The 72,089-nt window shown below is 35.4% G+C and overlaps 5 protein-coding genes and 1 pseudogene across 8 annotated transcripts; 2 read left to right on the top strand and 4 right to left on the bottom strand.

The window, feature by feature from the left end:
- Positions 1-31,077: 31,077 nt before the first annotated feature.
- LOC107909701 (60S ribosomal protein L27a-3) lies at positions 31,078-31,717 on the bottom strand. The gene has a single exon (XM_041088917.1). The coding sequence runs from the start codon at positions 31,633-31,635 to the stop codon at positions 31,195-31,197; it is 441 nt and encodes a 146-aa protein (XP_040944851.1). The 5' UTR covers positions 31,636-31,717; the 3' UTR covers positions 31,078-31,194.
- Positions 31,718-33,361: 1,644 nt separating this feature from the next.
- On the bottom strand, positions 33,362-33,887 carry LOC107907867 (60S ribosomal protein L27a-2-like; annotated as a pseudogene).
- Positions 33,888-46,447: 12,560 nt separating this feature from the next.
- On the top strand, positions 46,448-50,763 carry LOC107909702 (beta-arabinofuranosyltransferase RAY1). 4 transcript variants are annotated; one of them, XM_016837332.2, is made up of 7 exons: positions 46,448-46,611; positions 46,697-46,773; positions 46,872-47,025; positions 47,212-47,461; positions 47,538-48,311; positions 48,751-48,997; positions 49,253-50,763. In XM_016837332.2, the coding sequence occupies exons 2-7, from the start codon at positions 46,761-46,763 to the stop codon at positions 49,663-49,665; spliced, it is 1,851 nt and encodes a 616-aa protein (XP_016692821.1). In that variant the 5' UTR covers positions 46,448-46,611; positions 46,697-46,760; the 3' UTR covers positions 49,666-50,763. The 4 variants fall into 4 exon arrangements, with proteins under 4 accessions (XP_016692821.1, XP_016692820.1, XP_016692819.1 ...); XM_016837331.2 differs by having other exon boundaries at positions 46,854-47,025; XM_016837330.2 differs by having other exon boundaries at positions 46,697-47,025.
- On the top strand, positions 49,943-50,763 carry LOC107909703 (uncharacterized). The gene has a single exon (XM_016837333.2). It carries the CDS (start codon positions 49,943-49,945, stop codon positions 50,576-50,578), a length of 636 nt encoding a protein of 211 aa, XP_016692822.1. The 3' UTR covers positions 50,579-50,763.
- Positions 50,764-53,298: 2,535 nt separating this feature from the next.
- On the bottom strand, positions 53,299-56,309 carry LOC107909704 (inorganic phosphate transporter 2-1, chloroplastic). The gene is made up of 3 exons (XM_016837335.2): positions 55,281-56,309; positions 54,490-54,681; positions 53,299-54,311 (listed from the first exon to the last, which is right to left on the bottom strand). The coding sequence occupies exons 1-3, from the start codon at positions 56,019-56,021 to the stop codon at positions 53,487-53,489; spliced, it is 1,758 nt and encodes a 585-aa protein (XP_016692824.1). The 5' UTR covers positions 56,022-56,309; the 3' UTR covers positions 53,299-53,486.
- A 7,809-nt stretch (positions 56,310-64,118) lies between these two features.
- On the bottom strand, positions 64,119-66,916 carry LOC107907868 (uncharacterized). Its single transcript, XM_016835179.2, has 6 exons — positions 66,868-66,916; positions 66,285-66,352; positions 65,296-65,547; positions 65,012-65,206; positions 64,764-64,828; positions 64,119-64,308 (listed from the first exon to the last, which is right to left on the bottom strand). The coding sequence occupies exons 1-6, from the start codon at positions 66,914-66,916 to the stop codon at positions 64,119-64,121; spliced, it is 819 nt and encodes a 272-aa protein (XP_016690668.2).
- Positions 66,917-72,089: the final 5,173 nt, after the last annotated feature.

Genomic DNA, 72,089 nt, shown 5'->3' with positions numbered 1-72,089 from the left:
GAAACAGAACCAGAATTAGTAATAATAATAAATAGAAAATTTAATTTCCAGTTTATAATACCCATCGATTCTATTAAACAGTAAAATTTAGTTAGGAACTAAAAATTCTGAAACAAAATCAGTAACCAATTTCTGGTAAGAAAATTGTTACTCTTAAATGATTACCGTTAACAATAAAAAATCAAATAAATTTTGTTGAACGGTAGGAATAGAATCCTAAAACAGAATTTTTCAATTGATTTCTGTTTGGAAATAGAAAATCAAACAAATTCTGTTGAATAGCAAGAATAAAATCCTAAAATAGAATTGTTCAATTGATTTCTATTTACAAATAGAATACAATTTCACCCCGGTGTCATGTTCATCTTGGATTAGAAAGTGGTAAAATATATGTCTTAAGATTGTTGCACATACGTTAGTAAAATTAATAGTAATGTAAAATATTGATTTAAAACACAAGATCAAACCAGAACAATATAGATACATATATATAAAAAATTTTGAAAAAACAAAAATTGGAAATAAAACTGGATTGAAATTGTGTACTCGTAGGTAGACAAAAATTCGATTGGTAGTTGAGGCATGTTTTCACAGTTTGCTTAAGATAGATTCGACCGCTCCTTTGGTGCTGGAGAAACGTTGATTCACTGTCTCCCAGGATACAACAATGAGATAAGCGTGATAGTAGCACGGTTGCAATGATCAACGAACTGTAGCTTAGCTTTCTTCTACCACCAAAAATAGGTTTGAAATATAGAGGGAAAATATCTCGAAATTTTTGCAAGAAAAATAGAAAAAAATTCAATGTGTATCATTCATGCAAATTATTTTGATTTTAAATAAATTCAAAATGAACGAACTTTTGAATTTTTTTACTAATGGAGCCATTAACGTTCGTGAATTAAGGAGCCATTAAAAACTCAAATTAATGTCTGAATTAAAGGAGTCATTAACCTTAATTTAATATTTGTCCTTTTAAATCCAAACAGAATTTGAAGAAATAAGCTATGTTGAGGAAAATAAAATTACGTATTGGGCTAAAATATCTGCAGGCTTAGAAGGGCCCAACCGATCCAAATATTTCGCATCGTCCACGTCATGCGGGTGTGCCCCCAACCCTTGTGGGTTTGGATTTAGACCCCCTTATGTGCTAGGGAGAGCATTAGCTTAGTCATTAAGCAACCACAAGGTTGGTTCATATATATAAACATATTCCACACTTGGTATCTAACCAATGTAGGACTAAGTTATCCATTTTCCTCAATATAATTCACAAATAGCTTACTTTGAGTATCAATTTCTCATTCATCACTCAATCATTTTGAGCGTATGATATACCGTTGTAAAGGTCTCATGGGATAGAATATAAAACCATAATTTTATGATTCAAATCTCCACCTTTACTAATTGAGAATATGCCTCAAAGCTTCCAAAAATCTATTTATTCCAACAAAGCCTTCATTTGACACTTCCCCATCTCTACCATCAAATTCACCTCCATCAACATCACCAAAACAACATTTAACACAACCATGATTACCTGAGCAAAGAACAATATTAGAAAACACATATCTCGTCTTTGCCTTAACACCATCAAGCCTTTTCCTACACCACTAAAACTTGATCCTCAAATCGATTCCATAAACCCACAAGCCAAACCAAGGGAAGTGGAACCACGAATAGATTCTCAAGCATTGAAAAGTGAGAAATGACGTCTCACTATGGTTAAGGAGATTAATGCACTCAAATCTCAAGGTACTTGGTCTCTTATTCCTCGATATATGTCTAACAATGTTGTTGGTTCTAAATGGATTTTTCAGGATTAAATATAATTTTGATCATAAAATCAATAAATATAAGGATCGAGTTGTTGCGCAAGGATTTAGTCAATGTCTCAACATTGACTATATTGAAACTTTTACTCCAACGGCTAAACATAAAACTATAAGAATTGTTTTTTCTTTGGTAGTTTATAATGATTGGTCCATTCATCAATTAGATGTTAATAGTGCGCTCTTGGATGGGACCTTAGCTGAAGATGTTTATATGTTACAACCCAAGGTTTTTTTGATAATCAGCACCCTACTCATGTTTGCAAACTTCAAAAGTCACTTTATGGTCTTAAACAAGCTCTCCGTGCTTGGTATTCAAAATTTCGAGATTATCTCATATAATTAAAGTTGGCTATTGCTACCTCTAATAATTTCCCCTTTATTTATTCGAAAAATGATGTGACTATTTATGTTGTTTTTTATGTTGATGACTTGATTGTTACTGTAATATCCAGTTTCTAATGGTGTCGGAGAATGTGGTTTCGGGATCCTATTTCCGTAAACCGAGTCTGTAAAAAATTACGAAGGTTTTATTTCTATGATTCGGGACCAATTTATTTATTGCACATCCATGACATATTGCATTCCATGGTAATGAGGTGATTTGGTAATAACTAATTAAAGTGAATTTATATAATTGAAGTTGAATATCAGAATATAGACTAAATTGAAAAAGTACAAAATTACAATATTTACTTAATATGTGATAACTAACATGAAATTGTGTTGAAACATGTTGTATATGTTCTTAAATTGTGAAATTTTGATAAATTGTGATTATTGAAATGTTGGTATGGCATTATTTTGATGATTTGTATAAAAGAGATGCTGCAAATTATGACTCGATTATTTGTCTCATGAGGCATAGAATTTCAGAGGAGGAAAATCAAATGCTTATGGCACCTTTTGAGCTAGATGATTTTAGGAAAGCAGTATATTATATGCACCCAAATAAATTGCCTAGACCAAATGGTTTATGAAGCAGTCCGTTTCTCAGTGATGTCGAAAATAGTGGTTTTAAGGCCACAAAAATGACGAGAGAATTCTTAAATATTACTACTTAATATTTACAAGTCAAGTATAGTATTATAATAATTTTTGATTTGATAATTTTTTTTATTTGAACGAATAATTAGGTTTAAGTGGTAAATCCTTAAAGTTAATTGATTTTAGAAAATGAGGATTTGGGAACTTAATTCTATAAATTGAGCTTGTAAATATTTTATTAAATATTTACGGAGTGTTATTAGGGTTATATTAAAATTTGGTTAAGAAATTTTAAGGTTCAAATAGCTATTTAGGTAAAAAGGACTAAATCATAATAGAAAGAAAAGTTGATTTCTAATAGCTAAATGGACCAAATAGCTTTGAAAAGATAAATCAATGGACTTGACTGGTAATTATACCATATTTAAAGATAGTGGACGATATTGGTTAGTTGGTGTAATTTAATTAGTTTTTAAAGGACAAAAACGTAATTAATCAAATTAATGTTTAAACAAATAAAAATGCTATCATCTTTCTTTTGCTTTCACCTTGCTAAACCGAAACCTCCATGAAATGAGAAGTTTGAGTTTTGGCTATGGTTTGTTCAATTGCATGGTAAGATTTCTTGGCTCGTTTTTAGTAATTTTTATGTTTTTGAGCTTGTTTTAGCTTAATCTAGCTAACCCGAGGGTCAAATTGTAAAATTTTTAATTGTTATAAATTATGCCATGGATGAATTTGATATGTTTTTGAAGTTTTATGGTAGATTTTTAAGTTTGGTTGTAAAATAGACATATTTTGTTAAGTAATTTTTTACGATTTTAAGGTTTAAGGACTTATTTATGAAAATAGTAAAGCTTAAGGAAAATATTGTAAATTGTTGATAAATATGGGCTTTTATAAGATTAGGTAAAAATTGGCTAGCATGATTTATGGTTAAAAATGATAAATTGCAAGTTTCGGGTTTAAAGACTAAATTGCACAAAAGATAAAAAAAAACAACTCAAATGGACACAAATCACAGAATAGTGGTTGGTTCGTGTTAGAAGTCGTTATGAGTTCAAGTAAGTTCTTATATTAAATCATTCATTAATTATAAATTTGTTAATTGGTATTAAATAATTAATATAAGTGTATTTTGGATTGATTATTATGTATTCCATGGTTAATTGAATTAAATGATTAAAGTGAATTATTGATGAATTTAAGAACATGTAAATTCCATGAATGGTTATATGAGATATTGTATCGAAAAGGGAATTAAAATTTAACTATGAAAAATGTGAATTTCATAGAAATATATTGAAATGCTAATATGAAAATGAAGGTCATTAATAAGGATATGGAAAGAGTCCCGTTAAAATCTTATGAATACTTAGGATACAAATGACATGTCATTTAGGATTATACAGTTTTGGGTGCCAGTCTTGGATGTCCTACCGATGGCTGAGGTCCTACATTTGTTGTGGATTCTCCACGGCTCGTGTAAGCAATATCGTGTAGCTAACATCCCGACCCACAGCTCATGTGAGCAGGCCCATTTCACAACTCGTATGAGCACTATTGGAAAGGTTATGTTACAGTTACATGAAAAGACATACTATGTGTAAGCATTTCCCAGGTATTCGATGTTATTCTATTTGGTTCAACGGGTAAATAAATCTTAAATGAGTATATGAATATATAAAATGATTCATGATCTTGGATAATGAAATGGATTATAATTATATGTGTAATGAAAAGGAAATGATGGTTTATTATACATGTATAAGTGATGAATTATGAAATGGAAATGTTGACATGTTTTATACCATGTTTTGATTGGATTTATATACGTATTGCTTCACTAACTAACCATATGAGGTTTTTTTTATAGGAAAAGAAATTTGGACTATGACTAAGCTAAATTATGCTTGATTGCTTAATTTAATGTAATCGGTAAATTTGAGTTTCCTTTTATACGAACTTACTAAGTATTAGTTGTTTATACAGTTGTTTTAATTGTTTTATAGATAATTGGAAAGCTCGAACGGTTGGAATTAACATCAGAGCACGATCACACTATCTATCGATCTACTTTGGTAACCTATAAATATATTGAAATGGTTATAAATGGCCTATATAGGGTTGTATCTTAATTTGATATGTTTCGAGCCTATGCTTAACCTACTTGCGTATATATATGTTTTGAAATTAGTTGGTATATGTTTGTGTTGATAGGTGAATTTCGTCTTTCATGTGTGTCTTGTGAAGAAGGATGGCTAACTGGTATAAATTGATAATGAAGTAACTAAATGGAGAGTGTGTGTGTGATATGTGTTTTGACATGTATAGGAATTGTTGCTAATTTGGCAATATGGTAATGTTTTTGAGTTGTACTAAACCTTGATATGCATATGACCAAACACTTTTGAATATGGTCATGTTGGTTATGCCTAGCTAATTTGGTAAGTTGAGATAGTATAGATTGAAAAGAAGTGATATTTTGTATCCATGTTGTATGGTTGAGATGTGGTATTGTAATCTTTTTCATGAATGGTTTTTTTGTATATGAAATGTGATGCCTTTGAATGGCATATTGTTTAGAACATATAGGATGCTTGAATTGGTATGTTTTGAATGTGTTAGGGTGTGTTTTGGTCATATGAAAGTGAGTGGGAAAGGTGTGTCAAGATGTGCAAGTATAGGATTTTAGATGACTTGTTTTAAAAGCTAAATTAGCAGCACACGGCCTGGGACACGGGCTGTTACACGGTCGTGCGCCACTCACGGTCACCCCACATGGTCGTCTGACAGGTAAATTTTAGGTGCAAGATGAACCACATAGGCTCAGAGAGTTACACGACCTGGCGACACAGCCGTGTGACCCAATTTCGTAAACACATAACGGTGGACACATGAGTTGGGACACAGCCGTGTGTCCTTAATTTGAATGTCCACACGGTCTAGGTTATGTCACATGCCCAGGCCAGACGGCCGAGTGGCCGTGTGACGTCTGGCCTGGGCATGTGACCCCTGTTTTCAAATTTTTTAACTTTTTCCCAAATTTTTTATTTGTTTTAAATTAGTCCTAAATTGTTCCAAAAAAATTTTTAGGGTCTCGAAGGCTCGATTTAAGGCCCAAATGTGTATATTTTCTAGGTTTTCAATGACTTTTTGGTAATTAATATTAAATGGAATTATTGATCTATTTTGAAGTTAATTGTTTTGATTTTTATGGTAATACTTCGTAACCCTAATTTGACAACGAAGACGAGTTAAGGGTGTTACAGTTTAAACCCTAATTTTTTCATAAATTTGGAAAATTATTAGGAACAATGCGACTTGCGTGTGTACGAGTTGGGTTACATCAATGAGCTTCCCATTTACTCTTACGGATACTCTGATTATTCTCATCCTAAAGGTTAGACATCTTACCTCCTTAAAGGATTTGCGACCTATTTGTTTATGTAATGTCTTGTACAAAATTGTTTCAAAAGTTTTAGCAAATCGTTTGAAAATGGTATTGCCTAGTCTTATCTCGGAGAATCAATCTACTTTTGTACATAACCGCCTAATAACTGATAATGTTTTGGTAGCTTTTAAGATTATGCATGGCATGAAAAATCAACCTATAAGGACAAGGGGTGATTTAGCCTTGAAGATCGACATAAGTATGGCATACAATTGAGGACTTTTCTCAAAGCTATGATGATCACTTTGGGTTTTAGTTCTGATTGGGTACATTTGATTATGCTTTGTGTGGTCAAATGTGGCATATTCGTTATTACTAGGAAGTGGGCCTGATAATGGCACACCGTAAACTTCTATTCTTGATTTGTTTGTTTCAGGTGTCTGTCTTTATTCTTCTTGTTAAGAATAATTGGCCGGTGGTGTTTGATTTGTGAGTCCCTGCTTTGTGGTGGGGTTTTCTTTTGTGTTTTGTGCGTGGATTCCAAGATTTGTACTGTGGCGGTCTATGCGCTAGAAGTTGCTGTGCCTAAGCCTGATTCTAGGAGAGTTTTATGGGATTGGGGGTCTCCTCAATCGGTGCTATTATCGTTTTCACCATATTTTTTTTGATTACTTTTACGTTTTTCGTGTATGGCTTTATTGACTTTAAGTTTCTTGCATGATTTTTAAATCTTTGAGTATGGTCGTCGTTCAAGTGGGTCTTGTGATGCCAGGTAAGTTTTTCTTTGACTTTTCTACGTGATTTTGCATATTAATTATTATGTCTTGTTTTCCTTATTTTCTTTTAATCATATTACTTCTTTTTTTACGTAGGTTTTTTCGTAGGGTTTCCTGTAGTAGTTTTTTCCCTGTAACTTTTTCCTGCTTATTTTTTTACTTCCACTTAAAACTGTTGTAGCGGTTTTTTCTATTTGTTCTCGTTTTCAACTTTGTTTCTTGAAATTTTGGGGGCCCTTCTGGGTGGTGGGTGTTTTGTGTTTCCTTTTGCTGATAATATTTTGTTTCATGGGTCCTTGCATGGCTTCTTAACTCTCCCTGTTGTGTCTTGTTCCTTTTCCAATTTCGGTTCACTGTTGTTTTACTTTGATTAATTTTCTCTGTTCTTTGTGGTTTCTTGATGCCTTCTTGCTGCTCCTCTCTATTGTGATATTGTAGGTTGTCTTGGTAGCTCTTGAAGAAAGTCTCTAGTGCTCGGCTTAGTCTGGGTGTCAGGTGTGTTTCTCTTGCGTGCCTTCATTGTTGTTCAAGGATATGGAGGAGGAAATAAATGTGCTACTGGAAAGATTAAATTTTTCAGAAGAAGAGTCAAAAAGAGTGATTAGCTCTAATCAATATTCTACAAACCCTAAGGGCTATGAGGCTTGGGCAGTAGGGAAGATATTGTCTAAAAAAATAAACAGAGAAGCTATGTACTGAGTCATAAAATCTCTATGGTTCACAAAGGAATAGGTTAGCTTTGTGGCATTTAGGAAAGGTGTTATTCTGGTTAAGTTTAATGCAATTGATGATAGAACGAGAATCCTTAATCTTTCTTCTTGGCTCTTTGATCAGTGCTTGTTTACTTTATTACTTTTTGATAAGGACCAAGGGTTAGATGATTATGTGTTCAATATCACACCTTTTTAGGTTAGAATTTACAACATACCATTCGAGTAAATGGATAGACAAATGGCCATAATAGTGGGAGAGGCAATAGGTGAGCTGTTGGCGATAGATTGGCGTGATAGAGATGGGGGTTGGACAGAGTATATTAGAGTCAGGGTAAAATTAGATGTGTCTAAACCCCTTTGAAGGGTGGTACACCTTGTGGGACGAGAGGAGGCTGAAATTGTTTGTATTATTAAATACGAGCGGTTGCTTGTCTTTTGCTATATATGTGGGATCATTGGACATACAACACAAAAGTGCAACAAGAAAGAAGAATATTTTGGATCGGGTAATACTAGCTTCTAGTATGAAATTTGGCTCAGAGTGCAGATAGATGGAACAGCCCAAGCTAGAGGCAACTGGAGAAATGTAATTGAAATATTAGAAAGCAAGCCAAATCAAAATACGGAGACAAACGATACCACGAAAAGAAGTGGAGATGAAAATGATCCTACGAGACTTAAACAAAAAGAAAAAGCTAGAATAGGAGAGGAGGATTTCAAGTCTAGTTCCCCTATAGAAAAACGACCAACAACAATTATCCGTGATGGAGGGGGAAGAATGCGATGCAAAAGAAAAAGAATAAAAGGAGGAAATGGGGAGAACATTGATGAAAGTCTGGCCAGATTAGTGTGTAGAAAGCCTGTAGACAATCTTTCACCTTGTAAGGTGGTGGCTGGTGACATGCCCGCAATAAAGCTACTATGTTGGAACTGTCGTGGGCTTGGGAACCCTGCAACAGTTCGGGGTCTCAAGCAACTTCTTGCTAATAATTTCTCTTGTGTTCAAAACCAATGTAGGATGGATGGGTGTTTGGCAGTGAATTCGACAAGTAGAAGTGGTGGCTTAGCTATGCTCTGCAAGGAAGGAGCCAAAGTGGAAATCCAAAACTACTCGAGTCACCACATCGACTCGATGGTTCATTTAGAAAATCAAAATAAAATCAGATTTACCGGCTTTTGTAACACCCCTAACCCGTATTAGTCCTCGAAATAGGGTTATAGAGTATTACCGAAAACCGTAACTTAAAAATTTTCATTCTTAAACATTTCATATATCATAGCATAATTTATTCAAACATATGCATAATGTCCCTTATTCGAGCCCTCTGGGCCTTAGAGTCACTTTAAAAACGATTCGGGACTAAATCATAAACATTTAGAATTTCATAGAAAAAGATAAAAATTTTCAAACTATAGGGTTCACACAGTCGTGTGGCCAAGCTGAGTGACTCACACAACTGAGACACACGCCCGTATCTCAGGCAGTGTAACATTCAAAATAGGGACACATGGCCATGTCTGTGCCCATGTAACTCACTGACTTGTGCCACACGCTCGTTTGCCAAGCTGTGTAACACTCGAAATGGTCTCACACGCCCGAGTGCCAGGCCGTGTGCTAGCCCATGTAACTGGCTGACTTGAAACCTTTAGAAACTACAAGGGACACATGGCCGTGTGTCACACACGGCTGAGATACACGCCCGTGTCTTAGGCCATGTGGACAAGAAAATGACCACTTCCAAGCCATTTCTTTCACCCTTTCAAGCATAAACCTACAATAAATTTGTACATGTACACAAGGCCTTTAAACGTACTCAAATTATGCAAAGAATGACTAATCTCCATACCAAATGTTCATTCAATCAATATGCCAAAAGGCACCTCAATCATCAAGCATCAAACTTATATATATACATGAGCATATTTGTTCAAACCTTAACCATACATACCTAACTTATCCTAATACTATTTCCATGCCATAACAAAAATAACCTCACCACATTTGATCACATTTATACCATTTACCAACTGACTTGATTCCATATCAATACATAACACAATTGGCACATACCAACCTTAGCATATTAGGCATACCATATTGCAATCATGCACATCAGTTCAAGACCTTTCCAAAGCATACCATGTCTTGGTCATATTAAGGTCGATACAACACATACCACTTTGGTTATTTAAAGATACTTCAACACATACCAAATTTTGTTATTTCTAAACATGCATTAAATTGACCATATCAACCACAACCAACAAGGCATCAAGAACACCACAAGTACCTTAAATCTAAGGCAACATTACAAGCCATAAACATTAACTAAACTTTAGACATAAGTCCACCTATACATGCCATTATTACCATGAGCAAAACATCAAATTCTACTGATAATCATTGGATAGTGTGATGGACCGCCGACTAGCTTCCAACCCGATCGAGCTTCCGGTAATCTGTAAAGTAAGAGAAAGACAACCACGTAAGCAATAAATGCTTAGTAAGTTTGCATAAACTTTAAACATAACATTTCATTTTAAATATGAACTTTATAATTCATGAATAAACCTATATCAATGCTTCAAGATTTACTAATCTATATAAATATCATCTCAAAACTGAATAGGTTCATTAACAACCCGGACACTTTCCATTTATAACATAATAATGTCTCATACGTTGAATTACATAATCATCTACCTTTTCTTAAAATAGTAATCCATTTCATTTACTTACTTACCATTTCATTTACTTAGCATAAGCCGAATTACATTATACATTTACGAGTTAGTGTATTTATTCATAACATAAGCAATTTCCCATATACCATAAGTAAATTTCTCCCTTACAAGTAAGTCCTTTAACTCAACAATTCTTTTATTTCATCAAATTTCATCTTAACTATGAACTTATCATTTCATTACCTATTCTCAACCGTTCCATTTGTATAACACATAAGAAATGAGCATAAACATCAATTATAGCCACAAACTAGTGCATTTAAGTATGACTCTTTCAAAATCAACTACACAATAAACCATTTCATAATAAATTGAATACTTTGATTCTTATCACCCTCTCATGCACCTAAGCATCTTTCCATTTGGTCACTTACCATTTCAATGTATTTCTTGAAAACTAATAATAATACAATCCAACCAATAGCTTTGCACAAGCCTAATCACATCAATACACATGTTAGTTCATTTAAACATGATTCACATGAATTTGACATAGATAACCATTATACTTAAGCATAATTCAATCGGATTTATCATCCATCTCATCATAACATATTTTCCTGTAGCTCACCATTTCATAGTCTTTCATACATACATGTCTTAGTTCATATAGTACAATTTACCATTTCATTTGCATAACACAAAAGACATAAACATAACATCACTTAAATCATACCTTTCATAATCATGAATATTCATACTCTGATCAATGGTAAATCATACCTTTCCATATTTGTCAAAGTGAAGTCAATCCAAGCAATTACTGAAGCTCACATGAAGTGTGTTATACGATAGTCGTAACCGTCACTTTTTTTAGTCGATGGTCGAAACCATCCATTTTCTTTAATCGATAGCCAAAACTATCCCTTTTCATAATCGTTAGCCGAAGATATCCCTTTTCGTATTCGATGGTCGTTGCCATCCCTTTTCATAATCGATAGCTGAAGCTATCTCTTTTCATCATTGATAGCCAAAGCTATCGTTTTTCATATTCGATGGTCGTCACCATTCCTTTTCATAGTAGATGGTCGCCACAATCCCTTTTCATGATCTATAGCCGAAGCTATCCCTTTTCATAATTGATAGCCGAAGCTATCCTTTTTTTTTTGGTCGATGTTCACCAATACGCTGTTGGATTTACGTCGTCTCACAACATGATAACTTGTATAATAACATATATATATTGATTCATTTTCAATAAAATCATATATTAAAATTCAATTTAATCAACATTATACATAACATAGTTCATACAAACTTACCTGGCTAATTTGTAGAAACGTTAAAGTATAGGGGCATTTTGGTAATTTCTCATTCTCCTCGATTTTCCACCCGTTCTTGATCTAAATAATTTCATTCAATCTATTAATTTAGATAATAAAAAAATTAATTTTATAAATTTATTAATTTTGACATTTTTACAACATTGCCCCTAAAGTTTTACTTTTATTCAATTTAGTCCCTGAGCCCAAAACATACAAATTAACCATTTTTACCCAAAATTGAGCTTATCCAAATGTTCATGGTATCCAAAAAAATCCCATTAAAGCAACAATTACATTAAATCCTTGCATTTTGTCTAGTTTAACAATTTAGTCCCTAATTAGAAAATTCATCAAAAATCACTTAGCAAAATACTTTTAAATCTCAACCAACACTTCAAATTCATCATTTAACATCTAAAATCACAAGTTTTATCAACTACAACATTAAAAACTTTAACAGTTTCAAAATGGAAGGTACGGGCTAGCAGGACCTAGTTACAATGATCTCAAAAACATAAAAATTATTAGAAGCAGGGCTAAAACGGACTTACATGCATCAAATGAAACATGGCCGAAAGCTTCATCTCAATATCCATGGTGTTTTCAGTTGTTGAAGAAGAAACCAAAAAGATGATATGAAATTAACCTTTTGTTTTTCTTTTACTTTAATTTAATTTATCAAATTACCATTTTAACCTTGATTAATAAACAAATAAAACACCAATTTCTTGACCATAATTGTCCATCACATAAACTAATTAAATTGTCCATCAAAGGAAGGTTTAATTTCATAATTGGTCCTTCAATTAAATTAAATTCTAACTAAATAAACTTATTTATAATTTAATCATAAACTAATTCGGACTAAAAGAACAATTAATCCAAAAGCTAGTGGATTCCAACATGACACCACCACTTGGAAACTTTGACCATGGTTTAATTACCATTTAAGTCTATTTACCTTTATTCCTTAAGCCATTTAATCACTTAAATTCAATAGTGATCAATTTTTACATCTTTTACAATTTAGTCCTTTTTAATTAATAAACTATCGAAATGTTAAAATTTTAAATGAAACTTTAATACAACCTTAATGACACTTTGTAAATATTTATAAAAATATTTACAGCTCGGTTTATAGAAACGAGGTCCTGATACCTTATTTTCTAAAACCACTTGACCTCGGGGTTATACCACTTGAACTTAACAAATTGCTTATATAACATAAATTATCAAATCAAAAACCTTTTTAAAACCATACTTGACTCGTAAATATTATTATTTAATATTTACAAACTTACTCACTGAATTTGGTGGCCCCGAAACTACTGTTTCTGACACCACTAAAAAACGAGTTGGTACATCTTCTATGGACATGCAGACCCTAACCAAAGAACCCGTACGTGGGACATCCTTAAAAGAGTTGGAAGATCGATCAGGGAAACTTAGATTTTGGGAAGGGATTTTAACGTTATTATTAATGAGGCTGAGAAAGAGGAGGGTCGTAGAAAATCAAGGGCTTCAATGGATGAGTTTCGTGCTGTTTTGGAGGAGCTCTCTTTGGTTGTTATCAAAACGGACAAGGTTTGGTTTACTTAGGTGAACAACCATGAGGGGAACACTATGGTCAAAGAGAGGTTAGATAGGTTTCTAACCTCTGTGAATGATGTTGATAATTTCCCGTTTTGTAGAAACCAGGGTGGTGAGACAATCGAAATCGGACCATGATGCTATTATTTTGGACATGATGGGTCACAAGCCGCATGATAGCTTTAGAGATCCTAGACTTTTCTTCAAATACGACGTTTGTTGGGCAAAGGAGAAGGATGTAAAAAAATATTATAAAGAATGCATGGAGCGGGAATAACTTGGATATCATTAGGAAGATCGAGAAAGTAGGTCTGGAGCTTGGTTAGTGGCAGTATAGATACTACAATAGAATGAAAAACCAAATTGGCAAGTTGACTGCTAAGATTAATAACATCATTGATGACCCAACAGAGAGAGTGACATGTGTATGCTGAAAACGACGCGTATAAAGCTTGGCCATCTCTTTGCAAATGAGGAGTGATACTAGACTCAGGTCTCATATAAGGTGGCTTAAGGAAGGAGATAGGAACACTTTTTTTTCATGTGCGGGCCACTGGTAGGATAAAAAAAATAATATTGATAGCTTGATGGATTCGAATAGCTGCTGGAAGCATAACAAAGTCAATATCTATAATATTGCCAGGGAGTTTTTTCACAGTCTCTTTATGTCAATTGTGCCTTCAAATGATGAGCTTAATCTTGATTTCATTGACAATTGTATTACCGAGGATATGAATAATTGGTTGACTAAGGAGTTTACGGATAAAGAGATTCTAGAGGCTTTCAACCAAATGGACCCTCGCAAAGTGCCCGGGATTGATGGCCTTTCGAGTTGTTTTTTAAATAAAATTGGGAGTTTGTGGGTGCGGATGTCATCAAGTTTTGTCATGATGTTTTAAATGGCAACAAAGATGTTGCTAGCTTTAATGGTACTATGATTATTCTTATCCCAAAGACTAAGGATCCTAGAGGCATGTCTAACTTTCTCCCTATCAGCTTATGTAGGGTCTTATACAAAATTATTTCCAAAGTCCTCGCAAACCGGCTCAAGACTACCCTCCCGATATGTATAAGTCAAAACCAAAGCGCGTTTGTTCCTGGCCACATGATCCATGACATATCCTGATAGCCCAAGAGTTGTTACATTATCTTCAAAGCTTAAAGAATGGCCCCAATAAAGGCTTTGTCATCAAGCTTGATATGAGCAAAGCCTACGACCGTGTCGAATGGGATTTTCTCGAAAAAGTAATGAAACGTTTAGGGTATGAGAAGGCTTGGGTTGGAAAAATTATGATTCGCGTCCGGTCGGTTCGTTATGTGGTAAAATACAATATGGTTCTTTCTAAGATCATCGTTTCGGAGCGGGGTCTTAGACAAGAGGATCCTCTCTCCCCTTACCTTTTTTTTGTTTTGCATGGAGGCTCTTTCAAGAATGTTTATTAATGCTTAGAGTAATAACATTATTAAGGGCATTTGGGCTAGCATTAACAACTCTCATATTAATCACCTATTTTTCACCGACGGTGCCCTCTTTTTGTTAGAAACAAAAGGAAGGATGTCGAGGCTGTTTTGAAAATCCTTATGAATTTTACCAAAGCTTCTGGCCTAATATTAACATTAAAAAAATCTATGATTTTGTTTATCCCGAATACACCCCTTGCCCAACAGCAAGAATATAGTGTTTTACTTGGGATGCTTGTGGTCAATAATCTTGACAATTATCTTGGTTTACCTTTACCGATTGGAAAGAAGAAAACTATTTTTTTAATAGCATTATTAATCATTTTTCATGCAGGATAAATAGTTGGTCGAAGAGACTCCTTTCATACAGCGGTAAAGAGATTTTCATAAAAGCTATCCTCCAATCACTACCTACTTATGCATTTTTTGTCTTCCTTGCACCCAGGGGCATTCTCGAGGACATGCAATCAAATATAAGTCGAATCTGGTGGACAAGTAACGAAAGAAGTAGAGGTTGGTCCATGTTGGCATGGGATAGAATGTACCACCCGAAAGGTATGGGAGGGCTCGACTTCCACGACTTGCGCCTCTTCAATTTGGCTCTTCTCAGTAGACAAGTATGGAGGCTCACCCAGTTCAAAGACACATCATGCTACAAGGTGTTGAGCTCTAAGTATTTTCCAAATGGGGATATCTTTCACCCCAAAGTGGTTGACAAACCATTGTATACTTGGTCAAGTATTGCTAATGTTGCCAAAGCTCTTGAGAACGATTTTGTTTGGCTTGTGGGAGACGACAAAAGTATTGACATATGCAATGATAACTGGTGTTTTAAAGCTTAAATGGTGACTCTCTTTGCCATTCTTTGCTGACCGACAATGAAAAAAGGTTAAAGACTTATGGGACCATAACCATACGAATTGGAATAGGAAAAAGGTTAATAAACTTTATGGGAGTTTGGTGGGGGACCAGATTTGTAATTTGCCCATTTTGAATGAGTGTATTAATGATAGAAGGGACTGGCTTCATAACCTGCATGGTTTTTATACATCAAAATATGCTTACTCTTGGCTTCTTCATAAGCAGCTGGCTTCGGTCCGTATAGATTTTATTGAAGAACCATTTGGAAGTTGAAAACGCTCCCTAAAATTCGGGTATTCAGCAGGAGGGTGGTCACGATATTCTCCCAACTTATGTCAACATTTTTTTCATCTGGCAGAACTTTGAAAAGAAATGTCTTAGATGTGGTGCTAAGTAGGAAACTATCATCCACGCCCTTAATGACTGCCCCTCAGCTCGTGCCATTCTGAATCTCGGGGGCTTCGACAATCGACTGCTCGTTGGGTACTACTCGTGTTACATTGATTGGCTAGAAGATATGATGTGATTTTTGGACTTGAAGGCTACTATAGACTTTTTCACGACCCTCTGAAACAGTTGGAACAATAGGAATAATTTTGTTTTCAAAGGAAAAGAGGACGATGCAAGAGTTGCGTAGGAGAGTGCTAAAACACTCAGTCATGATTTCAGAATCCATAACTTAGAAAAATAAGCCAATGATTCCCACCACCCCTGCTTGTAAAAAATAGGTTAAACCTCCTGATGGTTACGTTAAAATCAATTTTGATACTTCTGTCATTAACGGAAATGTGGGTTTTGGAGTAATGGCTAGGGACTCTGATGGTTTTGTAATTGGGGAAAGTGATTGCTTTAAGGAGAAAATTGTGCCTGTTGAAAGGGAAGAGCTGGAAACTTTTGAAGAAAGCTTGAAGGTGGCAAATAGTTTCAACATATCGAAAGCAATGTTTGAATTAGACTGTGCAAGTTTGGTAAATAGAATCAATAACCGAGGGGAAGATAAAAATATTTTAGGAAGCCGCATTAATAATAATGTTCTTGGAATTTTAACATGGATTACCGTTCGAATATTCATGACCTTGTAATGAACGATGTAATTAATTGAGTTTTGACCTTTTAGTCTTTTTATAAAAAAAAAGGTTAACTTCTTCAATGGACCATTTCTCCCCTTATCTTTTCATTATTTGTGCCAAAGCCCTCTCATATCTTTTGAAGGAAGTCGAAGCTTATAATTTTATCCCTGGCGCTAAAGTGTGTAAAAGCAGCTCCACTATAACACATCTATTTTTTACAGATGACCCATTCTTGTTCTTTAAAGCTACGAGAAGTGAATGTAGTTCGGTGAAAACTATTCTTGATGTGTATGAACAGGCCTCAGGGCAAGCAGGGAACTTCAAAAAATCAAGAATATTTTTTAGCCCGAATAAGATTGAAGGGGTGCGGTGGGAGTTGTTTGATATTCTTGGTGTCCATACACCTTTAGATCATGGTCGTTATTTGGGATTGCCATCTTTGGTGGATCATACTAAACGGTCTATCTTTTCTTTCCTAAAAGAAACGATGTGGAGTTACATTCAGAATTGGAATAATAAACTACTTTCTCAGGCTAATAAGGAGATTTTACTTAAGTCAATTACACAAGCAATCCTGTCTTATTGTATAAGCACTTTCTTATTACCGATATCTCTATATGATGAGCTTCAACGTATAATGAATTCCTTTTGGTGGGGTATTAAAGACAATGGTGGAAGCATTACATATTGGTATTGATGGGATCGTATGTGTGGGTGAAAAGAGGAATGCGGAATGGGTTTCCGAAATCTTAGATTTTTCAACTTGGTTATGGTTGCTAAACAAGGTTGGAAACTTCTATCAAATCTAAATACTATTCTCTATAAACTTCTCAAAGCTAAATATTGTCCCAGGGGGATTTCTTGACAGCTAGGTTGGCTGCCAATCCTAGTTTTACTTGGAGGAGTATTTTTAAAGTTAAAGATGTATTAGCTGCTAGATTAAGGTGGAGATTTGGATCTGCTAAACTTTCAACAACCGAAAGAAATCATTCTTTATTACTATTTTATAAAGCTGATTACAGGGGGTATTTAATGCATGCAATACATGCAATCTCAATAGTAACTACTAACAGAAACCTTAACAACTTGCTAACTAATAACAGAAACTGTTACTCCTAACATGCCCCTTACTTATCAACTCTTCTTCTCATCAAAGACTTCTTGACTTGTATCAGTAACACAAAGTTGATCTCGAAACTTAGTGAAAATTCCCACTGGCAAAGGTTTTGTCAAAACATCGGCAATTTGGTCTGATCCCGAAACATGGCCAACTTTAAGTACTCTATCTGCAACTTTTTCTCTAATGAAGAACAAATCCATCTCAACGTGCTTGAATTTTGAATGTAAGACCGGGTTCCCTGCTACTGCAACAGCAGCTAAACTGTCACACCATATCAATGCTTTCTTTGGTACTGGAACGCGCAACTCGGTTAGTAATGACCGGATCCAAACCAACTCTGTAGTGAGATGAGCAACACTTCTATATTCTGCCTCCGCTGTTGACCTAGAGACCACTTGTTGCTTCCTTGAGCTCCAGGAGATCGGGTTCCCTATAAGAAACACACAGAAACCTGAAGTGGACCGTCGATCATCTACATCCGAACCCCAACTAGCATCCGAGTATCCTTTAAGTAAAAACTTCGAAAAATGAACAAACTTCAACCCATAATTCAGCGTGCCTTGTAGATATCTTAAGATTCTTTTCACAGCTTTGAAATGCAAATCCGAAGGTTTATGCATAAATTGACAAACTTTGTTAACAGCATACGCTATGTCGGGTCTAGTGATTACCACATATTGCAAAGCACCAATGATACTTCGATAATGACTTTCATCCTTAACAGGACTCTCGGTATTAGTAGAAAGATGACAAGTTGTGACCACTGGTGTAGGTAAACTATTTGACCTCTCCATAGATGCACGTTGAAGAAGATCCAGAATGTATTTCCTTTGTGTGAGAAACAGCCCTTGTGTAGTGTACTTGACTTCAGTTCCAAGGAAGTAACTTAGCTTCCCCAGATCTTTTAACGAGAACCTACCATTTAATTGTGTAACGAAATCCCCTATGAACGCAGCATCATTCCAGTAATGATAATGTCATCAACATATATCAGCACATAAACCAACTGAGACTTGGTTTGAAAAATGAACAGGGAATTATCGGCTTTGGAAACTTCAAACTTCATGGACACCAAGAACTCTCTCAATTTATTGAACCATGCCCGTGGTGCTTGTTTGAGACCGTACAAGGCTTTTCAAAGCTTGCAAACTAACTGCTCACCATTTACCCCTCGCTTTTCAAACCCTGGAGGCTGCACCATGTAGATATCTTCACTCAATTCCCCATTTAAAAAAGAATTATTTATGTCTACCTTTCGAAATGGCCAATTACACGACATAGCTAAGGCAAGTACAACCCGAATTGTAGTTGGCTTAACAACCGGGCTAAACGTTTCTTGAAAGTTAATTCCAGCTTCCTGCAAGTAGCCCTTAACTACAAGCCTGCCCTTGTATCGAGCAATAGAACCATCTGTATGCCTTTTTAGTTTAAAAATCCATTTACAACCAACGGCTCGTCGTCCTTCAGGTAGTGGCACGAGATTCGAGGTTTGGTTAGCTAGCAACGCACCATATTTTACTTTAGCAGCTTCTGTCCATGCCGAGCTTTGAAACGCTTCACTTATTGTCAAAAGCTCCTTTTCAGCCAATACCGAAGCTAAAACTTTCGGTTTAAAAATTTCATTTTTTGAACGGGTCTGCATGGGGTGCACACTAACATTCAATGAAGCTTCAGCTTGACATTCACTCTGTCCATGTGTCAAATGAGTTTCTGAACTACACTCATTTGGACCATATAATGGAGAAACTTCTGTGAGAAGAGAAATACCAGCTAACGAGCTGGAACGAGAGGGAGTATGATGTGATGGGACTGAAGAATGTGCCATTGGAGATGTCCTAACCAATCGTGTGTCTCCTTGTGCAAAACCTGTTTCAGGGAGATTATTAGGCACAATAATAGGGAGCATAGTCTGCTGTTTACAAGATTCCTTTATGACATTCTTTTGGAACTTTGAACAAAAACCACCATTAAACGGAAACCTTTCCTCATCAAACCGAACGTGTCGAGAAAGATACACCCTGCCATCTTCAGCAAGACACTGAAACCCTTCAATAGGGGTACTCCCAAGAAAAACACAAACTTTTGACCTGTACTGTAGCTTGTATTGCTGAAATGGTCTCAAATCGGGATAACAAGCACATCCAAACACCCAAAGAATAGTATAGTCAGGTTTGTTACCATGAAGTTTCTCATACGGACTCACTTGATGTAAAATTGGAGTAGGTAGTCAGTTTGCTAAATAAACAGCATGAGCAAAAGCATAATACCAGAACTTCAACGATACACCAGATTAAACAAGAAGGGATAATCCCATATCAACAATTTGTCTATGCTTCCTCTTAGCAACTCCGTTCTGCTCGGAGGTGTATAGACAAGTAACCCTATGTTGAATGCCTAGACGAGGAAACTCTTTTGTCCAAATAGGATATTCTCCCCCACCATCCGTTTGTAACGTCTTGATAGAACAACCAAATTGAGTTTTTACCATCTGATGAAAATTAGCAAAAAAAGAAGCAACCTCAAATTTATTTTTAAGAAAATAGATCCAAGTGTATCTACTGTACATATCAACAAAGGACACGTAATAGCAAAACCCATTGGAAGGCACGTGAGTTGGTCCCCATACATCAGAAACTACAAGCTCAAAAGGAACCTTGTACACTGTAGTGGAAGAAGGAAAATGAAGCTTTTGAGCCTTGCCCATTTGACAAGGCATACATATAGTAGGTAAACTATGTTGTACAAACGAGACTTTACAAGACTTTAACACTTAAGATAAGACATTAGAGCACGGATGTCCAAGTCTGTTGTGCCATAATACAGTAGATGAAAGTTGGGCACTGTTTATTAAGCATGGACTAGGCTTCGAAAGAAAACTTTTACTATTGAGAGTAGATTTGGACAACTGAAATCGGTAAAGGCCTTCATGCATGTGGCCCTCGAGAATGATCTTCCTGTCTGAATGTCCTTCACAAAACAGAGAAATGGATGAAACTCAAAAAGACAATGTTATCTTTAGCAAACTGTCCCACAAACAATAAGTTTTTGCATACTGTAGGAACATGTAACACACGCTGAATATGAAGAAGTCTAAAGCCAGCCAGAATATTAGAAGACCCTATATTAGCCATAGGTGCCGAATTACCATTGCCCATAACAACTTGACCTGCATCTATATAAGGAGTTACTGACATAAGAGTGGATCTGTCAGGTGTAACATGATTTGTTGCACCGGAGTCTGGGTATCAGGTCTGGTCAGCTGATGATGACGATGGAGTTGACAGTCGAGAGAATGAACCAGAACAATTAAGTACAGAAGAGCATGCCATTGAGGAAGGAGCAAACTCATGCACTTGATGAAAATTGATTGAAGGGTTTTGTCCAAAATAATTCTCATCAAATCGATGATAACAATTTTGTACAATATGACCAACCTTACCACAAAGTTGACATTGAGGTCTAGAATGAGACCATCCTCGACCAGTGCCTCTAGTTCTGCCACGCGACCAATTACGACTCGAACCACGAAACCCTTGTTTTGAGTCCTGAGCATAAGAAGGTTTCGAACTAGCTGCGTCATCTTGATATTTAGTTAAGTTTGCCTGCAAAGGAGCTTCTAACAAAACAGCCAACTGTCTAGCCTCAAAATCAAGAAGCATACCAGTCAACAAGTCCAACGAAACTGAAGTTGCAGACGCAAAAACACGAATAGACTCATATTCAATGGGAAGCCCAGATAGAATAACACTAACTTGCTCTTTTTCTGTAACGTCACTGTCAACAGCTGTTAAGCTATCAGTAAGATTCTTGACCTTATTCAAATATTCTTTAACGTTTAAACTACCTTTCTTGATCGAGTATAATGCATGACGCATACTCGAGATCTTGATATTTGACGTAGTGCCAAATCTTCTTTCAATGGTGTTCCAAACATCTAGACTTGTTTTAGCTGCTGTTAGATGAACCAAAACCTCATCTGTGACCGTCGAAATGAGCCAAGAAGCAAGAAACTTATCCTGCTTCTTATGAACAAGAAAACCTGGATTATCAACAACACGATCATCAGCCTCTACAAGAATAGCAGGAGGAACAGAAACCGTGCCCAAAACAAAGCCTTCAAGCCCATATCCTTCAAGAATCAGCAGCAACTGATGTTTCCACAGTAAGAAATTATGTTCTGCAAGTTTAACCGTATCATGCTTGGTAAAATACTGAACGGTTGAAGAACCACCAATGCCAAGATCCTGCGACTGGGTTGCTCCTCCAATATTTGAAGAATTATGCGGAGTATCTGCACTTGGTTCCATGAAAAAATAAGAAGAACAACAAAACTATTTGATCTAAAAAAAAAACTTGGCTCTCCATATCAGGCTAAACTTTCAACAACTGAAAGAAATCATTCTTTATTACTATTTTATAAAGCCGATTACATGGGGTAGTTAATGCATGCAATACATGCAATCTCAACAGTAACTACTAACAGAAACCTTAACAACTTGCTAACTAATAACAGAAATTGTTACTCCTAACAGGATCCGTGGAAAATATACTCGCTTATGATAATCTTAGGCTGCCTAGGGACTTTCTTTTTTGAGTGGATAATATGATTCATTTCGAGCTCCGCGTTAGTTAGTTGATGAATGATAATGACGCATGGGGCATGCAAAGGGTAAGGGAGTTGTTTGTTGAAATGTATATTGAGGCCATTTGCAGAATTCTGATCACTTCTAAGCGCATGACGAATATAGTAATATGGCATTTTAACAAGAAGGGTCAATGTCGAATGTGGCGTATATTGGGAGCAACTGATAAACGATCTGTTAATGAACTGGAAAATTTTATGCAAGTTACATGTACCGCCTAAAGTCAAGGAATTTATGTGGCCGACATTGTGGGATGTATTGCCTTCGAAGGCTCGCTTCTGTGCAAGGGGAGTGGATGTTGTTAAGGAATGAAATTTTTTATGACAGTTAGTAGTTAGAGCTTGGTAGTTAAGGTAGTTATAGTTAGTTATCTGTTAATACATTGTGTTATAAATACTATGGTTTGTACTCTGCATAATCAATAATAATTCAATCAGTTTTGTTCACTTAAATCAGTTCTATGGTTCTCATTATGGTATCTGAGCCTTAAGTTTTTTTTAGTTTTCTTTGTGTTTCTTCCTTATGTTTCTACCATGGCGACAGAAGCGATTTCTGGCAATGATGACGATAATCATCAGTCAATTAATGCGGCTACACCTACAGCTGGTTCTTCTCATGATCCTAGTTGTGATTCCTTGAGAAAGATTCAACAATTTCCCAAGCATGATACGATGAAACTAGGTGAGCGCAACTTTCTTTTGTGAAAACAACAGGTTCTGTTAATTCTTGAGGGTTATAGGCTACATGAATTTGTTCTTGGAACTATTAGTGTTCCTCCACAGTCTATCGTTGACAGAGATGGCAACCTTGTTACTAACCCCGATTTCTTGTTTCATAAGCAACAAAATAAGTTGTTAGCTTCTTGGTTATTATCCACTATTTGTGATGATATCTTGGTGCATCTTACTAGTGCTCGATCGAGTTTTGATGTGTGGGACACAGTTGTTCGGCGATTTGCTACCAAACCCACTATGACGGTTTCTAGTTTGAGGCAGTTTTTGTATTCTCAAAAGAAAGGGCAGTTAACTATTAAAAAATACTTGGCCAAAATTAAGGGTTTGTGTGATACCTTAATGGCAGCAGGCAATGCTATTTCTCAGCAGGAAAAGATTAGCATCATTCTTGCTGGTCTGTCAGTGGAGTATGAGTCAATCCGAGTTGTGGCTTTAGCAATGAGTGTTCCTGATCTTCTTGCTGAGATGCTTACAATGGATTGTTAATAACAAGGAGGGACCTGGATTAATTTTTACGAATGCTTAAGAGATTGTGGCTGGCACGAAATCAAAAGAGCTTGACTAGACCGAGTTTGGAACGGTCATCTCAGAATGCAAAAAATTATTACGGAACGACAACATGGAGGCTCATCAGTTAGCAAAATTCTTCATTTCTCTTAATGATGTTCTTACCTGATTGTATTTTGGGTAACTATTTATTGAATAAAGGAAGTCTTATTTCAAAAAATAAATAAATTATTTTATATATTTATATATGTATACATACATACTTCTAAAACTTTCAAAATATATTTACGTGCGCATTTAGTAATTGTTAATACTTTGACGTGCTAATCTCGTGTTCGTCCAAGAAATTCATCACATCCTTGTCCAATTTTTTTGAAATGACATCATTTATTGTTGGAATAAATTAAGTTAGGATGATTCTAAAAAGTATAGCTTTAAGCGCCAATAAAATAGTGCCACGTCATCAAATTTTAAAGATAATAAAGTATTATTATACACTCATATATATCTAATATATTCTCCAACTTAATTTAAATTTAATTAAATTACTTAATATAATTAAAATTTTAAATTATGAACAAATATATTTTCTTTTTTTTTACAAATTTTAATCATTTTTTTCATAAGTTAATTTTTTATATTTTTGTGCAACCAACTTTTAAAAAAATTAGTAATCTTTGTACAATTTTTCTCATGTTATTGGCACATAATTTTGGTAATTATTTTACCTTGAACCCTGAACTTCAAACCTTGAGGTTCAGGGTTTGAGTTCAAAATTTAAGGTTCAAGGCTCGGGTTTGGATTTTGGGTTCGGAGTTCAGGTTGAGGGTTTAAGGATTCAAGGTTGAAGGTTTGAGTTCAAGGTTGAAGGGTTTGGGGTTTGGGTTCAAGGTTTAAATATTTGGGATTACGGGTTCGGGATTCAGGATTCAAGATTCTAAATTCAGGGCTCAGAGTAAAAAATTATCAAAATTAAATGTCAATGACATGAAAAAATTTGTTGAAAGGGACCATGAATATTGTGGTGGGAATGGTCCATAAAATAATTTCTCTATAGATGAATATATAATAATAATTTAATTTCTTTAAAATTTGATGATGTGGCAAAATTTTATTGGTGCCTAAAAATCTTAGTTTTTAAAATCATCCTAATGTAACTTATTCCCTTTATTGTTCTTAATGTTAAAATATCCTTAAATTTGAGTGAATTTAAAAAAAATTAAATTTTTGAGTTTCAAATTTAAATTCACTCAATTAATAAAATTAATGTATTCTTAAAATTTATGGGATCATCTTTAAATATTGTATTCAAACTTTTAATATTCGAAATTTAAAAATAAATTAAACAAGGTGCTAATATTTCTAAGCGTTATAAGGGTGTTAATATTTTCCTCTTGAACTCGAGTTTACTCTAATTTTCAAAGTGCAGATCAAATCATTATCTTTTTAAAAGAATTTACAAGATTTTCCTTTAAAAAGGTGATTTTATAGGTGTCCGATCACACCTAGTAAAAAATTGATAATGACTCATGTTTCCTTAATAGAAATCTAACATTTTAAAAATTAAAATTTTCATATTTTTCTCAAACATTTTCAAACTATTTTTATTTGAAAAATGGTTTTGACTATGATAAAATTATATTCTTATGTAAATAAACATATTTTAATAATAAAAACATTTTACAATAATGATTAAAAAAAATTAAGTTCTCACATTTTATTTCATTTGACTGTTGTAAACCTTTAAAAATCATTAAAAATGGTTTTTTATAATTGAAATTATTATTGTTATGTTTTATTATGAGATTAGTTATATAGTCACCTAATTATTAAATATTTTCAAAATAAAAAATTTATAATTTAGGCACCATTTTGATCTTTCCCATTAAAAATTCTAACAGAAATATGAAATGATTTTTTCAATTTACGGTTGCTTACCACTTTAAACTTTAAAGGACTAAAATATAACCAAAATTAAACATTTTACTTTGTAATGAGTAAAGAACTAATTCCTGCAACCCAACGCTTATTGCACATAAAAAAATAAGCTTGAAATATGATATCACATTACCGCCATTGAAAAAGATGCAACCGTGCTGCAAACATTACTATCCCCAAATGAGCTTCCATCCCCATTACAGATTGCAGGAGAAGATTTCAAAAGTTCCCTAATTCAACAAGAATTTATTTTTTAAGTACATAATTACTTGAAGGGGGCTTTAACAAAACTAAAGGTGTGTCCGTCAACCTTACCAGATGAACATGTAACAATGATAAGACCCTCCAAATAGGGTTTTGGTTTCAGTATCTTAACCACGATCCACCCAAGAATTATTCCCACCAGAAAGGTGAGCCCGATGTTTACAGGCATAAACCACCAGTGAATTTAACGATCAGATTCAAACGAAGCCACATTTGGTACAAAAATTTTCATTATGTATATGTGTTTTTTCTCTGCTTAATCAACACTTTAGTTTTATTTTAGGGGAGGGTTCAAAAATTAGTTGTTGCATCGATAGTCTGCCTTTCAAAATTTTCAGAGACGAAAGAAGAATAGATGTTTATACTTATTTGTTGAGCAACCATCATTCTACTTCGTTTCTTTATGGTGCAAACGGCTGAGCAGAGTGGGGAAGCAGCGGCTGAGTCGACCTGGAGGGGACAACTTAGGATGGTGTTGGGTCGGAACCCAATCCCAGAAAATAATAAAATGTTCAATTTTGATTAATAATTAGTCCTTTAAAGTTTAAACGGGTATGCAATCATGAATTGTAATCTGTTAAGGAGAATGACTAAAATGATGAACGTGAATTACAATAATTGCGAATTTAAATCACTGACCCAAAGGCTTACTCCAATCCAGACATAAGCATTTGATAATAATCTTAATTTCAATTTCTTTTTCCAGCATTGATTAGGAAAGGGACCACTCTTGATGGAGATTTTCCAACACTACTCTAGCGAAAGAGGAATTACCTCGTGTATCATAAAATCTAGATACGAACTTATGAAAAACATTGTTGACAACAAAAGAATGGCAGTGCATTGGAAGGTTAGGCCAATTTGGGAATGAACGTAATACAGAATATGAAATGGTCTGACTGTTAGAGTAATGAAAGAAAGTTGGTTAGTCGTTAAGCTGTTAAGCCAGCAGTTAGTCAAGAGTTAGTTGGTTAAGAAAGTTAACAGTCTATAGTCTTTGTATAAATACATGAGTTGATCTTCCATTGCAACACAAGTTGATAATATTCATCAATATCTGTTATATGTATAATTCAACATGGTATCAGAGGTTAGTCTCTTCCTGGGATAAAGTTGGTATCGCCGTTGTTTACATGGATCTTTCATCGAGTCCATCTGCTCAATCTGCAGTTCCCACGATGGTGTCTTATCTCTCTAATGGTGTTGTTGATAGTAGATTTTTCTCAACCAAGAAGGTTAGTGTTCTTCTTGATGATTCTAACTATATTTTATGGCGACAGCAAGTTCTTTTGGCAGTCAAGGCTTACAAACTGCAAAGTTTTCTTGACTTGAATACCGCTCCACCTCCTTCGATGGTTCTGGGTGAAGATGGAATGTCTCAAGAAAATGTCTAATTTGCGAGGTTTGAGCAGCAAGATAGTGCGCTTGCTTCTTGGCTATTATCTTCAGTAAGTCCAGCAGTTCTCCCTCATTTAATTGGCTTGGACACGAATGCACAGATATGGAATGCTATTGTATCTCTGTATGGAAGCAAATCTACCTCTAGGATGATGTTTTATCGTCATGCCTTGCACTCACAACGCAAGGGGGATCTTTCTATGCGAGAATTCTTAATGAAGGTTAAATTCTTTTGCGATAATTTGGCTGGCTGTGGGGAGGTCATCAGCAATCATGAACATGTCACAGCCATTTTAAATGGGCTACCGTCTGAATATGAGTCTATTGTCTCAATCATTGTTGCTAGTCCAACTCCGTACAGTCTTCAGATTGTCACGACCATGTTGGTTGATGTTGAATCTCGACAACAAGTCATGGTGGCTGAAGCTCCTAGCTCTGCCAATCTTGTTTCTCAACAGCCTGCTGAGTCTGTTACTAGCAGGTCAACACCACCTTATCAACCATCTAACTCTCGAGGTCGTGGGTGTGGCCGTTCTTCTAGCACGCGGGTCCAATGCCAACTGTGTGGAAAAATAGGACATCTTGTAAACCGTTGTTATTTTCGGTTTGATGCGTCCTACAAAAGCACCAACTACAGACCTCCACCACAAGCGAATGTGTGTATGTATGCACCTACTGTGGTTCTACCTTCACCCAACTGGACATGTCAAGTGCCTCCCTCGTCTACCTGGCCAAATCTTTTTGCTGGTAACACAGTACAATAGGTTTCGTCTGTGGTTGTGTCTGCTTCTCAGCCTCATGCTTTGGTGGCTACCCCTGACACTGTTGGAGATCCTACATGGTATCCTGATTCTGGGGCAACTCATCACCTTACTCACTCGGTTGAATCTCTTGGTGACAACACGTCTAGTCATGGGCCAGGTAAGGTCTATGTTGGCAATGGTAATTTTCTGCTTGTTTTATTCTCTGGTCAGTCCTCTCTTCTTACTAAGACACAACCACTTTACATGAAGTCTTTGCTATATACTCCTGGAATAACTAAACACCTTCTTTCTGTGTCTAAGTTCACAAGAGATAATCAGGTGATGTTTGAATTCCTTCCTACACAGTGTTAAGTGCGTAACTTAAAGACTAAGGAGGTACTTCTTCAGGGTTCCATGCATCATGGCCTGTATAAACTTCATCTCAGAAATACTCCTAAGAATGATCAGTCTATTCATGCAGCTTGTTGTTTTCAAACTCATGCTTCAGTTTCTCTAAGTGTGTGGCACACTAGACTAGGTCACCTTTGTAAAAATATATTGTTCAATGCCTTACAACGTTGTAATATGCCTTTTGATGGAAATAAAGATTTGTTTGCATGTGTTGCGTGTCACTTAGGCAAAGACCACAAACAACCGCTACACTCAACAGTGTCTCAATATGTTGCACCCTTGCAGCTAGTAGTAGCCGATGTTTGGGGTCCAGCTCCAGTAACCTCCAATGGTTTTCGCTATTATATGGCATTTACTGATGCCTATACCAGGTTTACATGGCTCTATTTGCACAATAAGTCTGAAGTTGTTACTATGTTTCCTCATTTTCACAAGCAAGTTGAGAGAGTTCTTAGGTTGAAGCTTCGAACACTACAAACAGATGGTGAGGGTGAGTTTCCCTACACATCAGTTCCTTCTCCTGGTCAATCTACCTTATCTTTGCCTGCCTCTCTGTCTAACTCACCAGCCTCACCACAAACTGTTCGGCCTACCTCTCCCATATCTTCTGGTTCCCCGACTACCTCTATGTCTCACTTACTTGTTCCTATAGTCCCACCATCTTCTCATCCCATCCCACAAAACTCCCATGCTGTGATCACTCGCAACAAAGTTGGTGTCTTCAAAACCAAGGTTTATCTCAATAGCGTTGACTTATCGTCTGACACTTCTACTGATATTCATGTTGCTATGACTCATAAGCACTGGAGAGATGATGTTCTTGCTTAAATGAATGCTCTCGTCAGCAACAACACCTGGAATCTTTGCCCGACCTCTTTACAGCGTCGAACAATTGGTTGTAAGTGGTTATTTAAAATAAAGAAAAAAGTTGATGGCACTGTAGACATGTACAAAGCTCGATTGGTAGCTAAGGGCTTTTCTCAGCATGCAGGGACTGATTTTTGGGATACGTTTAGTCTAGTGGTACGGGAAGTTACGATAAGAACAGTGCTTGCTATTGTTGTGATGAAAGGGTGGCCACTACGACAGGTGGATGTGAATAATGCATTCCTAAATAGGAAGCTAACTGAAGAGATTTTCATGGATCAACCAGCTGGTTTTGATGTGTACGGCCCCAATGGTCAGCAGCTGGTCTATAAGCTGAATAAAGCTTTGTATGGTTTACGTCAGGCTCCCCGTGCATGGTTTCACACACTCAAACAGTTTTTGGTAAGTCAACTGAGTTTTCATGCGACACAAGCTGATCCCTCTTTGTTCATTCATAGGTCTGGTGACAGTCAGATGATTCTTATGGTCTATGTCGATGACATAGTCATCACTGACAGCTCCCGTAAAGACATTGATGATGTGGTGCATCAACTTCACGGTCAGTTTGCTCTAAAAGACTTGGGACAGCTTAGTTTCTTTCTTGGCATTGAGGTTCAGTCCATGTATCAAGGACTGTTACTCACCCAGCGAAAGTACATTCAAGACATACTACGAAAAGCAGGAATAGAGGGTGTAGCTGCCACACCTACCCATATGGTTAGTTTTCCTAAGCTGGTTGCTTCTAATGATGGTCAAGCGGCTGTCGATGGACACCTTTACCGTAGCACTATTGGTATGCTACAATATCTATGTATTATACGGCCTGACTTATCCTTCTGTGTTAATAAACTAAGTCAATACATGAATTCACCTAGTGAGGTTCATTGGAAAACAGTTAAACGAGTTCTTAAATACCTAGCTGGAACCATGGAACATGGGATATTTTTCTCCAAAGGACAGTTTAAACTGGTGTGTTACTCAGATGCTGACTAGGCCTCTTCAGTTGAAGGCAGGCGTTCTACCACAGGTTATGTTATCTACCTAGGGCCAAACCCAATAGCTTGGTGCTCCAAGAAGCAAGCTGTTATGTCCAGGTCGTCTTCAGAAGCTGAATACCGCAGCCTGGCAAACTGTGTATCCGAGCTCGTGTGGGTTCGACCGCTACTAGAAGAGATAGGGGTTCATATAGAATAGCCACCAATTGTCTGGTGTGATAACACGTCTATAGTGTCTATGTCTGCTAATCCAACGCATCATGCAAGAGTTAAGCATGTTGAAATAGACTATCACTTTGTCTATGAGAAAGTGGTTGATGGCTCACTACAAGTCAACTATGTTCCATCATCTAGTCATATTACAAATGCTCTTGCTAAACCTATTGCTCCCAAGAAGTTTGCAGGTTTTCGAGAGGCACTTCAAGTTACAAAAAAAGATATAGTGACTGAGTTTAAGGAAATTAAAAGACCAGGAGAATGTTAGAGTAATAAAAGATAGTTGGTTAGTCGATAAGCTGTTAAGCCAGCAGTTAGTCAACAGTTAGTTGGTTAAGAAAGTTAACAGTCTATAGTCTTTGTATAAATACATGAGTTGATCTTCCATTGCAACACAAGTTGATAATATTCATCAATATCTATTATCTGTATAATTCAACACTGACGATAGAGATAGCACGAACAGCTAATAGCAATCTCATTAAAGTATCAAGAATTTCCCCATCTTAACTTAAATCAAGCAAATGCAACAGAGCAAAACACGAGAAAATAAACACCATACCATATATTGTTGAAGCAAAATTAAGAATGTTATTGTAAAATCTCATTTCAAAAATTAAGTCCTAGATGATAATATAAGAGAACAAAAAGCAAAAACCCTAACCTAGGCAGTGAGAACAACCGTCCCATCAGCCTCCTTAATCTTCTTCTCAGCAGTCTTAGACACTAACTTAGCCTTAACCACCATTGGTTGATTCTGGGGCAGCACACCTTTTCCCAAGACCTTAAAGTACCCAAACTGGGCCACGTCGATCATCGGCGCCGAATCCTTGTTGGCCTTTGCCTTCACGTCTTGTGGGACGAGAGACCAGAGCTTGTCGATGTTGACGATGGGGCAGTAAAACTTGTTGCGGAGTTTGTGGAAGTACCTCATACCCACTTTCCTGAAATACCCAGGGTGGTACTTTTCGAAGAGGATCCGGTGGTAGTGTATACCTCCGGCGTTTCCTCGACCCCCCGGATGCTTGCGGTGCTTGCCCATACGGCCATGACCGGCGCTCACGTGGCCGCGCTTCTTACTGTTCTTCTTGAAACAGGTTGTCATTGTTAGACACTTGGATTGAACGGGACTTCTGTAAGCGCGGCTGATAGATGAGAAAAATGAAAATAGGTTTTTGTCAGTTTTTATTGTGTGGTGGACAATGGTTTTTTTGCATTTTAGGGCTTTGTGATTTGATGGATCTAAACAGGGGTTGGCCCTTATCACGTTGGGCTTAAAGGGTGCAAAATTGATTTGGATCTTAGAATTGTGATTTTTTTTTATTTGGGAAAATATATAGATAAATTTAGCATAGGAGATATTTTGATTTGGGTTGGGCCTTAAGGCTAGTTTCACACTTACTCGGCTAATGTGTTCACTACTAATTTAAGTAAACTAAATCATGTTTCTTTTGCTTTGTTGAAAGGGTTGTAACAAACAAATAATTACAGTTTTTAAGGTAGCGTTGCAGCCTACAAATTGCCTCGCGATACCATGACAATCAACTGAACACGTCGTTGCATTAGCCATGTGGATTTCAACACGCTCACTTCTGGTGTACATTTAAGAGCAGGAAAATGAAAGCCCTCTCTTTGCTGAACCTCAAAGTTACAGCCTTGCCTCCCTTCACGGCAACAGTTTTATTTTCAAAGTTACAACTATGGTTGCATTGAGAAATTTTGGTTATTGTTTTATAGTCATCTTATTCTTCACTCACTGCTGTATGTATTGTTTCAGCTTCGCCTCAAATGAACACTTAAATCCCTGTGGTACCAAGCAAGAAATTAACCTTATGCCTCACTCACTTCATGCATTTCTCATGCTCAAGGGTAGACGGTAATAATACTAGAAAATAAAGAAAACTCGATCAAAGTATCGTCTTCAAAATAATTTTATCCTACAAAGTTTAGATCCCAAGATACCAATTACAAAATATGATGGTCACCAAGTGAATTACCAATTTATGGTCCATAATAAATGTCTATTTCTTTCCCTTCTGCATCCATGAACTTTAACATAACTTCTTGAATACGTAGGACCACATTAAGCAATGGCACCACATATAACACACCATTCCCAGATTAGTAAATTGCTAATGTCAATGAAGCAGGGCAGCTAAGACATATGCTTTTCGTACTTTCATTTTGGTCTGCAACACCTATTAATAAGCTGGGTTTCAGCATGGAAAATGGGGAATGGCTCAACTAGGGGTATAATCGAACCGAGCTAAGCCCAAATACTGCCAAGCTTGGCTCAAGATATAATCGAGCTCGATTAAGCTCCTTTACCAATTTCTGAATTTGAGCTCAAGCTCAACTCATTAATTAAGTTTAGGGTTAATAATTATATTAAGGATAATAGCATAATTTAATAATATAAAATTATGAAAAGCTCAATAAAACTTACGATCCGTTCAAGTCAAGTATTACTACGCTCGAATTCGGCTCGACGGAGAGCTCGACTCAATAATTACTAAAGCAAGTTCAAAGTTTTTTCGAGTTGAACTCGAGTAACTTATGAGCACCAACTGATTGCATCTTAGACCATTAAAATTTATTCCAAAATTCACCAACACAAAAGAGAGCTATCACTAGTCCCCCCATAAAATTCATCATAAATTCCATGCCAAAGTTTTGAACCGCTTCAAACTATGCAGGAAAACCTTAATCGCATACATCACATACAACAAGCCATTGCATCCGGGGCTAATAAGTTTTCAACGTAAGTCTATGTCTACCAAAATCCATGGTATGCAACAAAACACAACAAGATGAACTACATATCTCAAAACTTATCACATATAATATCTATAATTGGGCCAAAATTACGGATGTTAATGCAAAATCTGATTTCAAAATAAGTCCAAGATAATGATATAACAGAGATGTCATTCAGATCTAAAACCAAAAGACCTAACCTAAGCGGTGAGCACAACCACACCACCAGCCTCTTTAATCTTCTTCTCAGCAGTCTAGGACACCAACTTAGCCTTAACCACGACCGGTTGATTCTCGGGCAACACACCTTTCCTCAGGACCTTAAAATACCCGAATCGGGTCACGTCGATCATCGACGCCGAATCGTTGTTGGCCTTTGCCTTCACGTCTTGTGGGACGAGAGACCAGAGCTTGTCGATGTTGACGATGGGGCAGTAAAACTTGTTGCGGAGTTTGTGGAAGTACCTCATACCCACTTTCTCGAAATACCCAGGGTGGTACTTGTCGAAGAGGATCCGGTGTGGTGCATACCTCCGGCATTTCCTCGACCCCCGGGTGCTTGCGGTGCTTGCCGATACGGCTATGACTGACGCTCACGTGGAATGTTTAGTTATTTTTATTTTATTTTATTTTATTTTATTTTACTTTGGATTTTTATAACTCTAATTTTCTTCTTTCATTACAATTTTTTAACACGGATTTTAATATTCTTATGAAATTGAGGATTTTGTGAAAACCATAACATATTTTAGGTATATGGTCCCTTTTAAATTATTTTTGTCATTAAGAGTCAAACTAATCTCAACACTAATTAAAAGTAAATTTTGAACATATTTTTTAATAAAATAAAGAAACTCCAAATAAATGTAACCATTAATGATATTAAATTCAATAACATTTGTCACATGTTAGTCATGTGTTAGTTATTTTTGTGCTCTCATAAAAAAAAACTAACGTACTTTAGTATTTTGGGATAATTTTTATAATATTGATAAATTTAGGTATTAAATTAGACCACAAAAAGCTTAAGTAATAAATTATTTGAAAAAAAATCATTTTCATGTAATATTGGGCAAAAAAAGGTTATGTACCAAGTAAAGGTCAAAAAATCCATGTACTTAGGCATAATTTGAAATTCAATTTCAATTAAAATTTATCAATTTTGCTAGTTGATTAGGCTACCATAATATAGTCATATGATTGACAGAAATAAACATATCAAATTGATAAAAATTGGTGAAAATGATTTATTGTGTTAATAATTGGATTAGGATTTTAAAATTGAAAAAGTAAGAATACTTAGTTTTTAACTTTTTAAGCACAAGGACTAAATAAAAAATTTTACTAAAGTATAACGACTAAAAATGATTAAATTGAAAAACATTAACTAAATCTAAAATTTTACACATATTACAATATCTACGACACATAATCTTACTTTCATAAACTTGATTCAACCCTCATTTAAGTTTTAGGAACTCCATTCTCATCATTCAAAATTTTATATACACTAAAATATATCAGAATATTAATAACAAATCTTTTCAAGCTTTCTCATAACCATTAAACTAAAATATCATGTTAAAAAAGTTTTTCTTTAAAAAAAACTATTGAAACATTTCTTTCTAGCTTTGTTTTCTCACCCACTAAAACTCATGAAATGATAGGTTAATGTTTAAAAGATTGATGGTGTAAATGAGTTTAGGAGGTTTGTTTTTTAAGTGATTTAGCAAAATTTTGAGTATTTACTTTTAGAAAATGCAAGGGAAAATGAGAGAAGAAGAAAAGCCTCCATGAGAAACAATGGCCGACTATTACACTACTAATAAAGGCTGGCTTCTTCTTAAATTTTACCTTAAAAATTGTTCAAATGGGTCAAAAGCCCAAGTCCACCCATGAAATTCTAAAGTTTTTAAAATTTGTGCCTCACTCTTTTAATTCAGGTTTTTTGGGTAAAATACTAATAAAAGCCCCTTTTTTTAAATTACTAAAATGGACCCGATAAAAATTAATTATTGGAATGGCCTAATTCCCAGAAAACGCGTCCACGTCAGCGCGTTGTCAGGTGACAAAGCAGGAAAATGCTTCCTCAAGGAAGCATTTTCCCCGTGTCGCTACAATACCAACGGTCAAAAAAAATAGCCGTTGGCCCCAACGGTAAAAAAAAACTATAAAATCCCCCTTTCATTTTTTTCACACTTAAATCCTTTTTCTCAAATTCTCTCATATTTATCTCCAATATTCTCTCATATTTATCTCAAATCCTTTCAAATTCCTCTCAAAGCTCTCTTTAATTATTTTAAAAAAAGCTCTAATTTTATTTTTAAAATTTTTTTTAAATCATAAAAATTTGATCATGTTAGCAATGGCCGGAAAATTAATCCGTCTTGATAACAAGCACATATCCGTCGAACAAATGAAAATGGTAAGTGTTAAATTTAATTTTTAAATATTATTTAAGATTTTTTTCATTTATGCAATTTTAAATTATTTTATTTTATTATTTCTTATAACAGTCTGTAGATCGGATATTGCAACGCTATATCCGTAATATGCATCGTCCTCCATCATCGTTGATAGAGAATTACATGTGGGAAGTGGGTTTTTGGCACATGGCGATGGTAGGCCGTGGATGCAAGTTGGACCCGAAACTCATTAGTGCATTGATAGAGAGGTGGAGACCCGAGACACACGCATTTCATCTTCCATATGGAGAGTGTACAATCACGTTGGAAGACGTAAATTTGCAATTAGGATTGCCGGTGGACGGGTACGGAGTCACCGGGTCTGTTCAATCTGGTGATTAGGGAGCGGTATGCTACGAGCTTTTGGGCGCTATTCCAGATTATATTAACGGAGGTCGAATCGAGATGAACTGGTTACGAGACATATTTCCGAAGCCAGATGATGATTCTACCGAACTAGAAAGAATCTGATATGCTCGGGCATACATTCTTGAGATAATTGGAGGTTATCTGATGTCGGACTTGTCACGGAACCTTGTACATCTGAGATGGCTGCTGAAACTCATTGATTTTAGAGCAACTGGTGAATTTAGTTAGGGGTCTACCGTGTTGGCAACATTGTACCGGGAGATGTGCGGGCCGACACGACCGAATAAAGCGAAAATCAGAGGTTGCCTATCACTACTACAGTCATGGGCACAGTTTCGCTTTCCATTTTTACGTCATCGAATGAACCACCCATATACATTCTCACTCATAACGAGGTAAATTTTATATTAGATTTTATAATTATTATGTATATTTAAAATATAATCGTATGCTAAAAATTTATTTAATTAGGTGGAACTATTCGGCAAGTTATGCTCGATTACCTACCTCTCTTAAAGATATACGGCGTCTATTAGACCAACAGTCGGAAGCACAAGTAAGTATAAAATAAAATAGATATACATAATGAGATAGTCGATTCGTATTTAGTATTTAGTATTTAGTATTTAGTATTTAGTATTTAGTATTTAGTATTTAGTATTTAGTATTTAGTATTTAGTATTTAGTATTTAGTATTTAGTATTTAGTATTTAGTATTTAGTATTTAGTATATAACTATATTTCCATCATGTTTATATAGTTTCAATGGACACCATACGAGGATCCGGCAATTCGGGCAATAATTCCGGATGAATACTTCCAAAATTTGAACATTTGTAATGTAAAAGTCTCATTGGTCAACTTTGGGATCATGGAGATGCACCAGTTGGACAGAGTATTACAGCAATTTGGATTCCGACAACCGATTCCCGTGACACCTAAGATGTTGGATGATCATCACAGAATCGACTTACGGTAATTGTCTACGGATTGGCCAAGATTCTGGGCACACTATATCCAAATGTGGAAAGATCGGTATGATTATATACCTACTCAGGAACCGATCATAGTTCCAGAGTTAGCGTGCATGCCAGAATACATGCCATGGTTTAAGATACATGGCAAGCCATATTTACTGTCGGAAGAGGAAAGGCAGCGGCAATTGAGTGTCCAAAGGGAACGACGTGGCCCTTTAAATCCAAGAAAAAGGGACGATGACACAGGCCCATCAACAGAGCCCACACAATCACCAGGCCCAGCAATAGCACCGACACAGTCACCCGGCCCAACACTTCAACCGACGACACCCACAGTACAGCCTTTTCAGATGATGCCAGGTGCGTATCCTAGCCCTTTTATGTATCATAACCCTTATATGTTTCCTTTTTCTAGTCTTATGGCAGCTTGGAGTCCATGGCCCGGTTCATCTCCATTTTTTATTATGCCGAGTGGACCGTCGATATATATGCCACCGTCGCACGAGGGATCGCACGAGGGGCCGTCGGGGAGCTCTTTTTTTTTACCAATCCCCATCACCTTATGGGTTTCAAACACCTTCACTGTCGATGATGCAAATACCTCCACAATCACTATTCTATCAAAGTGGGTCATCCTACCAACACCGACAACCAGATCCCCTACCAGAGGAACTAGAATCCCCCCGGAGCAACCACAACCCCCACTAGAAGCTAGACAAAGGAGGAATCCAGCGCGTAACCATCGACGACCGCCATGTGGCACTGAATCCAGCAGGCACGGAGATTGATTTTTATTTTAATATATTTGTACAAACATTTTGAATATTGATGCCTATTACATGTAATAAAATAGAAATTACTTTTATATTTTTAATAAAATAGAATTTCTTTTACATAAGACAATATTTTGAATATTTCTATATTATTTCATTTAATAAAATAAAACGTTGTTTTGAATAAAGTAATTGTAATTTACTTTAATATTTTTAATAAAATAGAAATTCTTTTAAATAAGACAATATTTTGAATATTTCTATATTATTTAATTTTAAAAAATATAAATAATACAATATAGTTTTTTACAATAACGTTCAACTATTGCGATTTGGACATGATCTACTCGTATGGCCTGGATTCCTACACCATCTGCACAACTTCTATTGGCTGACTGTTTCTCAGATATCCATATTGTTACATATTCTAGTGGAGTAAGGTCGACCCTTTGGTTTACGACACAATTCTCTATCCGGTAATAACTTAAAGGGAGCAAGCGATACAGACGACCACTTACGTTCATCTGGGACCGGTGGGAATACGTGTCTCTAGACATTGTACATGTTTTGTAATTTTTACACTTCGTCGACATAGCTCACCGGATCCAGACGGAGATTCTGACAAGCTGTAATTACATAAGCGTATGGATAACAAAGATCGACATTATGCATATGGGCTGGAGGTGATTATGCCCTAAATCATGGATCTTCTTCTTCATCGAACCTCCTTCAACATCTTCAGGTTCAGTTGGAATAGGTTCTGATTCAGAAAATAATGTAACTTCTGCACCATCGGGCCCGGGCTCTCGAGGTAGATCCATATCGGAGTCATCTTCTAACCCACCATCATCTGCAACGTACAAGGTCCCCTTACCGGTGGACGTCGTAGGGAATACATCATCCCTCCTTCTGGGCGTTTCATAACGTCCCCAATTGGATGTAGATTGTCAACCACTAGAATTTGATGTCGTTCCCTAGTACGTATTTCCAGCATCAAACATCGACCCACCGAAGTGCATGTCTCATCCACTGATGGAGTGTCGTACAGGGGTTGTGTATTCTATACCGCTACCAAACATGGGCGATTCCGTGTTTTATAACCTACTAACCGAGTGTCAGACAGGGGTCGTGTATACCTCTTGAACAACAGTTGTAAGTGCATCATTTGGTGATGTAAATTGTACATATAACTCAATATAGGGTGCTCCACTAGCGAGATGAGTTTGCACCATTGCCTCCAAGCTACGAGCACCTTTTATGTCGAACGAGTCATATGTCACCAGATCAACAAAAGAACAAAACCGATACGTAATAGACAGAACTTTCATTGGCTTTGTTCCGAATATTTTACGCTTAATTCTTTTACGAAGTTCTGTCAAATCTATGTTATGGTTAAAAACCAGTCGCACTGTATTCTCCGATAAAAAAACAACACCGTTCTTAGTGTGACGAACCTCACCATCATAGTAAATAACAACACTAATACGTTAACTCATCTTCAATTTCTATCCTTCTTAGCCTATCTAATTTTTTTTGCTATAACTTATGCAATCTGAGAAAAAAATTTTGACTCATTTATAGCCTCAGCCAAATAAGAACTACTGTAGCAAAATAACGTCTACGTGGGAGCTTTTTTCAGTACTTTTGCTGACAAAGTATCCTGTTTAAAGCGTTTTTTACACTATTTACTCAGAAACGTCTTCTCGAAATTATTTTTTCAAGAACCACTGTAGCAAAAGAGCGTCTATGTGGGAGCTTCTTTCAGTACTTTTGCTTACAATGCATCCTGCTTAAAGCGTTTTTGCCACTATTTACTCAAAAACGTCTTCTCGAAATTATTTTTTCAGTAACTACTGTAGTAAAAAAACATCCATGTAGAAGTTTTTTTAAATTAACAAATAATTTAATTAAGTAACCCTAAATCCCAAACCCTAATTTATTTGAGTTTTTCCTTAAAACCCTAAACATTAAACCCTAATTTATTTTTTTAAAAATTTATAATTAATTTACTCAAGTAACCCTAAACCCTAATTTATTTGATTTTTTCTTAAAAACCCTTAACACTAAACTCTAATCTGATTTCTTAAAAATTTATAATTAATTTACTCAAATAACCCTAAACCTTAATTTAATTGACTTTTTACTTAAAAACTATAAACACGAAACCCTAATCTAATTTTGAAAATTTTATAATCAATTTAATTAAGAAACCCTAAACCCTAATCCTTTGTTTATTTAATTTTTTAAAAACCCCAAACCCTAACCCTAACGCTGAGACACGAGGAAAACGCTTCCTTGAGGAAGCGTTTTCTTGCTTTGTCACCTGACAACGCGCTGACGTGGACGTGTTTTCGGGGAAATAGGCCCATTCCGATAATTAATTTTTTACCCGGCCCATTTTAGTAATTTAAAAAAAAAAGGCTTTTATTGGTATTTTGCCCCTTTTTTATGTAAATAATATAAAAAATTAAAATTTTTCACAATGGTATCTCACCCTCATTAATTACGGAAATGGGGTGTTCGGAGTGATGGAGGGTAGTGTATAGGCGGCACCAACCCTATTTTCTGACAACCATCAGTAATCAGTTAAAAAATAATTTTTTTAATAGGTACAACTTTGTTGATAGGAGACACTATTAAATATGAAACTCATTTTTTTACATTATAGTAATTTTTTTGTTTGAAATTGTATTGAATTTTTTTTCTTTTTTAATAAATTTAGTATTGAAGATGGATAATCAATTTTGCGTATGCGTTTATTTCGATGAAGTAATTTTAACAGCAATAGTTGGATGTATATTTGAATGTCGCCAACAAATAACAATGAGATTTAATAGAAATGTATCGGTTGATGATATTAAAGAAAAGATTAGCGCAAAATTTGTTAGACGTTATGGGAGAAGGATCCCGAAACTTTTCTACAAGTTTTCAGTTTCGACAGATCCCATCAAATTCACCGATATGGAACTTTTAGACGATGAAGATGTGGTGACAATAATCGTTCTTTATTGTGGGAATTGAAGCGAGGGAAATGCACCAATTTAGTTATTTGCCGAGTTAGCTAATCTGGAGCCAACTGAAGATCCTACTCCATTAGGTGAAGAACATAAAGTCCAAGATCCGTTTACGGTGGTTTTGATATCGTACGTTGATAGCCAACTGAAGATCCCACCCCCTATAATGTGCATAATGTACGCTCGAATGGTGCACATCACCTCTCGCTCAATGGCAGTAATGAGTAAATGCTCGAAATTGGTCTTTAGCCATGAGAACCTCAAACCCATAAATTTTGACTCAGTATCACCGGGCGAGACTCTTAGTAGGTTATAGCAAAGGGCGGTTGACTTAGAAGTCATACTTATGTCCGTTACCGCACTCCCGTTGATTGGGATCTCGAGTTTAATGCAACATCCTCCAGAGTGATGGTGCACTCTCAACATAACAAATGAAAAGTGTGAGTCTCTGGGTGCCACCGCTCAACCAAAATAGATGTTAATTCGTACCGCAAATCAAACTTTCAAATCAATGCCGTTGATCCGAATCCAACTGACTCCAAGTATGATATTGGTCATTTATCTGACTGATATCCTAAACCATTCACACGACCCCTCAATGTGTGGTACGAACCCTAACACTATTAAATTACAAAAATAGTTAATATAACCTAATTTAATTTTGTAAATGACGTGGAACTTTTTATAAGGGGGCCTATGAGTAACAAATAACAATTTTATTACTATCTCATTAACTGTTTTTGATATGTGATCATTATCGTTAATCAAAAAACTCATTTAGATATCTGTAATTTAAAAAATATGAGTTTAATTAGTTTGTTGCAAAAAACATATTTTGGTAATTAATTTGTATTTGAACCTTTTTATCCCACTGATAGAGAAATATTCTTAAAATACAGAAATGTGACACCCTAACACAAAGTTGTGAATAACACATTTCGATAATTAATGGGTGAGGTGACCCATTTTAAATAATTAGAAAATCACCTAAATATAATACAATAAATATAGTACAATAATACCATTACAAAAATACTAAACAGTTTTGTCTACATCACATTTTTTTCTATACTATTGCATTATATAATAAACTTATTTATATTGGTTCAATAATTAACAAAATAAAAATATCTCATAAATTTCAACTCAATCATCACATCTTTTACCTACATAAAAAAATTATGTTAAAACTATCAAAACAAAATAAACCTAATTAGACTATATGTTGTTATCTACATCCAATAATAAACAAAAAAAAAACCATGCCCATCAAAAATATAACAAAAACATATCTGTACATTTTCTTTCAAACAACTTCATTTCTTACAAAAATAGTGCCTTACAAAAATAATTAAAAAAATCAAAATTTCAATAAATCAAAAAAATTTGTCAAATAATTCAAAAACCAAAAAAAATAACATTTAGAACCTATAAATCACAATAAACACTAAGCTAAACAAATAATTTATAAATACTAAAAAATTACCTTTTTCTATTTTTTTGTTAAAACCCTAAACAAAATCCTCTTTAGATGTTTTTAGCCCTTTTTTAGACCCTAAACAAAACCCTCTAATCTTTTTTTTTAATTTTAAACAAAACCCCCTAATTCTTTTTTTAGACCCTAATCAAAACCCTTTTATCTTTTTTAATTCAAACCCTAAATTCTAACAAAATAATTTTTCAGACCCTAAATCCCTAACAAAATCCTTTTCTTTTCGGTTCTCCTTTCTTTCTCTTCTATCTTCTCATTCTTTTCTTCTCTATTCCACTAATCTTCTATTTTTCTTTCTTTTTTTCTTTCTTCTCTTCTGAATCTTTTTTTTTCTTTTTTTCACTTTGGAGGACCATGGTTATAAGGTCCCCCAACCCAAAAATTCACGAGACTCTTAAGGGTCTCGTCCCTTCACCACGCATCAACCGTAGGGGAGTCAAGGTTGACACTGATGCTACCTGTTAGTAGGGCTTCACCAGTGCTGCTTGACACGCAACCTTCACCATATTTTGTCAGTTTTCCTTTTTTTTCTTTTCCATTTTGTATTTGTTTTGTATTTGTATTCAAGTTTTGTAGTCAGGTTTTTTTGGTGCCACCTATCAACAAGGTTGCACCTATTAAAAATTGTTTTTTTAACTGATTACTGATGATTGTCAGAAAATAGGGGTGGTGTTGCCTATACACCACCCTCCACCACCCCAAATGCCCCATTCCCGTAATAAATCGGGGTGGGTTACCATTTTGGAAAATTTTAATTTTTTATATTATTTTTGTGAAAAAGCCTTTAATTCATTATTCAATTTTCCAAACAAATTTTATATACCAAAACTATAAGCAAAATAATATTATCATGAAAAAGAATTGTATGAAACAATGACGCCATATCATCTGTACTCCTTTTTCATTAGTTTAATGTAACATCCGCATTTTCATCTTGAAAAAAATCAAATCCAAACGAAAGTCTTGAAATTCAAGATGAAATTGTTGATATGACTAGAGGTGTTCAAATAGTTAACCATTCGATTAACCGAATCGAACTAATATTAACCGAATTAACCAAACTTTTTAATCCTTTAACCGTTAACTAAACCGAAATTTTTTCAAAAAAAATTAATCGAACTGAGATATTTCGGTTAATTCGGTCAGTTAACTGAATTAATCGAAATTTATATTTTTTTGTTAAAACGAGTATAAAACATATCAAAACAAAATAAATTGATAATGTTCATTTGACTGAAATATCCGAATTAACCGAATTAAAATACATATAATTTATATTATTAATTATTAAGTTTGGTTAATTCGGTTGATTACCCGATTTTAAACCAAATTAACCAATAACCGAACTTCTAAAAAACCATTAACCGACCTCCATTCAAATTAGATCAATTAATCGACCGATTAACCGAATTAGATCGTTTGGTCGGATAATTCGATTTTAACTAAAATTTAAACACCCCTAGATAACATTAAACTATTGGAAAGAGATAATATTCTTGTTTTGTACAATCATTTCTCATATTATCAAGCACACATTAGCCTCTCAACATGTTTATCTCCAAAAAGAAGTTTGCGTATAATTAGTGACTAAAATTTGTCACACATGAAAATATAACATATTATATATAAATTTTAATTTTAAAAATAATATTTCATATATAAATTTTACATTTTGAAATTTTTAATATTTTAAAAAGGTGAATAGATTTTTTTTTCTAATAATTAGAAGTTAATGATTAATAATGGGTAGTTTAGTTTGTGAGAAAAAATGAATAGTTTTAATTAACAACATTTTTTAAGTAATTAGGTTAAGAGTAATTAATATAATTTATTTAGTTTATAAAATATTTAAATGATATAAATAATTATATATAATTGAAAGAAATAGTGATCATATATATGGGTAAACTACTAAAATAGTCACTTTTGTTTGCTTCAGGTTACATTTTAGTTATTTATGTTTCAAATGTTAAGTTTTAACCACTTACGTTATCGTGTTGTAATATTTTAGTCACTGAGTCGTTAATTTTCATTAACGGTATAAAGATAAGCTGACGTGGCATGTTGAATTATCATTTCAAACAAAAATTTTAGGTTAAATTATACAATTGATCCCTATTTTTTTTCATTTTAAGCAGTTTAATTTTTTTCTTTTATATTCTTTTAATTTTTTTTTCTTTATTTTCCATTCTCTTATGCTTCTTCCTCTACTTTCCTCCCTTCTCCATTTCTTTTAACAAAGTTTTTCTATATTTTTCATTTGTTAAAACTAGTCCCTATACTTTTATTTTTTTTGAACAATTTAAATTTTTGTTCTTTTTTTTCCTTTTTTTTTCTTCCCTTTTATTTTTCTCTCTTCTCATATTCTTCACTGTAAAAACATAATCTTTACCCACCAAATAAACCAAGTCATTGTTTCTTTCACATTATTCCTAAATTGAATTTCACTCAAAACCAAATATCAATCATTCTTAATCAAATCTCAATTTGAATATAACCTAATTTCTAAACTAAAATTGGATCTAACTAATCAATACAAAAAACATATCCTTAATCAAATCTAAACATAAATTGAATTCTTTATATTCAAAGTAATATTTTTCTATTTCCGAATTTTTACGGAATCATATGAATTATTTCATTCCTTTTATTTTATTTTCTGACGAATAAAATTAAGCAAACGAAAAAATTGATTTAAACCTTCTTGAATATTCGCAAGCAAGCTTGATTGGAAGTTGAGCATGGATGAACTGAAGAGAGAAAGAGAGCATGGAACCAAATCGGTTTGGGTAAAGTTGAGGGTAAGTTTTGTATGGTGGTCATTTTAGTTATTGAGAGTGTAGAGCTTGTTTGAAGAATTCGTGAAAGAACATAATTTTGAGAGGGCGAGAATGTTGTAGGTAAGATAAATAAGGTGGTCGTGGGGGTTGGTTAGGAGGTTGAAGGAACAGGCTCAGAAAACTTTGTTGAGGGTGGACTGGCATAAGTCACGATTAGGGAGGTTTTTGAGTGAGGCGAGCTTGTGGACTAAGTCATTGAGAGATATTCAAATTGGTTCGCTAAAGCGGTGATGGATGATGAGGGTTTGTAATTGTGGGGTGAGAATATGCGAAGCAAGTTTTATTTTGGTTTAAGCTTTCGCATTTTCTTTTACCATAAACATAAAAAAAAAGTTTTAACAAATGAAAACCATAGAAAAAACTACGTCAAAAGAAATTGAGAAGGGAGGAAAACAAAAGGAGAACTAGAATAGAATGGAAAATAAAGGGAAAAAAAAAAGAAAGTTACAAGAACATAAAAGAAAAATTTTAAATTATTCAAAATAAAAAAATATAAGGACCAGTTGTATAATTTAACCTAAAATTTTTATATGAAATGATGATTTAACATGCCACGTCAACTTACTATTACACCGTTAAAGACAATTAACAACTCAGTGACTAAAATGTTACAACATGATAACATAGTTGACTAAAACGTAACATTTCAAACACAAATGATTAAAATGTAACCTAAAGTAAACAAAAGTGACTATTTTAATGGTTTACCTATAAGTATACATAAACTAACTTAATTTTTAACTCCGTCATCCATCCTTCCATTTTTCTTACAACATATGTTCATAATATATTATATCATTATAAATTAAACCTGATTAAAGTTGAACTTTTGGTATAAAAGTCAACAAAAATTTGATGTTTAATAAATTGCAATTTTTTATTGAGAACATTTTTATATTAATTAATAATGAGAAAGCATGTTTACAGTAATTATATTGATTGTATATTATGTGGAAGTATGTATACATTGATTATACAAGGAGAGAAACTAAAATGGGGATATTAACAAAATATCCATTTAATTTCGACAAACTTTTTTTAAAAAAATTCTAGACTCCTTAAAGAATTAATTGTATTTATCAATTTCATCCCGGAAGTGGGGAATACGAGGCAAATTTTAATAGAAAAGTCGGATTTATTTGGTTGAAAGGCGAGCAGTTTGCGGAAATGGAATTTGACTTTATGCGTTACATCACATGTCCTGTGGGTATCCCCCGTCTTGGTGCTGACAACCTTAGTGCTTAAATGCTTCCCTCGTGCACGTTCTTTCTTTCTTTCAGTTAAAGTTCCATTCTTTTTGTCTTTCTTCATTACCCATCCGGTCATTCCTTTACCACATCCAAAACCCACCAACAACTTGCATTTCTTCTTCTGACAACTTCTCTACAATGAAGGTCCATTCTTTTTTTTCACATCAATATCATACAATCAAGCTCTTAGTGTATTTTTTTTTTAATTTGATGTTTTTTACTTATGCAGGCGTTGCTGATTGGATTATGGTCAGTTTGGGTGTCTGGGGTTCTCCTTATTGCTCTATCTCTTTATGCTACGCAGAGGTTGCCACTCTCCAAGAATCGTATTTTCAGCCATATAAGTTTTAGCGACCTTGACACTCCCAAAATTACTATTTTCACAGCTCCAGCGCCGTTTACAGGTTCCTCACGGACTAAACAGAGTCTAGCTATTCGGTCATGGCTTGCTTTGTCTCCACAAATCTCAGTCATTCTCTTTAGTCAACACCATTCTGCTGCTTCTTTTGCCAAATCTTTTGGTTCCCGGGCTTTGGTTGAATCCGATATTGATTTCACGTAAGGAATTAATTTATCTTCTTTGTAGGAATCTTTATATCCTTATTCATTGACTGGTATAGAGACTGATTGGAAAATATCACTCAACTTCTTTAGAGTTATTTTAGCGGTGACTTTGTGGGCATTGATTAACATTCGGTTCACAACAATTTCAATAGGTTTTTTTGCTGTCTTTGGATGATATAGGTTTCTTGGGGTTCCTTTCTTTCATTCCATGGTGGCAAAATCACGGGCATTTAAATCTGACATATATGTTTTTATGGATACTGAAACTATTCTCCTGCCTGACTTTGTGTTGGCATTGAATTATGCTCATAATCTTGATGATGATTGGCTCCTTTTTGCTTCTCCACGAGATGTTCCAAATTTCCCATTCTATCTGGATGAGGATAGGAAACATTGGCTAAAAGATGGCCAAAGGATAAGAATTCAGGAGGTACGTATAGAATCCACATCGAAATTGGAGATCTAGTGGAAAAAACTTCATTTGACATCACTGTCCATTTCATCAGTTGCAGGATACTCTTGGCTCAAGTTGGCAGTGGAGTTGTTGTGACAGTAGAATGGTCATAGCATGGAACAATGGGGTGATGCCCTTACATCATGGGGTGCTTCCTCCTTTCCTGTATGGAAAGGGAGTTTACAACCATTGGCTAATCAACGAGGCTTTGTCTAGTGGATTAAGGTTCGTGTTTGATGCCAGTTGGACTATCTCAAACATTGCCCTGGGGGATTCAAGGCGTCAGTCTAACCGTTTGGTTAAGAGCTCCAATGTTTCAGATATTGAAAAGGGAAGTTGGGAATATGATTGCAATTCTCATCTTGCAGCAGTGTATGGATTATCATCTCTTCACGGATTTAATTATTCTGCTGTGATGAAACTTGTTAAATGTGATGGCCAATACCTTCTTATTAATGCTACAGAAGATTTCCTGCATACATATGCCTACAAAAAGAAGAGCTTATGGAAAAGACACATCCCAAATTGCTGGAGATCAAAGACAACTTTGGCTTGTGTTGTTAGAACTATAAAGACGTGGAACGAAACGTCAGGTTGCTCTCTGAAAGATGGATCGGTTCACACAAAAACATTAAAGCTTTCCTTTTCCTTAGAGTCACTTCTTGCTATCACTGCAGACGAGAATAAAACAGTTGTGCTCACGGTTGCTGGATATAGTTATAAGGACATGCTAATGAGTTGGGTCTGCAGATTGAGGCGCCTCAGAATCACGAACTTTTTGGTTTCTTCACTTGATTATGAGACCTATCAGTTCTCCGTAATGCAGGTATTTCCTCTTATTCTTCTATAGCTAATCTTACTTTTAATAACTATTTGTATTCTGTAAAAACAGATTTTGGAACTAAATCAGAAGTTATGACATGATTTATGTAGAATAAGTATAGCTGTTGCTAGAAAACTATTGCCTTTGCCTCTTCGTAAAATCTATTTTAGATTTTCTTCTGGCTAGGGATTGGCCTTATAGGATGATTTAAAGACCTTGTTTGTGGTAGTTTTCTTGTTTTCTCTCTTCTATAGTCACAGTGTTATTTTTTCTTTTTGGTCCCCAAAATATAAGATCTAATAGCATTAAATCCAAGCTCTGTAATGGTGATGATTTACTGTCATTGAAATCTTCTGGGAATTCTTTCTGAACATTCTCCGCCAAAACTTTCTGGGACCTTTTTCCGGCATGCATTTGAATGAAGGATTCTGTTTTTTTCTAGGGCCTGCCTGTTTTCAATGATCCATCAGCTCCAAGTAATATTAGCTTTAATGACTGCCACTTTGGAACGGAATGCTTTCAGCGAGTAACCAAGGTGAAATCCAGATTGGTTTTAAAGATACTGAAGCTAGGATACAATGTACTTTTGAGTGATGTGGATGTATACTGGTTTAAAAATCCTTTGCCATTGCTTTCCTCTTTTGGTCCTGCCACTCTTGCCGCTCAGTCTGATGAATACAACCAAACAAGTGAGTATTACCATAGCACTTAGCACTATTACTAGACTTAAGTGAATAACCAATTCTTTCCACAGTTCGGTAATATGAACTACTTTCTATTTCTAGTGTCCAGTTTATGAAGAAAATGGTTATTATCTATTTCTTTGAATTCAATACTAGATTGTATTTAGCATCCACATCAAAGGACTGTGAAAGCATAACATCAACAGTTGGTCTGAATGGAAAATGCATCCTAGGTTTTATCTTAGTATTGTTCCCTTGCAGGACCCATAAACTTACCTAGACGCTTGAACTCTGGCTTTTACTTTGCACATTCTGATGCCCCCACCATTTCTGCGATGGGAAAGGTAGTGAGGCATGCTGCAACTTCTGGCCTAACCGAGCAGCCAAGTTTCTATGACACGTTATGTGGTGAATGGGGTTCGACTCGCAAGGGTGATAATAGATGTGTGGAACCTGGGACAAATTTAACCGTTCATTTCTTGGACAGAAACCTTTTCCCGAATGGTGCATACTTAGGGCTATGGGAGAGAAAAAATGTGAAATCAGCCTGCAAGAAGCAGGGTTGCCTTGTTCTTCATAACAATTGGATTAGTGGAAGAGTAAAGAAGCTGGAGCGTCAGGTAATATCCGGCTTATGGGACTATGATATTACTACAAGGATGTGCTTGGTGTGATCTAAGAATTAGTTGGCTTGAAGTTTCGTAACCTAGTTGGGAAACTTTGGAATTCCTGAGGAATATAACAAAAGAAAATGCCATTTTTGCTTGTGTAATGCCTTGGTTTCATCAATATTTCTGTGGGAGAATATTGAACTAGAGAAGCCGGCCATAAAAATACAAACTGACATCCAGAGCAGGTAAGGCAGAAGAATACTCAACCTTAAAACAAAGAATGGTCCATTCAACAGAATATAATGCAACATCTGGATCAGGCGGCTTTTGATCCACAGCTATGCTGAAGAACTGTGCTACATTCTGTGGGTTGGTTAGGCATGGCAACCAGGATTCTGGAAGCAAGAAAGATGCGCAAGGATCTCCGATGTCAGTTGACTTCTCCCAATCAAGGGATATATCTGTGAGGATAGTTCATGCAGGTGGGCAAGAGGAACTATATCAAAATGTTGTTCCTGTATCCCATCTGATGAATAAATATCCAGGGATGTGTATTGCACGTCCGGAAGTTTTTACGAATCCTGATGAGTCCCTTTTATGGCCCGAAGATAGCCTGTTGCCTGGCCAAAAGTATTACATTATCCCATCCTCTACAGTGGAAAAACTGAAATATAGACACAGGAAGAAGCTTAACTTCAAACAAGCTGCTGAAGGTAGAGAAGATATGTCAGATGCAAGGATCACTTGGGATATATCTGGAGAAAACTTGGAGGAATCTGTTAATTCTGCACAAGAATTCTATGTTACCAAGCCTTCCAAGGTACCTAAAGTTCCAAAGGAGAGGGTGTCAAAACATTCACTGCGAAGGAGTAGAAGGGTAAAGAAGCCTTTTGTTCCTCCACTCCCAAGGACAGGATTGCAGCGGGAATCAGGTTGGGAACCCAGTTTAACTTCTATACAAGAACTTTCTCCATGACTCTCTTTTCTACCTCCCAAGTTTTTTCTTCTTTTTCCTCTGTTCTTGTTTGGTTATGCAATCATACCCAAAAGAGTGAATTGCTCAATATTAACTTGAATAAACTGAACCATTTTCATTTGTCATGTTGTGTTAGAGGGCCCTTTCGAGAAGCATGCTGATTCAATATTACTTATCCTTTGAGATATGCTTTTCATGCCATGATTACTACTTGATAAGGTTATTGGAAGACATTCTTTGCACCAGTTTGGTTCTGGCGGACTGAATGCTCTTTAAAATGCTCAATTGAATTCATGCCCAAGTAATTACATACTTTGTGCTCTGTCATGGATCTTGTGTTTACAATGAAATGGTAAGCATCAGAGTTAGCTCTACCAGCTTTCTTGCATAACTTTCCAAAAGAGTTCAAATGGTGAATATTTTAGCAAATACTATATGAACCCTTACCCGAGAGATCCAATTTGGACTCATCTTACCTGTGTTAATAATGCTTTGGCTCTTTCTAGTTCTCATACAACTAGCTTTGCTTGGCAGATGAGCTAATATCTTGCTGCAGCAACTACTTTGTTCTTCCCTTTGCTTAGACTTTTTTTTTTTAATTACTCTTGTTTGATACTGTTATGCACCTTGACGTAGGATCTAGTCACAGGTCTAGACGAAAAAGAATTCTTACTTCGACCTATGGTTATTCAAAAGGCAGATTCGTTCTTAATGAACCCCCTCTCAAAATAATGTTTATTTTTTATAGAATAATTGCTTATCTCCTTATTTCATATTGACAGCCTTTCAAAGAAAAGAGTCTTAATAGAATTCGTAACTTAGAGTTTATGAAGGAAATAAAAATTTAATATAATAGAGAAAATAAGGAAAACTAAAACTCTTAATAAAACCTGCTATAATAAATAAATAAATAAACTCAAATTCCTATTGCAATAAAAGCGTCCATATCATTACTCCCCTTCTCGGAGTTGAGCTTGTCCTCAAGCTTAAATTCAGCATAAACTTCAGAACTTATCCAAAATCATCTATCTCATCATCATCTTGCTTGCCTTCAACATTTGGTACTTCTATTCAAAATAACTTTTTACATATGTGTCCCATGGAATAAGACTCGTCACAATTATAACAAAGCCCTTTAGCCCTTCTTTTCGCCATTTTTATCTATGTCAATCTCTAAATAAATGGTGTAGAAGAACCTATTTTCCCGTTGTTCCCTGTTGGTTCTGTTGTTTGTCCCCCTCCCTTTGCAATGCTCTTAGTTGTTGGAATGATTGAATTGCTACCAGTGTTTTGGGAACTTGGCCAATTTAGGATGGCTCGAGATGACAGTTTGGAAGAGACATTTTGTTTACGTTCCAATATTCAAGCCATATTCATTGCAACTCCAAGGTATTCCTATTGTTGCATCTCAATATCAATTCTAAATTCCTTTAGCAACCTGGCAGTAAAGAGGTTTACTTGTTGTCGAGGTGTAAGATCAGCAGTCCTAGCTAATAGTGATTAAAATTGGCATTGATATTTCTTTACAGTCCCAGTTTGTCTCAAGTTGGCAAGTTTCTCTAAGGGGTTATTATTCATAGGTGACCCAAACCTTACATGACAACACTCTTTGAAGCGCCCCTAATCAAGATTTGCCCCCTATTCTTCCATTTGATCAAACCACAATTATGCCCCTCCTAAGAGATGAAATAAAGCTAAGCTTACTTTGTCTTCTTCGTTAGTTCGTTGATTGCCAAAAAAAATTTCGCATCTTTTCAACCACCCTAAAGGATCTCCAACACCATCATAAGTGGGAAATTTCATCTTAGAGTATCGTGGCATCATGCACCCACCGTGTTGCGAGTATGAATTCCTTTTCCTGCTTCCGCTGCTGCCCTGTTCTTTATTATTTTTCTCTGAATCCCCTTTAGTTTTCTTTTGGACCGAAAGAGATAATATCATCACCTGCTCCTTTAATGCTTGTTGCCTTGTAGCCATTTGTTCCATAAAAGCTTCTAACTTGGCTGTCAAAGTCTTTTCGTCACCCATGACAGTTGGCTTTGATACCAAGTTGTTATGCGCCTTGGTGTAGGATCTAGTCATATGTCTAGACGAGAAAGAATTCTTGTTTCGACCTATAATTACTCAAAAGGTAGATTCATCCTCGACTGAACTCCCTCTCAAAATAACGTTTCTTTTTGATAGAATAATTGCTTATCTTCTTATTTCATATTGGCAACCTTTTATAGACTGTTAATAACAAATAAAAGAGTCCTAATAGAATTCTTAAGTTAGAGTTTATGAAAGAAATAAAAATTTAATATAATAGAGAAAATAAGTAATGATATAATAAATAAAACTAAAATTCCTATTGCAATAAAAGCGTCCATATCATATACATACCCAAATATGAGTATAAATATAACTTTCAAATACACAAAAAAAAACTTAAAAATCCAGATCAGATACATACACATATTTAGCACTCACAACTGAATTTGAGTAACATAGATTTTTTATATTAGAATATGAAGACCAGGTGATATTACTACCATTCCTATGTGGTAGATATTATCATGCCATCAGTAGATAAAAGCAATCATCACAAAGCAGAAGATATTCTTCGTTTTAGCTGTTGGTTTCTGGCGCTGTTCCCAACATATGGTTGTACTCAAAATTTTTGCCGTTAAGGCATTGATGACTTTTACTAACAGAAAACTATTTGAAATTGAAGAATCTCCTTTAAAATGTTTCCAACAAATATTCCTCCAATATCTGCATCCAAATATTTAGTGATTTCCACTTTAAGGAAATCACACCAACTCAACAAGGCATAACAATTCATTAAATAGTTTGAAAGAGAAAAAAAAGGTGAATGATTTGAATTAATCCCATACAGCAAGCTGTTTAAATTTTGTGGAATAATTTGTCATAAAATAAATGACAAAAGTTTGGTTAAGATCCATGTGTAGAGAACCGCAAGAGAAGCACCAACCGGGATTGTCACAGCCCAGGATGTCACAATCTCTCGCACGGTCTCGGCTCGAACACTATTTAATCCCCTTGCAAAGCCAACTCCCATGACGGCTCCGACCAAAGTATGGGTTGCTGAGATCGGCAATGCCAGCTTTGATGCAAAGAGAACGACCGAAGCAGCTGCAAACTCAGCTGCAAACCCTCTAGTTGGTGTGAGTTCGGTGATCTTCTTCCCAATAGTTGCTATCACTCTATACCCCCAAATCAAAAGCCCTGCAACAATCCCGAATCCTCCCCATGCAAGAACATCATTTGGGATAACGATCTCAGCGCTGCTGGCACCACCTTGAAGAATCGATAATGCACCAGCTAGAGGCCCTATTGCATTTGAGACATCATTTCCTCCATGGGCGAATGACATGAAGCAAGCTGACAATACCTGCATGTATCCAAAGACACCATAAACTATTTCCAGTTGGGTGCCTTTAGGCCCTGCGACATCCGAGAGAAGGCCAAGATTTTTAGTCTGAGTATTACTCTCTTGTGGCTCTGAGTGTGATGAAGCTGACTTCTCAAGGAGATGACCGAGCTGTTTTCTGATAAGATTGTAAACTAGGACTGCCCCAACTGCTCCACAACCCAAAGCCTGAGCAAGAGCTATTGGAAAGCTCTTACTTAGTGGAAAGGCTGCAAAAGAAATCCCGGTTACACCCAGAAAAACAGCAACCGGTGCCGCTGCAGCCGCTGCTTGTCCCGGATTGCGTGCACTGTAAACAAACTAAGAAAACCAGAAAACACGTTGTAAGGACAACTGAACAAGGGAGATCCAAGAAACTTTAAGAAATTGAAGCCTCCTCATGAAGCACCATAAGATGTTAGACAAATATTTCCTCAAGAAACAGGCAAATTTAGCAAGCTAGCTAGGCTGGTTTATATTCCAAAGAGAAAGAACATACTCTGCGGATGCATTTGTAGACTAGAAATGACACCAATGCTCCCAATACAGGTGAGATAACCCACGATGACGCTACCCTTGCCAAAGACGTCCAGAAAACAGCGCCAGCTCCACCATATGCCAGCCCAAATCCAACCATTGATCCTACTATACAGTGCGTGGTGGAAACTGGCCAACCATAATAAGATGCAACCTGGGCAATACATTAGTAATACGTTATGAAATTACTAGAAGCAAAAACTGGATGATACAATTAACTTGTAAGTGATAGATGAACAACTGGTTTCAAAGCCTGGCCATTAAACAAAACAGAAACCATATAGTTAAAAAGTTGCTTCTAAGAACATCTTCAAGTATATTTTCTATATAATTGCTCTTCCTCCCCCTCTATCCTATCAAATTCGTATGAGCAATTAGAGATTCCATATAATTGTTAAAAGTACAAATGAATTGACATTAATAGGTGCCGAACCGGAAAGAAAATACAATTGACATATACGATGTCAATTGTTGCAGAGCTCTTGAAAGTCAAAAGTGCTTCCCTCCTCCCCCCCCCCCCAAATATTTGATGTTCAAAGCTATGGGGGCAAGAGGCAACACAAGCAAGTACTTTTACAGATTGATCAATGTCCTCCAATTTCATTCCAATGAGGAACAATTAAGGTCATAGTTCGCATTGCTAGCAAATAGTTTATGATGTTGCCATATTGATTCAATGTCTTCAAAGATAAACAACAAAAAACATAAACAAAAGTATGAAATTGAGAACAAAGTTGGCCAAAAGAAAAGCACCTGCAGCCAAGTACCAGCAGAAGCGAGAGAAGAGAGCAATCCAGCAAAAAGTAGAGTATCCTTCCCCTGGAACATGTTAGCAACAAGGATCCCATTCTGCATTGTACCGGTCACATGAGTTCCCATCAACAATGCTCCAGAGAACTCCAAAATGGCCGCCGTTACAACAGCCTGACGCAGGGTCAATGCACCTGATCCCACTGAAGTTCCCATGGCATTAGCCACATCATTGGCTCCAATATTCCAAGCCATGTAAAACCCAAATAAAAGTGTGGCATATGATAAGAACTTGGTCTTCACGCCAACACCTTGACCTAAAGACTTCATAAAAAACGGAAGAGTGAGAGCTGCAAAGGCTATGAATATAGCAATAGCAGAAGCAGTTCTGGAAGATATATTAAAGGCTTGAGCCATTCCAGGCAGGTACTCTTCATTGGGTTTAGCATCTTCTTGCCGAGTTCCAAGATGGATTGCTTCATCGTTTTGCTCTTTCCCACCTTCCGCCTCAGCGAAAGAAGATATATTGGCACAAGGGTGCGTGCGCCTAGAGTTTCTCAAGCTCAAGATAGGGAGATAAGGCCTGGTTGGAACTTGGAAAGGCCTGAACATAAGATTCTCTATCTTGGGAAGTTGATGTTCGTAGTGACGGCATTTGGGAAGACGTAGATGAGGATTCCGAAGAAGGAATGCATCAGGGGAAGTGGTACTTCTGGCACAAGGTAAACAAGAGAAGGGAGTCATGTCTGAAAAGAATAAAATTAAGTAGGTTGAGACGTTGTAAAGAAAGAAAGAGAGAGAGAATTAAACAGGGGAATTGTTGGTAACCATGGAATATGGAAGAGAAAAGGAAGTAGGTGGCGGAGGAAGAAGACTGGTGGAGTGTGCAACATTTAGATTTAGAGGTTTTCTTTTGGAATGGATAATTGGGTGGGTGATTGCTTTGGTCTTTTCGATTCGAATGAGTGGTGGGAATGGCTTCTTAGACTACCTTTCTACTCCATCCATACATCTCCTACAATATTCACATAAAATTTAAGCCCAAATATTGTACACTATTTTCTAATATATCCAAAATGGGGATCAGATAACTACATCATCCAGATGGCTAAGTTATCTTTGTTGAAATTAAATTTAATTGATGACTTCCTATTTCATATTTTAGTGATAAATTCCTTCTTTTATATATATCTTTGTTGAATATGTCTTCATTTTCCCCCTGAATTTTCTTTATATCTTCGGACTGAAACAAGACTAGAATTAAACAAATCTTATAGGGGTAAAAAGGGTCTGAGATACTCTTAAATAAATAGAAATTTATTTAACTTCAAATGAGAAAGATAAGTAGCAATCAATATTTAAAATAAGCAACAACTTGTTGAAAAGCAAGATACGCCCCATCAATTTGGGTCCTCACCCTGGTAAGAGTATTGTCAAGTTGAACAGTGCTATGAGTGTGAGTGGTAACGTCCTGTTTGCCAACATAATACTACAGTATGCTTCATGCGGCTATAAAACATTGGGTTGTCACAGAGGCCTTGGTATGAGAATATGTAGTTCAAGAAGGTTTGTTGCCCATGTAGTTTTTGCAACTGCCTGATACTCAGCAATTGTGTTTGCTTCTTGAGGAACAGCTTACTAAATTCAAACCAATGTAGCTAGTAGTGGAGACACAATTAGTTAAATCATCAGCCCAACCATTGTCTGCATGTTTATCAAGATTGGTCTCCCTGTTCTTAATAATACACAAACCATATTAGTTGCGTTCTTGTGATAAAAAAAAAAAACAAAACCCTTTTAACTATATTCAGATGGATTCATGACAGGGAAAAAAGAGAGGGAGATATTGAGTCTCATAAAAGACAAATGTTGCAATTTGCCAATTATCTTTCGGTAGTGAGTGCCATCTATTGGCAGAGCTACATCAGTTGTTTGAAGTTCTTGTGACTCAACTCATGGGTGTTTGTAACTCTTTTGCTTTCCTTCATTCCTTCTTCATTATCAACATCATAAATGTAATTTGATTACGACAAAACGAGACTATCAGAATTCCATAATACCTCAACACTGAAGAAATTGTGTAGGTGACTTGAGATCCTTAATGAAAATTGTTTGTGAAATTGAAGAAATGATTTATGAGACCTCAAAATTCTATAAATTCCAAGAAAAGCGATTAGTATACCAAGCTCTAAAGACTTAAATTAGCATTTGTTACTTTGTAAAAAGTAGGTAATTTTAAATTAATTTGATGTTAGATTAATTCGTAACAATGATTTAAAAAGAACTGAATATAAGTATAAGAGATCCGATTTTATTATTGCTCCATACGAATCTTGCAAGCTAGCTCCAGTGTTCATAAGCATCTTCACTAAAGAATATATTCGGCCATCACCATCCTCGCCTTCCATGATCTTACTCCCCCTAATCTCGCAGCACTTCATTACCGGTACATACATCTTTAAATTAAACCTTCAACAACACCAAGTCCCGGAGACTTTCAAACTATTGTCCATCATCATAATTCACTGCCTTACCCAATTTTCTCTATCTCGAATCACCTTTGCGTGGATTCAACTCAACAATGGAGACTAATAAGGAGCAGCCCAACAAAAGAATTTAAGGTGATTAGAGGACAGAGAGAATTTAAGGCTTCATATTTTAGTTTTTAGGTTATTCGCAAACTATGAAGAATTTAAAGTTTTTATGATGATATCGGTCATATGAGTAATTTATTGTTTTTTTTTTCGAAATCTAATGTTTTATCGTAGCGATGTTGCTGCACTTTTTTTTTGACAAAATATCAGTTAAATTGATTAAATTAAATCGAAGATTATCAGTTAAAACGATTTTCAATTAATTTAATTAGTTATGTCAGTTTAAATTGTTAACTTAATTCGATTAAAATCGAATAAATTAATTTTTTAATCATTAAAATATGGTTTTATAATTATACCCAGATCAACCCAATATAAATCCAACCCAACCAAATACTCAATTCAAAAAAATAAATATAAATTGAAAACTAAACCCAACCCAATTTAATAAGGGTAAATTCACCAATAGTCACTCAACTTTGGGGTAGTTGACAAAATAGCCACTTAGGTTTCATTTCAATCACTTAACTTTTGAAAAATGACAAAACAGTCCTTTGTGCCATTTTTCGTTACAGAAGTAACGACAAAGTGACATGGTAGATGACGGTTTGCTTGGTGTCATTAACCGTCCAGCTGGCCGATTAGCACCATTTTTTTTAGTAAAGTAGGCTGATTTATTTAATTCACTGCTGACGAAAGGGGAGTTGAGAGGCCTCCAAAGGAGTGACAAACAATTAATAACAGCTGTCCCGCATCAAAGCGCGCATAGAAAATATCGACAAAAAAATAAAGCAACATAAAACCGAACAAAACGAAGAAGAAAAGTAAATGAAACGCCAAACGAAATAAGCAGTGGCTCTTCATCGTCCCAAATCAGCCAAGGTGCTCCCTTTTAGATCTGCAATTGCGCTCACAAGAAGGAGATAACAGAGCTTTGAACAGATTCTTAGAGGTTCAACCGAACCTTCTCCAAAGTTCAAAACTAACTCGTCATTTATCTTGAGACTTCCGTACCCACGCAATTCAGTCCTTTCTCACCGCCGTCAGAACCAGATCCGGTACATCCGTAGCCCAGTTCCGGCAGTCCCCTTTCCTCCGTCCTTCGATAGCTAGAACATGCGCCGCTTCATTCCCCTCCCGAGGCACAAAAGTGTAGGTAATCTCTTCAAAGATCCTCGCTAACTGTTGGATGTGGTAAATGATCGGTCTAATAATTGATTTACCCGCCTCACCATTACTAATTTTTTTTATAATAGACAGTGCATCCCCTTCCACCACCAACCGTTGGAAGCCCATCGTATGCGTAAATACCAAGGCCCTCTCACAAGCCCGAGCCTCTGCCACAAAAGGGTCAGCAACATCATTTAAAAGATAAGTCTCCACTCCAACAACTTCACCAATTTAAACAGCCATATTAGCAACCATTTAGGGTTTGAGCATTAGATTCAAAAGAGAAAAAGAAGAAGAAGGAGAAGAAAAAAAATATGGAGATGCTTGGAGTGATTCCGGTGTACTATTGTGGAAACCCAACCAAATTAAACACATCTTGGTCCAATGACAACCTAGGTAGGAGGTTTTTTGGGTGTAAGAAATTTGGGAGTGGGTTATGAAAACCATGTCATTTTTTCACCTTGTTTGATCCACCAGTTCACGAATTGTGTTGTTGGGTCTTTTGAAAAAAGTGAGGACATTGGAGGATGCAAGGAGGAGGGAGAGAAAAACTGTAACAACCCGTTTTTAGTAAAATCGGAGCAGTGGTTTTGGGACCACAAATTTGAATCCGTAAGAAAAATTATTTTAAAATTATTTTATGGTCTACCGTATGATAGGAATATCGTATAAAAATTTCATTAAGAAAATTTTACCAATTACATGTTTAATTAGATGGAAAGGACTAAATTGCATAAAATGAAAAAGTTGAATTCTACTAGCTAAAAGGATCAAATAGCTATGGAATTCAAAATTGGAGGTCCTTATATGACAAATAGACCATTAAGAAAATTTAGTAGATAAGTATGATTAGTCATCAATGGAAAATTAGAAAAAGAAAAGGATAAAATTGGAAAGATGATAAATAAAAAAATAAAGAAAAATATCATCATTTATCATCATCTTTCCCAAATAAAATATGGAAACCCTAGCCATGGAGAATTGAAGAAAGAGAAACTTATTTGGCTTAATTAGGTGATTATTCAAGTCTCGTTTTTAGTAATTTTTATATTTTGGATATCATAATATCTTAATCTAGCTATCTCGGGGATTAATTTGCAAAGTTATCAAAGTACTAGGGTTTTCCATGGATGAATATGCATGAATTATGAAATTTATGGTAGAAAATGAAAGGTGGTTGATAGATAAACAACTTTTGTAAAGTGAATTTTGATGAAATTGTGATTTAGGGACTAAATTGTAAATATGTAAAATTTATAGAAAAATTATAAATTTTATGAATTACATGAGTTGCAAATGTTATATGTAAAAACTGGCTAGGCTTGGAATAAGGATTAAACTGCATGAATTTCATTTTTCAGAGCCTAAAGATGAAATCATCATTAATTAAAAGTATAGGGGTAAAATGGTAATTTTTCCTAGGATGTGAATTGAATTGAATTGAATAGGAATTGTGTTAAATTGAGCTAAATTTACTCGTATAGATCTGGATAGATCAAATACGGAATTAGATCGAGGAAAAGAGAAAGTGTCGAATTAGTAGACAACACATCAACGAACATTGTCGAGCTAAGTTCGTGTAACTAAATTGTGTATATTTATATGTTTGAATTGAATGTTGTATATAAGAATTGTATAAATGTCATATATGAAAATCATTCACATATCTGACAATAGTTGACAAATGTTAAGCTCCGTTTGAATAAATGAAATTCGATGATACAGGATTTCTCGTATTGGTTGTGGTCCTGCATATGTTGCGGACACACCATAGCTTGAAAGAGCATCCCGTTATTAACCCTCTCGAGCTTCCTTCTCGTTAATAGCTTTTAAGAGTATCCCAATCAATTGTGATCCTGCATGTGTTGTGGACACACTGTAGCTCTTATGAGCGTTCCGTTATATGGCTCTTCGTAAGTTTCCCAATTAAAGGCTCTCTGTGAGCTTCCCATTAATGGCTCTCCGGAGCTTCCTAATATGGCTCGCTTGAACTTCTCGATATATGGCTATCCGGAGCTTCTCGATTAAAGGCTCTTCGGAGCTACCCGTTATTTACTCGCATGAGCTTCCCGATTATGGCTCTTATGAGCTTTCTGTTATATAGCCCGGATAAGCTTCCCATTACATGGCTCACATAAGCTTCCGGTTATATGGCTTGAGAGAGGACTTCCAGATTATGTACTTTAACGAGAACTCCCGAATATAAATGGATGGATTATAGATTTGTACACTTCGTGTGTACTAACCCGTGTATCCATCGATATTTCAAATGGTTCAACGGACAAAGTTCTGATATAAGTTAAGATGAATTTTGAATGAGATATTACCTGTATACACCTAAAAATACATAGAAATTTGATATTTGATGAGCTCATCCCTGATTCTTGATATTCACACGAAATACTTGACTAACATGTTTGATGAAGTCGTGTGTTTAGGCTATTAGCCAAATTTTCTTGGATGCATTTTTGTATGCTTACCTTAAATGTAAATGAATGGTAAGTTCATTTCCTGTTATACGAACTTACTAAGCATTAAATGCTCTGTTTTATTTCCTCTATTTTATAGTATTTCAGAAGCTCGTTGGGTTGGAAGCTTGGCGAGATACTTCACACTATCCAACAACTCGTTTCGGTATAAAAAGTAAATTAAATCTTATGTTATAATAACATGTATAGGCTAAAAGTGGTCAAGAATGACATGTATGTATTTGGTTGAATTTAGCCATTGGAATGGCTTGTGATGAATATGTTTTGATGTGTAAATATATAAGGTTATATCATGTTTGGTGTGAGATTGATATGGTTGATTTGTTAGTAATCTTATAAGTGTTGTTTATATGCATTTTTGGTCAAATAGGTAAGTTTGGATATATGGATTTATAAGGTGATATATCATGTATAAGACTTGATTTTTGGTTGGATTTGAATATCTTGGATTGACTTGTGAATGTGTTAAAGTGTTAATGTAGGTGCAAGGCAAGTTTGGGTGAGATACACGGACGTGTGTCTCAGTCGTGTGTGACACACGGCCTAGCACATGGGCATGTGTCTTGACTATGTGTCTCCTGCATCTTAAAATTTCAAAACAAAATACTCAGGATTTTTCACATGACCTAGCACATAGGAGTGTGGCTTGGCCATGTGACCCATGCACCTATACACAGCCTAGCACACGGCCGTGTGACTTGGCCGCGTAACCCAAGTCAGAGAGTTACACGGGTACAGATATGGTCTGGGACACGACCATGTGCCCTATTTCGAATGCCCACACAGGTGTGTGTCCCCTGCACCTAGGAGAAATTTTAAAATTTCGCGAAAAATTCTCTAAGTACCAGTTTAGTCCCGACTTGTTTTTAATGCATGTTTTGGGTCTCGAAGACTCATACAAGGGACTTTATGAATAATATCTTACATGAATGTTAAATAATATGACATGTTTGTATTTGATCTATTTATTCTGGTAATACTCTGTAACCTTGTTCCGGCGACAGATACGAGTTAGGGGTGTTACAAAAACATGGTTTTTGGTGCTTATATTTGTAAGTGTGTTGCTATTTTTTAAACCCTAAATCAGCTTATGTTGTTGTTGTTGTTAGCACTGAAAACTAGCTTATGTTTTGTAATATTGTTGCTGGTATATTGTTTCTTATGTTATTATACATGGCTGTTGGTATACATGGCTAACCAGCTTATGTTTTGTAATATTGTTGTTGGTATATTGTTGCTTATGTTGTTATACATGGCTGTTGGTATACATGGAGAACCCGCTTATGTTTTGTAATATTGTTGTTGGTATATTGTTGCTTATGTTGTTATACATGGCTGCTGGTATACATGGCTAACTAGCTTATGTTGTTGCTTACAAACTTGAAGGTTGAAAGATTTGAAATGGGAGAATATGTAGTTGTTGCTTACAAATTTTTTTGTAATATTGTTGTTTCTTACAAATTGTAATGGGAGATTATGTGGTTAGAAAGTTGTTTTGTAATATTTGATTTCATTTCAAAGTTGAAAGACTTGAAAGAATGTTTGATCTTCATTTCATGTCATTTGTATTTCTCAATGCTCATATGTTAGAAGAGATAGCACAGATGAAAAAGAGAGAGAAACATTTGTATTTCTCAATTCTCACACATTTGATTTCATTGCCAAATTGCATGGATCAATGCTCATATATTAAGGCCAAATGTCAAACTATTTACAAAAGGAAGGAAAGGCAAATTATAGCCAAATTTTTCTACAATTCAACACAATTGAACAGATGTGAATTGTAGGCAAATTTACAAAAAAAATTCAGTGACTATATGCCTAAGTTTAGATAACAGTGGCAATCATAGGTAGATTTACAAAAATTAATCTGCCTAAGTTAATAAATCAATAGTAGGTATAGGCAAATTTACACAATTTCAAAAATTTTTAAAAATAAGGTCTATTCACAATGTCATCATTGGTCTGTCATAGATGACTCTTGAGTAGAAGGCATCCATCTAACAGTGGTTGGTTTCCTCTTGAATGAGAGCTTTTCTCTTGGGGCAACATTTTTTTGGTAAGTTGGGGAAGATTGTTGATCAGTTCGGGCAGTTTGTAACTGAGTTGGGGCAGCCTCTTGTTGAGTTGGGGTACTCTCTTGCTGAGTTGGGGTACTCTCTTACTGATTTGGGGTAGCCTGTTGTTGAGTTGAGGCAACCACTTAGTTGTGAACACCAACTTTGTATCTTTTGACCTACAGGAACAAGTGAAATTTGTCAAACAAATTCATAATTTAAGTAATATAATAAGAAAAGGCAGATGACTTACTAGAATATTTTGGCCAACTTCCCCTTTGCAACTCCTCTTATTGTGGGCTATTTTTTTTTGCATTTACTATACGTCATGTCCACTCCTCTCTTGCTCAACCTTTCTGTTGTTTGTGGTTCATCAAGTTCTTTCCTTCTTACCTTAGTAGGTCTGCCAGGTGGCCTTCTTAGTGTATGAGGCAGTATTGGCAATATGTTTGACAAAGATACCCATTGTTTAGGACCCCTTACTGGCCTTATGAAGTTGGAGTAAATGTCAATCTGGGTTTGCTTGGTGTACTAGGTTTGTACATAAGTCTCTAGGAACTCATCTTTTAGATGAATGACAGCCAGTGCATGCATGCAAGGGATGCCAGTGAGATCCCAATTCCTGCAGGAGCAAGAATTCTCAACTAGGTCCACCATATGCTGACTGCTTGGACTACATTCAACCTGATACCTATTCCCACCAACATGTGATGAAACACACCTAAAAAAGTCACCAAAAAAAATATTAAGAAATAGTCACTAAAACAACATTGTGACCAGCCCCACCAACAATCATGCATATACACACACCTAAAAAACGTTACTGTATGCATATTAAAAAATAGTCAACAACATATAACTATCCCCACCAACAATCATACACAGACAAATTAAAAAACACTACATGTATATTAAAAAATAGTCAATAGCATGCGACCAACCCCACCAACAATCATACACAGATAAATTAAAAAAAACTGCATGCATATTAAAAAACACTCACTAAAACAACATGTGACCAACAACATAAACGCAGAATAAAGGCATCAAAAAGATTAAAAAGGGTAACTTTACCTCAATGAATCTTTAATATTGACATCCAGCTTTTTCCTGATCTTTGGAAACAACATTCCTTTTCATTTTATAGCTTTTTCTTTCTTCTTGACAATCAGCAACATAATCTTGGTCCTTACTGTTTCCATCATGGTCAGAATAGATTTCCCTTTTGCTTCCAGTATCATCTACCAGTAAACAACATAAAGGATTAGTGAACTGCTAATGATTAGTAAGAAACATAAAAAATAGGGGTTTACCTTGTTAAAGGATTCAGAAAGATTATTCACCAACATGTCAGAATGGCTCCTAATTGAGAAGTGCGACCTTGACTAGTGAGTAGGGTTCTTTTCCTTTAACTAATCATAAACATGCTGGTTGGTTTTCTTCAGTTCATCCATGACATCCTCAAAATCCCTTGGAGTGCTTGCTTTTGCAACTTTCCAAAGCAAATCTTTCAGTTCCTTTGTTCGAAAACTAGCCTTCTTGAAATTGACATGTAGGTGTCTAACACAGCGTCTTGTTTCTGCATTAGGAATCAAGATATATATTGCTTCTAAAAGTCCCTGCAAATAGAACAAATAATTTTAATTCTTTGACAAACCCTAAACCCTAAATAGAAACAACATAAAAAAATAAACAAATGGAGTTTTACCTTTTGTTTGTCAGACATGAAAGATATTTGGTATGAACTCACAATTTCCAAGTCTAGTGCAAGCAGCTCCAAAATCCAGAACCATGATGCTTGATTTTCACTTTCGACAGCAGCATATGCAATAGGATAGATGCCATTATTTGCATCTATCCCAATAGCTGCAAGTAAGTAGCCACCATAGTAGCCCTTCAAGAAACATCCATCTAAACCTACTATCCTCCTACAACCAACCCTATAACCATCTTTGCATGCCTATAGACAGACATACATCATTTGAAACAACTTGTTATCCAAATTATATATTGTTTTTGTTCCCTCATTTTGGGTCCTAACCTCCAACAAATACTCATAAATCTTCTCATATTGAGCCTTACGAGCTCCTTCAATTAATTATAATGCCCTAAGTTTAGCCCTCCTACATTTGGTTAGTGAGACTACGTAACATAAATCTCTTTTGACATCTTGTCATAATGATTTTAGAGAATAAACAGGATCATCAATGAATTTTTATTTATAATGTTGACCTATCCAAGCTAAGGTTATATTCTTATTTTATAGACTTTAGAACAAGTATGATTAGGGTTTGAACTCCTAATTCGCCAAGTCTGGTCAGTAGGGTCATTAGGGTTATTAGGATTTAGTCTAAAGGCCCATATGAACCAAGAACATTTTTCACTACAGAGTGCCTTTAACCTTTTTAGATTAGTTTTGGGAAACTTAATAAAATAACTATTCAACCTACCATACTGCTTAACAGCTTCTTTTAAACTGTCTTTGGACTTAAATAACATTCCAACCTTAAGTCTAGGATTACTCATGTCATTCTCTGGGTTGAACTCAGGCTAATTTTGGCCATCTGAATCAGATTCATGTGCACTATCTAACTTTCTAGAATCATCACTTTCATACAGTTCACCTATTTCGATATCATCCATGTTTAAACCATCAAAATTAACTCTTATCCTATTAGAAACATCACTTTTAGATACATCACTACCAGGCACATTAGTTTCAAACATTTTTTCTTCACTCTTATTAAAATTGTCATCAATTAAACCTGCCAAACAAATTACTCATTAATAAAGGCAGACAACAACCAAACCATTTAATACAACATAGGCAAACACTTTAACCATTTCTGTCAGACAATAACCAATACAAATATAAATTAATACAAACACAACCATTTCTGTTATGCGCATGGTAGACAATAACCAAACACTTTAACCTTACAACTAGGCAATGTCAGACAATAACCAATACAATATATGAGGTAAATAACAAATTTGATATTGCCATTCATGCAATATAACAGTTAGGATACAAACAATGGTAGATACAAACAATAAACATCATGCACATGGCATACCATACACATTATTTGTCATTCACTTTAATAACCAAACCCTAATCTATCATGCACATTAATAACAAATGAACCAGAATTGAAATAACCTAAAATAACCCTAAATCCAAAATCAAAATCAAAATTAAAATCAAAATAACCCAAAATAACCCTAAATCAAAATGACCCTAAATCCAAAAAATAAAAAACTAAATGCAGAAACTTACTTGTTACAATGGATGTAACAACATTGGCAACTTCTCTTCTATTGACCATTGTCGTTGAGAACCAAAAACACTGATAGGTTTCTGGATTTGTCTTCTTTTCTCCCCAAACAAAAAAGACCAATTGATTTCTAACCATATACCTTATTAATCGATTATCGAACCAATATTCTAACCTTAAACCAACCTTGTTAATCGATTCTCGAATAAGTTTCAAACCCAAACCAACTCAAATCACAATCAATTTTTTTCCCAAATTGATTTCCTTTTCCTCCTCCCCTTATCACAATCAGTTTCTAATTTTTTGCCCTAAACCAACATAACCCTTCAATTTTTTCCCTAAACCTGCCCCAAACCAAGACACATCAGCTGCTTCACCAACGCGGCAAGTTAATTGGCCACATCAGCTAGTTAACTTGCCACATCAACGATCCCTCACTAACGGAAATTGTTAGTCAGTGATTGTTTTGTCATTTTTCAAAAATTGAGTGACTGAAATGAAACCTATGTGACTGTCTTGTCAGCTACCCCAAAGTTGAGTAACTGTTGGTGTAATTTACCCATTTAATAATTATACTTGGTGGCAATGGCTTAAACAAAATTATAGATAAAGGAAAAAGAAAAAGAAAGTGGTGGGAGAGAAAGTGTTTGTGAAAAATCCTACTTGGGTCTGTGAGAGAGCAGCATCTTCACATCACATGCCTAATTATATTATTGTCTAATTTCAAATTTGGTTTTGGTAGTAGAGCTCAAGCTATTTTTGGCTTTAAGTTTGACTGTTTCACTTTTAGAACTCGAATTTGTACTGTTACAATTAATTAATCTGGCTTGAGTCTGATTATTTCTGCTTCAACTTTGAATAAAGAGAAACGATGTGCGAGTTGTTGAGATTTTTGTTTACTCATAGTAATTTGATTTCATTTCTCTTTTGCTATTGAGACACCAGTTTTTTTTTTGGTATCTTTCACTCTCTCTTTTTTTTGTATTTATTTGCTATTTTGGTTTTTTTCGTTTGTTTTGATCTGTTTGTATTAAACCAGATAAAAGAATTACAAAAATCAGCAAACTGATTGGATCAAATTCAGTTCGGTTAGCATAAAATTTTTAATTTATTATGTTATTTTTATAAAAATCAAACCAACTAAATGCATACCCTTTAGGAATATATCAAGCTTTATATCTATACTATTATTTAAGTTTTTGGTTAAATTAGGGTCACGAGACCAACCTAATTAGGGAAATTACAAAATATCTTTCGTAATTAAATTAAATGGTACTACCAACAATTTAACATTTCTATGTAAAAGCAATTTCTAAGTTGAAGAAATATCAAAATTATCAAAACACACATGAAGACCAACTACAAGTGGTGTCATACAAGTTAAGATAATAGTTCATACAAAGATATTGATTTCCAACATAAAATCTAGCTAAATATAAAGAGATTTTATTAGTAGATGATATAATAATGAAAAACAAAATGATCCCAATGGCTGATCGTTGCGCGTGTAATGGAACTGCAAACATAAGAATTTGATAATCACCAGACCAGAGAATCGCTACTCGCTCATTGGATATGGCAAGCAAAAGAATTTTCATGTCAAAATTTATTTATATAATGCAATTAAGAGATAATGGAGATGTCAGAATTTATTCTATGATGCAATTAAGAGATAATGGAGATGTCAGAATTTATTCTATGATGCAATGGAGGTAGTTAATCAATGACATGGTTTTATATGGCGTGTATTTCTTTTTCTTTTTTAATAATAAAGGAAGCAGCATGAAGAAGCTTCATCTCAATCTTATGTGATTTGGAGCAGGGACGGCTGAGGCACGGCAAGGAAGGAGCGACGGCGGCGCTGTGCAAGGCTGGGCAAGTCGACTATACAAACTGGGGCTCGGGTCTGTGTCCGGTATGGGCGGTGAACGGCCAGGCGGGGCCGGCAGCAGTGAGGCAGGGACAGCTCCGGGACAGGGGAAACTGCAGCTGAACGGGAAAAGAAGGAAAGAAAGAAAAAGAGAGGGAAAAATTGTTGGTCAAGGACCTCTAATTCTTTTGGTCACGGTATCGACGTGGAGAATAAGGAGGGAGACAGTGTGAAAGGAGGCTGGTAAGTAGATGGGTTCACACAGAAGTAGTTGTGTATAAGGGTTTTGAGAGTGAAAAATGTCGAGGATTCAATTGAGGGTCCAATCAAATCTACAATAGGTGTTTTTAATTACATATTTCATTATTATTTCTTATATGTTGTTTTAAATACAAACGTGTAATTTTCATGCGATAGAGTTTCTATTGTAATGTATGTTTATATATCAATGCTTTCTAAAATTTAATAAAGGATTTCGGGGCATTCATTATAGAGGTGATCATGGCCGGGTCGGGTTTGGGTTGGGCCCAAACAAAATTTTAGGCTCTTTTTTAGGCTAGGGCCCGGCCCGGCCCGAAATATGGGTCTAAAAATTTGTCTAAGCCCGGCCCAACCTGGCCCATATTAAATTTTACAATACTAAAATAGCATATTTTAAAAATAAAATATCATATTAAATTTTAAAAAGTATATTTGATTAAAAATAAAAAATATATGTATATTTAATATATAATTCGGGTCGGCCCGAGCTAAAAAAGTTTTACCTGAGGCCTGGCCTGTTTTCTAAACGGGCCTCATTTTTTTGTCCAAACTCATATTTCGGACCTATATTTTTACCCGAACCTCCCATTTTTTGAGCAGACCGTTGGGCCGGGCCGGATAGCCCAACCCATGATCACCTCTAATCCATTGTAGGGCCACAGGCTTGTTAAATTAGTATAGAAATTTAAATGGGTCGTACACTGCTTGTGTATTATTTGGAAATTTCATTTGGGTTTGGTATTAGGCTTTTGATACTTTTCTCTTTTGAAAGCAGATTTTTGATAAGTAAATGTAATACATATTAGTTTTGTTGTTTATTTCTATTTTTGTATTAACATTTTCCTTTCCTTTCACTCATGATGTATTTTGTGATTAAGATATTAGCAATTTAATAATTATTGCTAGCATGCAATTTTAAATATTCACGTCTTATAGATTTAATTCAGAATAAAATTTTTTGGTTGAAATTAATAAACTAAAATTTTAGTTTGTCAAATGGCACAGTTTTCTCTATTTTAGTCTGCTCTTTGTGATACGATTTTGTTCTTCTTGTCTTTCTTTTCTTTTCTACAAAATCTTTTATTGACCCTTCTATCTGATTGTTCAAGTCTAATTGCATGGAAAATAAAATGGCAAACTTGAATCTTGAGGAAGGAGAAGATGAGGCCTGGTTATTCAATGAGGAAGCAGGATTGGTCAAACCAACATTTGAGTACTATATTGTGGGTTATTTTTTAAAGGCGAGTGTTGTCCATTTTTAGGTGATGAGAAACACCATGGCGAACCTATGACACCCTATAGGAGGCGTTACCATTTCAGATATGGGGGAAAAAAGATACTTATTCAAGTTTTATAACCAATTGGACTTAGATTGGGTTCTAAATGGTACACCATGGACCTTCAGCAATCATCTTTTGACATTCAATCTATTGAAAGAAGAAGAGGATCCTACAAGTGGCATTGGTTTTCTCATACTTCTGGGTTGAAATTCATGACCTTCCACTGAAGTTTTGTTTCTGAGAATATCGCCAAGTAATTTGGGAATTTCATTGGAGAATTTGGGGATTATGATGCAAAACAGCCGAACTGGGGATATAAAAGTTATTTACAAATTCGAGTTAAGATTGATGTTCGAAAGCCTTTGAAACATCGAAAGAAAATCATGCTCACTTCTACAAATTTTACCTATTCCAGATTTCAATATGAAGGTTATCCTTGTTTTATTTTTTTGTGGGTGTCTTGGGCATAATGATAACTTTTGTCACGTTCTATTAATAACAGACGAAAAGGACATGGAATTAGGTTGGGATCTGACCTTGCGTGCATTGACAAGGAGGCCAATCATTGGAACTAACGTTTGACTGAGAGAGGATGGTAACAATGTTGTTTTTGGAAAAAAAAATCTACAATAGGCAATTAGGGGAGTAATTTTCAGTTGGAGAATCAATTTGGGCAGCAGGCTATCTGGGTTCACAAACTTGATCCAATTCGTGGCTTAAAATTGGAAGGAAAATCAATTGTAATTGATGGCAAACAAGGGGAATATCCTAGTGGGGCCTAGTCAATTATTATGGAATATGATATGGAGGAAAATTTGTTAAAAGATACAGAAGGAAAAAAGAGACCACGTGTCTTGATTCATGCGTCAAATGTTTCTGACATTTCTGATTCAATGGTGCATAGTAATGGGCACACATCAACTACTCAAGAAATGATATCGGCGGCCATCGACAGACAGGCCTACCAGATACAATGAAGCTCCTGTGTTGAAATAACCGTGGGTTGGGGAGTTCACAGGCAATCAGAAAACTTCAACATATACTGAAGATTTATCGTCCCCAAATTGTCTTCTTCATGGAGATAAAAGTCAATACAAGACAAATAGAGAAAATTCAAAGGAAATGTGGTTTTTTAAATAGGATTGATGTAGCTAGTAATGGTACACGGGGTGGTCTTTGTTTGGGATGGAATACAGATAATACCATAATTTTTAGAAGCTACTTAATAAATCATATTGATGTTGAAGTACAAACAGATGTCAATAATGTGAATTGGTGATTTACAGGGTTTTATGGCTCACCAGATGTGCGTTTTAGAGAAGATTCTTAGAATCTTTTGAAAGAAATTTGACGAGATCAGGGTCTATCAAGGATGGTTTGTGGATACTTCAATGAGATCCTATATTATTTTGAGAAAATAAGAGGATTGCCACAGGAAGAAAGACATATGAGAGTCTTCCATGAAACTTTAACCGAATGCCAATTAGAGGATTTCAGATATATGAGGCCTTGGTTTACTTGGGAGAAGGGTAATCGGTTGGAGAATAATATTCAAGAAAGATTGGATAAGAGAGTCACGAACTTGGCATGGTTTTAGCTTTCCCAGATTTCTCAGTTAAACATTTACCACATTCATTCTCTAATCACTGTCCGCTACTTATACATACCAATTAAGAGGAACAGAGATCGATAAAACATGGTTTCAAGTTTGAAGCGTGGTGGACTAAGGAGGAATTATGTGAAAGAGAAATTAGGCGATTGTGGGAAAACAACCATGGATATATAACAAATCATCTCAATACAATTGGAGAGG

The sequence above is a fragment of the Gossypium hirsutum genome, chromosome D02 (genome assembly GCF_007990345.1).
Source record: "Gossypium hirsutum isolate 1008001.06 chromosome D02, Gossypium_hirsutum_v2.1, whole genome shotgun sequence".
Classification (NCBI taxonomy): domain Eukaryota; kingdom Viridiplantae; phylum Streptophyta; class Magnoliopsida; order Malvales; family Malvaceae; genus Gossypium; species Gossypium hirsutum.
Note: the sequence above shows the minus strand (reverse complement) of the source record. Positions and strands in the feature narration are given on the sequence as shown.

What these genes read in the sequence shown, in the direction of transcription:
- LOC107909701 (XM_041088917.1), bottom strand. Translation starts at nt 31,635, where the DNA reads ATGACAACCTGTTTCAAGAAGAACAGTAAGAAGCGCGGCCACGTGAGC.
- LOC107909702 (XM_016837330.2), top strand. An exon ending in AAAGGATAAGAATTCAGGAG is followed by an intron (nt 47,462 to 47,537) that starts GTACGTATAGAA and finishes CCATTTCATCAG; the next exon opens with TTGCAGGATACTCTTGGCTC. An exon ending in ATCAGTTCTCCGTAATGCAG is followed by an intron (nt 48,312 to 48,750) that starts GTATTTCCTCTT and finishes GTTTTTTTCTAG; the next exon opens with GGCCTGCCTGTTTTCAATGA.
- LOC107909703 (XM_016837333.2), top strand. Translation starts at nt 49,943, where the DNA reads ATGCTGAAGAACTGTGCTACATTCTGTGGGTTGGTTAGGCATGGCAAC.
- LOC107909704 (XM_016837335.2), bottom strand. Translation starts at nt 56,021, where the DNA reads ATGACTCCCTTCTCTTGTTTACCTTGTGCCAGAAGTACCACTTCCCCT. An exon ending in CTGCTGGTACTTGGCTGCAG is followed by an intron (nt 54,682 to 55,280) that starts GTGCTTTTCTTT and finishes TGTATTGCCCAG; the next exon opens with GTTGCATCTTATTATGGTTG. An exon ending in TCTACAAATGCATCCGCAGA is followed by an intron (nt 54,312 to 54,489) that starts GTATGTTCTTTC and finishes TGGTTTTCTTAG; the next exon opens with TTTGTTTACAGTGCACGCAA.
- LOC107907868 (XM_016835179.2), bottom strand. Translation starts at nt 66,916, where the DNA reads ATGGTCAATAGAAGAGAAGTTGCCAATGTTGTTACATCCATTGTAACA. An exon ending in TGTTACATCCATTGTAACAA is followed by an intron (nt 66,353 to 66,867) that starts GTAAGTTTCTGC and finishes TTTGTTTGGCAG; the next exon opens with GTTTAATTGATGACAATTTT. An exon ending in TGAAGAAAACCAACCAGCAT is followed by an intron (nt 64,829 to 65,011) that starts GTTTATGATTAG and finishes GTTTACTGGTAG; the next exon opens with ATGATACTGGAAGCAAAAGG.